The sequence below is a fragment of the Cyanistes caeruleus genome, chromosome 10, assembly GCF_971803275.1.
Source record: "Cyanistes caeruleus chromosome 10, bCyaCae1.hap1.1, whole genome shotgun sequence".
Classification (NCBI taxonomy): domain Eukaryota; kingdom Metazoa; phylum Chordata; class Aves; order Passeriformes; family Paridae; genus Cyanistes; species Cyanistes caeruleus.
In genome coordinates, this window is record NC_141710.1 from 22,616,138 (window position 1) to 22,688,226 (window position 72,089).

General features: G+C 41.2%; 1 protein-coding gene across 1 annotated transcript; it reads left to right on the plus strand.

Annotated features, from left to right (window-relative positions):
* The first annotated feature begins 5,393 nt into the window (after nucleotides 1-5,393).
* SI (sucrase-isomaltase) lies at nucleotides 5,394-48,737 on the plus strand. Its single transcript, XM_023933589.2, has 48 exons — nucleotides 5,394-5,485; nucleotides 6,830-6,950; nucleotides 7,409-7,482; nucleotides 11,990-12,110; nucleotides 12,188-12,297; nucleotides 12,957-13,108; nucleotides 14,377-14,548; nucleotides 15,717-15,816; nucleotides 16,446-16,558; nucleotides 17,526-17,651; nucleotides 18,109-18,240; nucleotides 18,402-18,521; nucleotides 19,131-19,244; nucleotides 19,461-19,545; nucleotides 20,137-20,254; nucleotides 20,626-20,797; nucleotides 21,360-21,476; nucleotides 21,943-22,097; nucleotides 22,377-22,461; nucleotides 23,216-23,272; nucleotides 23,634-23,758; nucleotides 24,109-24,197; nucleotides 25,376-25,425; nucleotides 26,691-26,861; nucleotides 27,334-27,483; nucleotides 28,794-28,997; nucleotides 29,809-29,963; nucleotides 30,994-31,162; nucleotides 32,011-32,107; nucleotides 32,505-32,617; nucleotides 32,704-32,829; nucleotides 34,066-34,194; nucleotides 34,299-34,406; nucleotides 34,504-34,566; nucleotides 34,817-34,948; nucleotides 35,563-35,647; nucleotides 36,564-36,702; nucleotides 39,903-40,036; nucleotides 40,567-40,601; nucleotides 40,693-40,809; nucleotides 42,004-42,152; nucleotides 42,718-42,802; nucleotides 42,893-42,949; nucleotides 43,571-43,695; nucleotides 43,905-43,993; nucleotides 45,256-45,305; nucleotides 46,584-46,754; nucleotides 47,975-48,737. The coding sequence occupies exons 2-48, from the start codon at nucleotides 6,830-6,832 to the stop codon at nucleotides 48,035-48,037; spliced, it is 5,424 nt and encodes a 1,807-aa protein (XP_023789357.2). The 5' UTR covers nucleotides 5,394-5,485; the 3' UTR covers nucleotides 48,038-48,737.
* Nucleotides 48,738-72,089: the final 23,352 nt, after the last annotated feature.

Sequence of the window (72,089 nt, forward strand, 5' to 3'; positions counted from 1 at the left end):
TTTTGTTTCCCTACAATAGCCCATCTATTATTTTTTTTAACTGGTAAGAAATGCAAAGCTGAATAATATCCAGCAGTATCATGTCTAAATAAGCAAAAAGCTGGCGAGGAATCAAGAGATTGTAAGGGTGGCTTTGCTTTGTTTCCTGCTCAGGAGCAGCGAGGAACACAGGAATTGGCTGTTGGACCATCTGCAGCAAGGACAGGGAAAGTCATGGGAGCAGCTGAAAAGCTCTGACAAAAAAACCTGCAAAGGGTCAAAGCCCTGATTTCATTAAGCAGCTCCTTTCAGAATTATCTTTTTCCTCTCTCCAAAAGCTGGGGCATAATCTGTCATTTCAGCTTTTGTTCAGTAAAAAAACATCAGTGGAATAGGGTGAGGATGGTGGATAATGAAGTTAGGACTTAATAAGGTGCATTTTGAGTGTCATTTACCAGCTGGAGGTTTTTATTCCTTTTAGGTTGTTGTCATTATTGCAGATCTGTAATTTCACTGTAAAATGCTTTCTTTTAATTATTATTATTTCTGTTATTATTGACCTAGATATTAACTTTACAAAACTAAATTTTCTGGTCTTTTTGGACACAAAAATATACATATTTACAGGCCAAGGAATCGAGTCCCCAATTTATTGGAGTTTTTTTCTTAACTAGCATTTCAAATCCATCCAAGGCTATTTTGGACCTGCCTGATGTATGACTCAAGGATCCTTGGAGCTGCCAGACTCCTGGGTGTCCTGGTGGTCTGTGCATATGTGTCTCCAAACTGGCACCAAGAGGTGCTTGTGTCAATATTTATTTTATGTTAGTGAGGGTTTGGCCAGCCTAAATACAGAGGGCTGATTTGGGCTCTTAAATCCGAGACTCTCTTTTGTCCATATTTGAATTATTGAAGAGTATCTGCTTTGCTTAAGCACATCACATTTGAATTTATCCATTTCTAGAAGGCACAAAAATTAATGACATGCCTGGGGAGGTTTAAGAATTTTCTCTGTTTTTAAGGAATCAAAGGAGAAGGAAGGACAGTTTTAAAATGGATTTATAAACCTGATAAATTCTTTCTTAACCAGTTCTTCAGCTTTTCACCAACTAGGTTCCATGAGAAGCAATATCCATTTTTTTATTCAAAACTTTATTCAAATTTAACTTGAATATTAACCTTGATATGTCCCTGTGCAGAAAACATCTCTGATGTTTCTAGGTCTGCCAGCAGGAGTGAAAATTCCTTTCTGCTGGTACATTCCAGGTAGGAAGGAACATGGAAATAAAAAAATCACATCAAGCTGAAGAAGTTGAGAAAAGAAAGATTTGAGAGTAAAACCTGACGGTTGTTCCCAGGAAAAGGACCCCAAACCCAGCACCCACAGCAGCCTTGGTCTGAAAAATCAACAAATTGTGAATTCAGATGTTTGAGGAGGAAGGATAATTGCTAATAAATTAAACTTCTTTCTGCTTGTTTTGGGATTTTTTTTCAGCTTCTCTGTGTTTCCATCCAACTGCAAATGAAGAATTCCTTTCTCTCCATTTTGCCCAAAGCAGAGCTGGAGGGATGCAGCTGAGAGTCACTTTCAACTTGGTGCATTATCTGGAGCCAGCAATTAGCTGGAAGCAAATATTAATCATCCTTTTCCCCTTCATTTACAGGCACTGAACTCCATCCTGGAGTGAACATTGTCAGCTACAAATGCCAGGTTCAGATCTCTTGCTTGTTGGATATTTCCATTCTGGAATATCCCTGATGTTCCCTTATTACAGCTTAAAAAAAATAAATCAAAAAGCAGATGATAGATTTTGATCGAGTAATAATGTCAGGCACATTTTGATATTTCCACATATTTATGCATGAATGGCCAAAGGAAAAATATTCTCTTTCTTCATTCAATCTTGTAATTTCTTTGTCAGTTGAGAAGGTAGATAATAAATATTGGCAATACATAAGACTTGGCTCTACTAAGAGCTACCCTTTGCTATCTTGAGCAGCAGCAGTTATTAATTTTCAGCCATAATCAAGTGATTTATATTCATGATTATGGTTCAAACCATCCTGACACTTGTTCCTTCTACATCAGACGCCTTCTCGCTTCGTGCTTTTTGTGTTCAGCAGTGATTAAAATAAGAATGAGAGGGTTTGGGGGTTTTTAGGAGTATTGTTATAACATTTCTCCTCTGATTTCAGGTCTTAACCACTGAGTCATCACCTGAGCACCGTGTTCTGCACTGACTTCCAGTAATTATTTTTGTGTTTTAGAGACTCCCAGCAAGTCATTTCCTCATCTGCACTGAGAAGTGCAAAATTTATTCCTTTTTCTATAGGCCATAGATCCATTGGAATTCTCATCTTTGTCGTCATTATCACCACCACTGATCTCTAATTATCACTGGTCTCTAATTTGACCTAATAAAAATTCATAAATAACACTGGCATTAAATTTTAATGTTCATCACCTCTGCCATACTTTTTTTTGGATTAAAAGTGGTACTGGAATGAGGATAATGATCCATTATTTAGATGTAAAGAAACATATTTATCTAAAAACTGGTTTCCATACAATGTCTATTTGCATTTCTTTGAGAAGAACTGCACATACTTCGAAAATGAACTTCAAATATGTTCTGCTTTTCCACTGCAATGAAATGACTCAGTTGATATTATTTCTCTGTCTGTTTGGTAAACAAAATCAAAATATTTTGGTTGTCAATTACTGTAAAATGAAAACTGCTTTTGTCTGAGACGGAGCTCACAGCATCTGATCTTGAATTGTGATGTGCTCTGGGAAAATGACACAACATGGGATGAATCCAAATTCATTCTCTCCAGAGTCTCTTTGGGGGAAAATCTGTTTTCAATGCATTGGTGAGGCTTCACAGCTCCTTGCCTTGCTCAGTTGAGTGTCTGGAGTCCTCTAAAAACAGCTCAGCCTTTTTCCTTGCTTGGATGTGGCCAGAGCTCCCACTTTGGAGAGCTGGGATTGCAGGGTGGGATTGCCATGCCAAGGAGGAATGTGGGGATTACAGGAGAGTGTTCCCACTGGACCTGTGCCAGACATCCTTCCAGAACAGCAATCATGTTCCTGGCTGGACTGGTAACATGCCAACAGATTCTTACAGAAATTAAGAGCTGTAACTCTCACTTATATTAAATATTTGACACCAAAACCCTGAAAAAAACCCAAATCTTATTAACGTGTAGACAAAGAATAAGCCATTCCTATTTCCTAGCCTGGTCCTGTAACTGAAACCCAAATTTTTAGCTCAGCTGGCTGAAGGAGTGCCAGGGAGCTCATTCTGCCCAGCTAATGAGCTTTGCAAGTTCTGTGTGATTTAATTAAAAATGGACCTGTTCAAAGCAAAGAGATAAATGTCTCTTCTTAAATTACTGCATTTTTAACCGTGCCTCATTTCCTAGATTGCTTTGCTGTGCCATTCTCTCCAGCCTAGCCTGTACCCCTGGGCTTGTACCAATTCTTCTTCCCACCTTTTTGTCAGAAAGGAATCAGCTCTGAATTCCTGGAAACCGGAGCAGGAGCCAGCAGAGACCACGCTGCTCCAGCTCTTCACTCCATGGAGTTCTCCTGGTTTTTATGGCCTCTCAGAGTCCCTGGCTGAGGAGCCTTCATCGCTCCTCCTCCTTGGAGTTTGATCTCACAGCTAGGTGGGTGCCCTGATCTCCTCTGTGGAGTGATGAGAGCACACCCAGCTGGGAAACCTGCTGGGAAAGCCTCCCTGGAGAGAGCTGTGCTCCCTGGCTCTGTGCTCCGGAGCGGCAGGGAAAGCGTTCCCTGGGTGATGGATAACAGAGGTTTGTGGCACCACCAAGGCAGGGAAGCACTTAAGCAAATGGTTTTATTGATGGCAGGGAGATTGTTAAATGGAGCCCATGGAATCTGCTGCGCTGGGCCCGCTGCTTTCCCGGAGCAGTCAAATGAAATAAATAAACTTTGGAAAACAAATATCCATCAAACAAACCCCTCAGGCTTCCCCAGCCATTATCATCCCGATAATCCACACTAAGACATTTTGTTTCTTTAACACACACTCATAAAGCAGCGGACTTAGCGATTTTTAGCAATGTTTCCAGAATTTTCTTGGACATGGGCATTGTTCCCATGGAAAGGAGGGGTGAGGTTTGTTGGGAAATGTTCACCTGAGAGTGGTGGGGAGGGAAGGTGAGGAAGGAAAGAAGGAAAGGAAAGGAAAGGAAAGGAAAGGAAAGGAAAGGAAAGGAAAGGAAAGGAAAGGAAAGGAAAGGAAAGGAAAGGAAAGGAAAGGAAAGGAAAGGAAAGGAAAGGAAAGGAAAGGAAAGGAAAGGAAAGGAAAGGAAAGGAAAGGAAAGGAAAGGAAAGGAAAGGAAAGGAAAGGAAAGGAAAGGAAAGGAAAGGAAAGGAAAGGAAAGGAAAGGAAAGGAAAGGAAAGGAAAGGAAAGGAAAGGAAAGGAAAGGAAAGGAAAGGAAAGGAAAGGAAAGGAAAGGAAAGGAAAGGAAAGGAAAGGAAAGGAAAGGAAAGGAAAGGAAAGGAAAGGAAAGGAAAGGAAAGGAAAGGAAAGGAAAGGAAAGGAAAGGAAAGGAAAGGAAAGGAAAGGAAAGGAAAAAGGGATTCATCAGGAAATATTCCAAGTTTCTCATTTCTGGGGCTCCCCAAGCAGAACTGAGGGATGGAGGAATTGGAGTAAATTCACCAGCAGTGCAAAAAATAGAAGTGGCATTTCTCAGTCATTTCATTATTATTGAAAAATTACCTTTAAATGCTTTAATAATATGAATTGAAAGCCTTCCTTTGGAAAACACAGATTTAATGTTAGAATCCCACCTATCATTTGCAAAAAAAAGACAAAAAACTGTTAAGTGTGAAAGATTCATGTTAAGGTTATGATTAATGCCTCTTTGCTATAAAATTTTAGCATTTCTATGTTATTCCTTCATCTTTCTAATCTGCTTTTGACATTTATTGGCAGTATCCCCTGAAATCTGTTTATATTGATTTACGATTAATATTTTATAGTTAATTCCAATAAAAAATTTAATGGTCATAAATTTGATTCTCCCCTGCAATGTGTTCAACAGCTCTTTTCCTCCTTTGGGAATGTTTAATTACTTCTGGTGGTGATTAAGCAGAAATAATACCTGAGGAACATGAGGGCTCCATGAAGGTTAAAGTAACAAAGATATGGGAAAAGAAGAGATTAAAAAACCCCAGTCATGCAGCTGGATGAGCTGACTGGCTTTTCATAACTGCTTTTCTCTCCTTTGCAGAAGCTGATGCTTCATCCTGAATATTATTAATTAACCAGCAATCCCTGGACTGCAATAATCCCAGTGTTTAGTCCAAAGAGTGTCTGTAATCTGCCTGTCATCCTGGCTGTACCTGCCATTGGCCCAGGGCTTTGCAAACACACCTGAGAACTGATAACAGCAGCTCATAAAGCCCCAGGCTTGATGTTGAACTTCACAGCCTGCAGCAGCAGATGAAGGAGCTGCAGAAAATTTAAGGTAAGGCTTTCATTTTATTGCTTCCAAGGTTCTTCTGGAGAGCTTTGCCTCGCTGCTGAATGCTTGTCGCACAGCACAACTTAGATTTATAAATTATAAGGATTTATTTCCAATGGTTTAGGGTTTGGAGGGAGACCAGGAGAAGAAAGAACTGAAATTGAGTGAAATGTGAGGCTTTGATGGCAAGAACTTGATTGAAATCCTACTTTTCAGAAAGACAATCCTTAGGTTTTTAAAGTTTTAGGATGATATCATCTGGGGCAAGACAGCAAGAGAAGATTTTGGGTTGTGATGGAGGAAGGGCGATGGATTAAAAATGGCAGCAGGAGCACACAACAATTTAAACTGTTATTTCACACACAAAATAGTTCATTCTGAAGTATTTTTCACTCCTTTGGGTCATCACTAAAACATGTAAAAGTGTTCTGATGTGCAATGCACGTGTGCTCCCACACCTCCTTAACTTCAAAGAACCAATTTCTCTGTATTTGAGGTGGTTCTATGAGGTTAAATGCTTTTAACCAAAAGCCAAATGCATTGGTAGCTGCCAGTGAGTATTGATCCAGCTGCTGATATTAGTTTTAATTAGTTTTATTTCATTTTAATTAGTTTTAATCAGTTTGATTGCTGATGCACAGCTCAGTGTTGATGAGTCTGGGTTGTCCTCTGAGCCAGCACAGTGTGCCTTTCTTACCAGAAGAATACAAAAGGAATTCGGGAAAAACCTTGTGCTTTCCACAGCTTTTTAAGGCACTGACCCCACTGAGTTATTTCCCATATTTCAGTTGTGATTCCAGCAGCAATCTCTGTGCCATAAGCTTGTACACAATCTGTTCTCCCACTGTACAAATAAGCAATTTACCTCTGTCCTGCCTTCCCCACGTGTCCTGGCCACAGCCTCAGAGTTTATTCCAGCTTTTCTCAGGTATATTTTTAAAAAATTGAGTCCCACCCTTCTAAAAAAGAATAAACTTGGAGAAAAGAAAGCTTAGAAAAGGGAAAAAAAGAGGAGATTTTCTTACTTTTCTGTTTCAGGAGTTTTAGTAACCTGTGGGAAAGCCCATGGTTAATCTCAGGAGTGAATTGTTCTGTGTTAAGTGATTTGCAGGGTGAAAAATACATTCCCTCAGTGTAACAATTTTATAATCTGCACTGGGTGAATTATCATGAAGTGGGGATTTGTTGCACATAGTCTTTAAGGAGAGTTTTATTTAAGCCTTGGGATTAGGTGATTCTTAAAATCAGAATAATTTGTAAATGTTGCTAATTTAAGAAATTGGAAATGTAATTGTTAGCTGTTCCTTGTGTTTTACTTTGGCTGATGGGGTTTCTCTGGGTTCCTAGATGGGCAGGAAGTTCAGTGGGCTGGAGCTCACCCTGATTGTCCTCTTCTCCGTGGTGACCGTCATCGCCTGTGTCCTCATTGGGCTGCTGGCCACGGGACAGCCCGGGGTGAAATCTCCAGGTAAGTGCTGGAGGAGCAGAAACCCCGAGTGCAATCTGCTCAGCTCTGCCTCAGGGCTCCTCTTCTTATTACCCAAGTGCTCTTGTCATCATGAAACGCCGACAAAAACTCTCTAACTCGTTAAAGTTAGAAAGTGATGTGTTTCTTGTGACACTGGGCAGCACCCTCCCAAAAATGTGTGTGGAATCCACAAAGCTTTTGCCCTCTTTTATCTACAAAAATCTTCAATATTCAGGTAATCTTTTCCTATGCCTATACCTGTGCCTCATATTCAAATGAGCTCAAAGTCCTCCTGCACAGTTCTTGTATGCCACTTTCCAAAGGTAAAAATAAATCACAGAAACAACTGTTGGTGGTGATTTGAATCAGCAGAAGCAGGTGCTGAGTTCAGAGGGAATGAAGCTGTCCCCACAGTTTAGAAATGCTGGTTCTAACCCATTTCTTTATTTCCCTGACAGAATTTTACCCACAATGTCAGAGGATTCCAATAGCTGAGAGAATTGACTGCATCCCGGATCAACTGGCAACAAAGGTCTGGTAACATTCTGGAAAATATTAGAAAATAGATTTCATCCCATAAAACCTCCTGCTTATTTATAAAAATGTAATTTGTCTCTACTAGATCAGGTATTTCCTTTAGCAGTTTAAATCTGTGATTGCCCCAGCGTTTTCGGGGGAGCTCAACCCCTGCACAACCATTTCAGTCTGCTGACAGAAAGTCTGATTTCTCTGGTTGGGGGAGAGGTGGCAAAAATATTGGTCAGGCAGTTAAAAGAGCCACTCTTGGTTTTTAACAACATTTTCTGAATGGTTTCATTTGGTGTGATGGTCAAAAGCTGACATTTTTAATAATAATTCATATATATAATTCAATATATTAAAAAGTCTATATATATAATACTATATAATATTATATATGTAGAATATGTAATATATATAATGTATGTCACATTATATATAATTCAATAATAATAATAATTCAGAAACAGTGGGCTTTGCTTGGATGTGCAATTTGACAAGGTACAAGACGTGCTCAGTGTTTCCTTGTACACCCAGTTTGGATCCCAGTGCCTTCCTCTCCTGATTGGGGTGTCTGAGAGAGCAAAGTATGGAAAAGATTTTTGGCTTGAGAATCTCTGAGTTAAAATTCCTCATCTCAGGCTGGATGAGGCTTGGGGCAGCCTGGGATGGTGGAAGGTTCCCTGCCCAAGGAAGGAATTGGAATGAGAGGAGCTTTGAGGTCCCTTCCAACCCAAACCCTTCCATCATTTTATGATGCCCTTTGTTTTTTCAGTGTTTTCACACTGAGAATCTTTTTGTAATAGTTAGTCTTGAAAGATAATTATTATTAGATTATAATTATAGATTATAATTATCTTACTTATATTATTATACTAATATTTAATTATATTATGAAATTAATATATATCACGAGAATATATTATATAATAATATATTTTATATTATATATTACAATATATATTATATTGTATATATTATATAATATATAATATTATACAATATACATTATATTATTATAAAATGATACATAATAATATATTAAATTAATTATTTATAATTATTAATTAATTATAGATTAGATTAGATTAGAATAATAAAATTATTATTTTTCATCTTTATTACGGATTTTCTTGTTTTCTGGTGGATGCCTGGTGTCTCTCCCTGATCTGGGTAGGGCAGTTTAGGAGAAAACAACAACCCAGTGTGATGTGGGTTATTTCTGTCATTCACAGAGGTATAAAAGTTGTTAACCTTGAACAAAATTCCAGCCTAATTCCAGAACTGGCTGTTGTTAAAGCCTTTCGTGCCGTGGGTTTTGTTATGATTTGTAGCTCAATAAAGTCCTGCAGGGGGTGGGTTAGGAAAGGTTCAAATCACAGCCTGTTCCTCGAGTCTTCAGGTGCCTTCCCTGCCCCAGGAACAGGCAGAGCTCTGCAGGAGAGGCCACACAGATCATTTAAATCTGTAATTCCTGCCTTTGGAGCACAGATCATTTAAATCTGTAATTCCTGCCTTTGGAGCACAGATCATTTAAATCTGTAATTCCTGCCTTTGGAGCAGCCACCCCAGTGCAGGGCTGCTCTCCCCGAGCAGGGAGGGGAGCACTGCTGCTCTGGGGGCAAGGCTGCTGCTAGCAGAGAATTAAAAACAATCAAATCACTGCTCCCAGCAGAAAAGTAGATGCAGATTGCAATACTGAGGGCACCCAGTCTGGAATTAAAGGAAATTATTTCTGAATATTAGTGAAGAGCAGGCAGCAGATTTGACAGGGTTGGAGATAAATATCACTTTTACTCCATGAGGAAAGCCAGAATCCCATCCCAGTGATTCCATTCACTCCTGGGCACGTTTTCCCCTGGTTGTGCCAGGCTACACTAATGCAGCAACCTGTAAAACTGCATTTCCTGCATCACTCTTCTGCAGAGGTTTGTGTTAATGGTTTTCAGAATAAACAGAAGCTGGGAAAAGTGATTTGGCTAAGCTGACCAAGAAGGTTTGGTGTCTGCCTTGATTAATCACCAAAGAAAATGAGTAGAATTGCAGAAAGTAGAAGTAAATAGAAGAAAGAAAATGGAAGTAAGAAAAAGGAGGAAATAAGGAAGGAAGAAGAGAAGGGCAGGCAGAAATAAAGGGAAGAGGAAGGAAGAAAAGACAAATGAGGGAAGAAAGGAAGAGAAAAGAAAGAGAAATGAGGAAAAAGACAAAGGAAGGAAGAAAGAAAATAGATATTTTGTATGTGATCATGTGGTTGGTGAAGATAGAGGTGCAGGAAGAAGTAAGATATTTAGGAACTATCCACTGCTGTAAAAAATTGCCAGGAGGTCTGATCAGACAAGCAGAACACACTAGTAAAACAAGAATTCCACTGAGCAGAGCTCATGTATGCCAGGCTGACACCTCCAAAAGCTCAGGAAAGGGGGAATTGTTGGTTTGGGCTCAGTTTCTGAGCTTTTCTTCCCAAAATACCCTGCTGGTAGAGGCCTGGAGCACAGAACAGCACATTTTAGCTCAGCACGTGGCCACGCTGCTCTTTGAGTCCTTGGTGCTCGGCTCATGCTGTACCCCAGTGTGAGCAGCTTCCTCGTGTCCAGGCTTATTCCTAATTAAGCTTTGGCTTTTCTGGGTGCTGGTATCTATCGTGCTGCTTTTACAGCTCACAGGCTGGGATCACATCTTTGTTTATAGCAGATGATTGCTTTTACAACAGGCTCCCCAGTGTCCCTGGTGAACTCTGCTCTTCCCCTGTGCCAGGCATAACCAGCCCTCAATTCCTGTGTTTACTTCCTGGTGCAGAAAGCTCAATATGCCACAAAAATACAAATCTGCCAGGATAAGATCCAGCTGGAAAAATATCACTGGACTGTGAAGGAACTGCTGAAAATAGTCAGGAAGTATTCAGGAGAAAGAAAAAGATGCTTAGGAAGCTGGGAAAGTGGATGCTGAACTGCCAGGTTTCAGGAAAACCTCTTCAGTTTATTCAGATTTTTATGGGATGGTCACTGGTCTAGGAATGGGATAAGAAGATGGAAGTAGCAAATCTGTTTTCAGATTTAGGATATTCCCCTATATGTGAGGGGACTAAAGCTGAGATCTCTGCAGTCCTGGAGGGCCTGGTGCTTCCTCTCCTTTACTCTGCAATAGTTTATAAATGGGGAATGAGGAGTTCTCCTGGTGGGATCTGGTGGGGTGGGAAGTGAGCCTGGGTTCTTCACAGCCTTGCATCCATCTGTGAATCAAAGGGGGGAAAATGAGTCCCTGCATCTCTCCTCCCACCTTTCTTTTTGGCTTGGAGCCTGATGGAAGCGACAGCAAATGTTTTCTGATGGGATGAGTCCACAACAGAGAGAAAAACATTTCTCTGTGTGATCAATCTTGGGTTTATTTTGGGTGGTTTCTGTGCTCTGCAAAACCACTATCAAATAAATGCTTGACTGAGATTTCCCAGGCCAGTGGCTTTGTGAGCTCCCTCAGTGCTTCCCTCAGCTCCTGCCTGATTGCTGGGCTGGAGCTGCCTTTGCTTTCCTCTGTCCAGAGCCTCTGGAATAATTTGACCTGCACTGACCACTTTGGGCTCTCCAACCCCAAAGTGAGCACAGCAGAAGGTTTTGGGTCATGTCCACCTATTTCAGGCTGCAGAATATTTAAAATATTTATTACAAACACCAAAAGCACCTGAGCACAATCAGATGAAGGCAGAAAGAGCTGCTGAGAGAGGAAAGTGAAGTTTTGAAGGTGTCCCTGCTGGATTTGGATACCTGAGATCACCAATGGCCCTTCACCCTCAGTGAAAGTTGTTTTACCACTGTCCTTTGCCCTAAGTTATGAATGGGGGTTTAAGGAGAGAAAATGGGTGGAAACTTAGTGATTAATTGCCCCAATCTTATCTCCAAACATAAACCTCATGCACACAGCATGTGAGGAAGTTAATTTCTAACAGCACAGCAAAGGAATTTCACCTTTTTAGTGAATGTGTGTGTAAAGGTTGGTGCCGTTACATTTGAGGCTTGAAACAATAGGTTTGTTTGTTAAAAAATATATATATATATTTATCTAAATTTGATGTAATACAGAAGCAGTCTGAATATTTCTGATAGTGGAAAATGACATTAAAAAGTAGATATTATACAAAATGTGCAACTATGCAAATATAGATATTTCTTTGATGTTAATCATTTTCACGCCCTCTCCAGTGTGTGACTTTTGGTCGGACTCTGCTGTACCTGCCACAGCTCAAACGTTTCAATAATTCTTCTAAAATGTTTATTTTACCTGTGGATCTTTTGGTCTTAAGAATGAATGCACACCCAATAAGCAAGTTTACTCTGAATCCAGAAAAAATCCCCTTTAGTGCTTTCTGTGGTGCTGAGTTCACTCAGAGTTCTTCAAAGGAGGACTTGGCCTGGGCGCAGAAGTTACTGAGTTTTCTGGTGTTAGGGGTGAAATGTGTGCTTTAACTGGTTTAGTAGGGATTTATTTGTGCAACCCCAGCTGATTTGTGTCCCTCTGCCCTTGCTCAGAGCACCTGCTCCCTCCGTGGCTGCTGCTGGAGCCCCCAGAGCGACACCAGCGTGCCCTGGTGCTTCTTCTCGCCCAACCACGGCTACCAAGTGCAGGGCTCCCAGAGAGCCACCCCGGCAGGTAAGCTCTGGCCTGGCCCCCCCAGCTGCCAGCCCTGAGCTCCCATTCCCCACAACACCCCGTGTTTGTCTCCCAAGGGTTTGAGGCCACCTTGAAGAGGCTGCCATCCCCTTCCCTCTTCGGGAATGACATCCAGACCGTGCTGCTCACGGGAGAGTATCAGACAAAGAACCGCTTCCGATTCAAGGTCAGCCTTTGTCCTCCTCTGCTCCAAGGCCTGTTTTCCCTGCAAGATGTCCTGTGCAGGGAGTGTAGGATTGATGTCTCTGGAGCACTCTCATGATTCCCACTGAAGTCCTTTCGTTGTCCTCCCTGCTGTTGCAATGCCTCAGGTTAACAGGCACTTGGCAGGGCGGGAATTCTGCACAAAAAATCACCAAGAGCCTTGAAAAGCTCAGCTTTTTTTTATTATCTAGCATTTGTCCTCATCACAGGAAGATCTGGTGGATAAATGTATTTATTTACTTTTTGTTTATGGCCTGGTCACATGTCTCAGTTATTTTGATAGACAACATTAGCTTTTGCAGTGGTTTGTGTTTTCTGTGGAGAGCTCGAGCCTGTGCCATGGATGTGGGCTATCAGTGACTTGTGGGATTGAGAACTTTCTGTGGGAGTTTGTCCTGTGGTGGTGGGTTCATGGAGAGCCAGGGAAACACAGAGTCAAATATTCTGAAAAAAATGGCTGGAAATGAGTAATTAAACTTGCAAGTGAACAGCAATAAAAGCAGAAGAGGAGACTGGGATAAGGGGGGAAATACCCTGGGTATTATGGATAATGCTGGAAATTGTCTGTGTTAGGGACTAATCTGTACAGGCCCAACATTTGTGCTGTGTAAATGTGTGCAGATCACAGACCCCAAGACACAAAGGTTCGAGGTCCCTCATGAGCACGTGCAGCCGTTCAAGGGCTCCATGGCCTCCGACCTCAGCTACAAGGTGGAGCTGAAGCAGAAACCCTTCGGCCTCGTGGTGACCAGAGCCAGCAATGGCAAAGTGCTGTAAGTCCTGGTGTGGCTCAGGTGGCACTGGGGCTCCCTGAAAGCTGGTGATGCCACAGCAGATGCCACCTGTCAGGGTTTCCTCTCAGGCACAAACTCTACTTGTTCCCTTTTCTTGTCTGGTGGATGTCCCTCCAGCACTCCTGGGATGACTTTGGGAACAAACTGAGATGAACAAACTCTGTCTGAGAGGTTTTGGGTGTGGCTCTCTGATCACGTTCCCTCAGTGCTGAGGAAATCTCATTTCCTCATATATTCTCATATGGGGAATTTTTATTACCTGAAGGACTCTCTGCCAGTGCTTCCAACCATGTGGGAAAACTCCTGACTGTTCCTTTTATCTTCTTTACTGTGCTCATGCTGAGGGCCTGAACCACCAAAATCAGGCTGCCCTTTAGACCTGTGATATCCAAGGGCAGCTGGTCATGTATGGCTGTGTGTAAAATATTTAATGGCCTTGAATATTGAATTCTCTCATCCCATTTATGCTTTAAAAACAAATGAGTACAACCAAACCCACCAACCCAGAGGTGTCCAGGTGGCCTCAAAGAGGGGAAGTGCCAGGGTGAAGGTGTTCATTAAATCAGCCAGGAATGATTACCTGTCACAGGGCTGGGCCACTTGGATTAGCAAGGCTTCCAGCTTAATTAATTAAGGGTTGCTTTTTGCTCTTATTGGTATTGTTTTCTTGCTTGGAATCCTCTGTAATGATTGATTTGCAATTACAGAGGGCACAGTCCTGGCAGCCAGCAGTGCCTGACTGATTAAACAGGTCCAGGGAAGGGCACGAGACACCTGTGGGATCACATGGAAACAATTCTCTGGAATACTGCATACATTTCCTTAGGCCTTTGTTTCATTTCATAGAAGTGTTTACATTTGGGTCTCAGAGGAAGCTGTTGCTACTACAGGATAAGGCAGCCCCTCAGAGATAAATCCTTGATAAATTTATTTGTAGAAGATCATTGGTTTTCCCTGACTCTTAAACAGTCCAACAAAACAGAGGCCTCTATAACAGGACAATGTGTTAGACAGTTCATCACCAAAATCCTGATTATTCTGATTGAGTCTGTGACCTTCCACCATCATTTGTTCCACTTGAGGCCCCAAAAGAGAGTTCTGCTCCCAACAGCAGTTGGAAGAAAACCTGAAAGCTCTGGGTGGAGACCTGGCTCTGCCATCCATCTGAAAGGAGGAGAAACACCTCTTGCAACAACTCTCGGTAAAACTCCTCCTTCCTGCTCATTTTTCTTGCACTTTCTCACCAGGTTTGACACGACCATCGGGCCCCTGCAGTATGCTGACCAGTTCCTGCAGCTCTCCATCAAACTGCCCAGCGCCAACATCTACGGCGTGGGGGAGCACGTGCACAAGCAGTACAGGCACGACGTCAACTGGAAAACCTGGCCTATCTTCAGCAGGGACGTCGGCCCCTCTGCAGTGAGTTTGGGCTTGTTTCCCCTCATTCTTTGCAGTTTTGTGACCCAAAACTCTCGGGCAGTGAGCACTCCATTGAGTTTTCCTTAAAAGATTTTCCAGGAGTGTTGTTGTTACTAAAAGCTCCGTGGTGCTGATGGATGTTCCCTGATTTTTTTGTGTTGGTGTGCAGTGGAAAACCAGTGGATAAACCTTAATAGATGGGTCTTCATCTTCTACTGATAATCAGAATAAATAACATACTGATAAATAACATACTAATAAATAACAATGTGCTTTGCTGCGTGCAGGGTTCGTTTCAGATGGCCCAGGCTGCTGCAGCAACATCCTTGGAGCTCAAATTATGGGAAAATTCTCCTTAACAGCTGACTCTTTCAAAAATAAAATATGTCTGTCAGCTGCTATTTGTTTCTATAGTTTTCTGTCTGTCCCTTTATGAAACAATTTCTGTGCCACCCATTTTTTGATAATTGTAAGATTATTTTCACCGTTACCTCAGCTTCATAAAGCAGCTCTCCCAGCTTTGAGAGAGAACTCTTGTTCTGCTGCACCAGGTGATACACAGACTGAAACCTGAGGAGGAGATGGCTGCATGTGGTTAATTAATAATCTGGAATTTGTACCCATTGCCTTGAGATTCCTTCTCACTCTTTCCTCTGGTTTGAAGATAGTTCTTCACTGAATGGCTCCATTGAGTGTAGGCTCATTAAGATAAAATAACACTGAACAGCACCAAGTTAGGCTGGTTTCTAATTGCTCAGGTCCTGTTTCTTGTGCATTTGAACTGAATTTGCTTTTTCAGGAGAAAAAGCACAACTGTTGCAACAATCGTTAGCATTTCTGAGGGGTTGTGATGCTAATAATAACAACAGAAATAAAAAAAGAATTAGAAAGGAAATGAAAAAACAGCGTGGCACTCTCCTATTTCCACAGATTAAACATCAAAATTATTGCCTTGTAGGATGAATAGAAATATGGATTAGATGTAAAACCTAATCTATGGTGAAAGGGGATGGAAGAACCTCTCAAGTTCTTGATGAGCACATTTATTCCCCAGATTTTGCTCCATTTTGAGACATTTCAAGTTCTACCTGTGATATGTTTTGAAATATTCCAGAACAGATCCTGCTATTAGATGTTAATCAAGATGCTGTTCCCTTTATTATTTTAGGCAATGGATAATTTATATGGAACCCAAACTTTCTTCCTGTGCTTGGAAGACAGCACTGGAGCCTCCTTTGGTGTTTTCCTGATGAACAGCAATGCCATGGGTAAGAAACCTTTCTCTGTGGCTCTGAGCAGTTGAATTTCTTTTGAAATGATCGTTTGGGTTGCAATCAAAACTGAGCTGATGTAAGTGTCCCTTCTTAAAAACACCCCAAATATCTGAGGGCAGCCACAAGTGTGGTGTATAATAATATTTCAAATACAAGCAATGTGTAGCTTGATTAACTGGAGAAGTGTGATGGAAATCTGAGGGTCAGGAACTTATCCAAAGGCTGTACAGGTCTGCACTGGAATAAGAGACTAAATATGTAGTGAAAAACACTTGGAAGTAAATGTCCTTTAGTCCCTTCAGAGATAAGTATATTTATATTTATGTTTACTGAGCTCTGCACATCTTTGGGCTGGAAAGTTGTACTAAAAACTCAGAGAAAAAAAGCTGAACCATTGGATTTCTTCTGATCCTCTTTTCTGTAGGATGTAAAGGAATGGAAATAGAGACACAAAGAGTTACCTGATTTGCCCTTTTTTGGAAGTTCAGTTAATGATTTCGGATTCTTTAAGCATTTTGTGGTTTTTACTTCCATAAATTCCATAATCATCAATTAGAAAATGGCAAAGTAATTTTAGGCTTTCCTGTGCTTCAGAACTGTTTCTGTGCACTCTTGTCTGGCAGAGTTTGTGGTGCAGCCTGCTCCAGCAGTGACCTACAGAACCATTGGAGGCATCCTGGACTTCTACATCTTCCTGGGGGACACTCCAGAGCAAGTAGTCCAGGAGTACCTGCAGGTACCTTCACCTACAGGGATTATGCATCCAGCAGAATTTTTCAAAGTGCTTGGGATTTATTTTATAATATTCTTTTTCTCTGCTCCAAAATCCATTGCTCCATTAAGCTGTAATTTACCCCGTGGTCATTAGAGCTGGAGGTGGTCTCTTAGAATAATTGAGGTTTTATTGCTCCTGTCATGAGGACTAATTCCTGTTCACATGGCAATATTATGGGATGGAGAGTGTGTTTGCAGGATGTCTGGATTTTGTGATCACAAAATATCACTGAGTGTCTTTTGCACTTCTTGAGACCTGCCTCAGTTCCAGTGACACCTTAAGGAGTGGGCATTGTCCCAGAATACCAGCATTTATTAAAACAAATAAATAACAGGGAAACAATATTGTATTTAGGAGTGGGCTGCTCGTTTAGTGTGTGCTATTGGAGTAGACTTGAGAAATGTGGTGATGCCTTCTTCCGAGGCTACCCAGAAACAGAGGCCAGACAGAATGAAGGGAATACAAATCAGTTCTATTTCTATTTATTGAGGGCCCTCCAGGCACATTTAGGGCAGGTGAAGCCCCCCAGGGGCTGCACCCAAAATGTCCCACGGCTCCCGGGTTTCACACTTTGACAAGTTTGGTCCATTTGCACATTGGGGGTCAATCCTGCAATTCCAGCTGCAGCTGATGAAGGCATTTAGCCCAAGTTTGCTGCCCCAGCTCCCTTTTGTTGCCATTGCTGGGGCCTGGGGCACTGAGGTGTCCTTGATTGCCAGGCCTGGGGAGGAATTGTTGTGTCTGCCCAGAATGGGAAAGCAGCAGCTGACGCTGGGTGTGGAGTTTGGAGTTCTGGAAAGAACTGCAGGCTTACAAATGCATGGAAAAGAGAAAAATAAAATCCTAAGGGATCAGTGGATGCAGGGAAAGGGGATGAGGTGACACAGGGTGTCCAACAGCACGTGGGGTTTCTGTTTTCCCCTCGCAGCTCGTGGGACTGCCAGCCCTGCCCGCCTACTGGAACCTGGGGTTCCAGCTCAGCCGCTACGGTTACGCCTCCCTGGACGAGGTGAAGGAAATTGTGGAGAGGAACAGGGCTGTCAACCTGCCCTACGTGAGTATGGAGCTTGGGGACACCACCCACACCCTACAGCTGCCTCAATTCCCATCAGTTTGGGTTAGGAAACGTGTGGTGTCAAAGTTTTTGTGCATTTTGATGTTAGACCCGTTATGAGAACATCAGAACGAGGGGGGGTGGGTTTACTGCAGTTAGATTAATTCAAACACTTTATTCTAATAATTTTTCTTGTATTCTTTCCAATTCTATCTATTTTTCCTCTCTTGAATTTTTTTATTTTTTTATTGTCCTATGGACAATATATTATTGTTAATTGTCAGTCAAAGACAAAGTACAATGAACTTCTAAAATTAAATTTTAGGAGATATGAACCTAATGTCTTCAATAGAATCAGAATACCCTAATATGTAGCTAATATTTGGGAAGAAAATGGACTAATAAAAATCTTAACCAATCATTTCTCATGGAAAAGCTGAACTCTCTTCTCTTTCAGGATGCCCAAGTCATTGATATTGAGTATATGGAAAAAAGGAAAGATTTTACTTATGACAAAGTGAAATTTAAAGAGCTCCCTGAATTTGCAGCTTATTTGCATGACTATGGACAAAAATACATCATCATATTGGTAAGCATTTAATTACTCCTTTTTTCAATTGGGAACGCTTTCATTACAGTTATTTATTATTATTCTTTATTTATTCTATGTAATTACTGCAGTTATGGCCTGGAATAATGGATGGAATATCCTGATTTCTTCTTTTCTTTGTCATTTTCTGTTTCCTTTAGGATCCTGCTATCAGCACACAAAATCTGTCTGATGGAAGTCCCTATGAAAGCTACGGGAGGGGAACAGCGAGAAAAGTCTGGGTTAACGAGTCAGATGGAGTAACACCATTACTTGGGGAGGTAATTGTGGTTTTACACATTTGAATTTGATCTCTTGCTATTGTTATGATTTAATTTAGCTCAGGGATTTATCTGCCAGTGTAAGGTCTCTTCTAAAATATGATAAAATGTAATTCTCAACTTTTCTTTACTTTTTTCAATTGTTTACATTTAAAAGGTATTCTTCAGTAATTCTACATCAAAATGAATATTTTTAAAATTTTAATTTCTTAAAGAAAGATAGAACTAAAATAGCAATTAAAATTAGACTTGTTCACATTAACCCTAATTTTTTTTACATTAGCACTAAGTTTTTTACATTGAAGGGTAGTTTGAAGGCTCAAGGGACATTTCACCAGCCAGCTCCTGTTTATTTCCAGCAGCAGCTTAAGAGCCAGACCCCACATTATCCTTTTAATTTATAATCCTAACTTCTATTGAGAATTTTCTCAGCTGTGTACTGTTCCTTGTAGGACTCACAAGAAAAGCAAATGAAGAATTTAAAGTTAAGAAATTCTTACTCTTTGCTGTTCTTCAAGCTCCCATCCAACCTGAGCGGGTCTGTGATCCTATGAACCCTTTTAAATCCCATTCAAAGTTTCATTAATTATCTTCCTTGGAATTTTCCAGGTGTGGCCAGGGGAAACTGTGTTCCCAGACTTCACCAGCCCCGAGGGCACGAGCTGGTGGGTGGACGAGTGCAAATTGTTCTATGACATGGTGCCCTACGATGGACTATGGATTGTGAGTAATTCAGGAGTTTGATTTTAGATCTAGGTGGTAGCAGATGTTTATTACAATGAATTGTTATTGGATTGAAAGGTATTTTTGCAATCAGAAAGAAGATGTTAAAGAATAGCAGCTAATGATTCCTTAAAGGATGGCAGAATAGAGTGGAAGACTTTTTTAGGGAAATGTGCTTAAGGCAACTTTATTACAACCTGTGTCTTTCCTTTCCAGGATATGAATGAAGTGTCCAGCTTTGTTCAAGGCTCAAAAAGAGGTTGTGCACAGAATGACTTAAACTACCCTCCTTACACTCCCAGTAAGTCCAGCTGCTTTAATCAGAATAATAAAATATCAAATAAAATGTTAATTGCATTCAAGGATGATTTTAGTGTAGTTCTCATGGGTGGGGCTTGGACATTCCTATTGACAGAAAATAATATTTATGGGCTTGTATTTGTGTATGCTTCAGGTGTGGTTTATAGAAATTCCTCTTTTATCTTGTCAAATAATTATTGGATATCGCTATTGCCTTAATTATGTCTGATAATGTAATGATCCTCTTGCAGTGTCAGTAGTTTTCCAGATATTTGCAGAACTCAGATGGAGTTCATAGTTTGTATTCATAGCAGATTTAAGTAACCTTTTGCCAGCATGTTGTCAGATGGTGATTGAGGAATTTAGAGCACAATTCCCAGTTCCTCGGATGGGTGCAAAGCTCAGGAGTGGAAATGATGAACCAAACCCACAGCCAAGAGCAGCATCTTGGTTTTGGAGTAATTAAACTGCCTGAGGGAAAGAATAAAGAGGAAAAAAAAGGGGCTTGGATACCATAAATGTGCATTAAAGATTGGAAATATTAACAGTAAAAATGTACCTTACCAGTGCTATTTGTATTCCTTTCTTCAAGGGATCCTTGACAAACTCATGTATTCCAAGACAATTTGCCTGGATGCGGTGCAGAAGTGGGGGAAGCAATATGATGTCCACAATCTTTATGGATATTCCATGATCATGTCCAGCAGGAAGTAAGGAATGCATCCTAAAAATCCTGCAGAAAGGTTTCAGAACAGTCCATGACCTGTATTTTCCAAAGTACCACGAGACCTGACTGCTAAAGGAACGAGGTTCTTGGAAAATGCTGGGTTAAGGTCGGGCCAATTTAGCCAAGGCAAAATCCACAGCCTGGAGTTGGTAGGAAAAGCCACAGATTGGCTGTCATAGCTGTGTAAAGAGATTATTTCAAATTAATATCTTGAACTTTGCTAAAACACACCTGCAAAAGGGGTGTCTCCAACCCTGGGATGAATCACCAGGGCAAATCAGTATAAATCTGCTTTGTTCAGGATTATCCAAGCTGTGTTTCCCTCTGTGTAATTCCAGTCTCATTCCTTTCCAGAGCCATCGAGAAGGTGTTTCCAGGAAAGAGAAGCTTCCTCATCTCGAGGTCAACTTTTGCAGGATCAGGAAAGCACGGGGGACACTGGCTGGGGGATAATGCAGCCACGTGGGACCAGATGAGATGGGCAATCCCTGGAATGCTGGAGTTCAACCTCTTTGGAATACCTTATGTAGGACATCAGTTTGTGCCATCCTTTCAAAACTGAGAACAGATTATCTAACCACTCTAAATAACCACTTACATTGGCACCTCAAAATTAACCCTTCTTAGGAATTTCCTTTGAACATTTCAATTATCAGGTTTTGATTTAGGCCATTTATTTTGATTTTGGTGGTTGCGGCAACATAAAAGTGGGTAACAAACTTATTATCTTATCCCAGTCTACCTCTTAGTTTAGAAACTTTTAAACACTACTGAGGGATGTGAAACAATTCCTGGTTTTCTTATAATTTCAAATTAGAGACATCCACTTAGAAGGGAAATAGCCAGAATCCTTTTTATGATTTAAATTTGAATGGCTTTGAAGCTGTTTTCCCATTCTGTGCATATGATCACCAAGCAGGAAGGTAAAATTTGGAGGAAGCAGAATGATGGGCAGTGTTAGTGAGGGGTCAGTTTAATTTTTTGGGCAGCATAGCTGGATTTGGGAGAGGGAAGTGTTGTGACTTTCAAGGTGCAAAACACTGGACATCCAACACATTCTGATTTTTTAATTTATTTTTTTTTTAAAGATTGGAGCAGATATTTGTGGTTTCAGTGACAACACCACAGAGGAACTTTGCAGACGATGGATGCAGGTGGGAGCATTTTACCCATTTTCCAGGAACCACAACTGTGAAGGTTTCATGGTAAGTTGTGCTTTCTGTTCAAAGCTGCTTTGTGTTACACAACCACATTTCCTCTAATATCACTTCTCATCCTCACTATCACTGACCAGTTTGAAAACAGAGCCCTAAGCTTTATGAAACTATGGATGGGAGAGGCTGAGTTTCATAAGGGTTAATTGAGAATACAATTATCTGGCAACAATTTTATGAATTTTTTTGCTCCTACCACCGAGAACACCGAGGTCTGTGTGATCCACAGCCCCTTGGCATGAACCTGAATGCCAGGATGAATCCTGGAATAACCCTGATGGACAAGGAGGGATGGGCAGTGCAAACAGAGGGAGAGGACACCAGGTCACAGCACCAGAACAGAGAACCCAGTGCAGAGCTGCCCCACGCAACCCCAGCCCCTCTCAAACAGCTTTCCTCACGTTTGCAAAGTGTCTTTGAAAACCTGGAAATAATAACAGTGGGTGTTTGCTTCCAGCATCAAGACCCAGCTGTGTTTGGGCCCAACTCCTTGCTGGTGAACAGCTCCAAGCATTACCTGAACATTCGCTACACGCTGCTGCCCTACCTGTACACGCTGCTCTACAAAGCTCACACCCAGGGACACACCGTCGTGAGGCCACTGCTGCACGAGTGAGTTGGGGAGTTTCACAAGCACCTCGAAAATCTGACACACTTCATGGGCTTGGGGGACTTCCTGAACCTCTGCCCTGTGAAGAAAATGCACATTGGGATATCTGTAGGTGACTTGCCAATCTGTGAAACCCCATTTTGGGGTAATCAAGAGGGGATTTTTATATGGCATCCTTTAGTCATGACTGTGGACAATCAGTACACTGAAACCTTGGGGTTGCTGCTGATATAAATCACCAAAAAAAACCAATTTCTTCTTTATCCTTCACATTTATTCAGGTTCTACTCTGATGAAACAACCTGGGACATCGACAGGCAGTTCCTGTGGGGCCCTGGGCTGATGATTTCCCCTGTTCTTGAGCCGGTGGGTTTGGCTGCTTTGGGATCTCTCCAGTAACCATGGGCCATGCTGAGTCCCCCATTCCTGCTCCTTCATTTATTGCTGCCAGTGAGAGAGCCTGCTGCTCTCTCACGTATTTTTACCCCTGCTGAAACAGAAAATCTTGCAGTGGAATCCTACTCCTGTTTTCCAGTCTTCTATGGAGCCAAGGATATCTGGTCTGATATTCTGCTTTACCTCATCTTCACATCATTTCCTGAATTTCCTTTGGAGTCAGCTTCTCTTGCTGCATTTCAGCTGCTCTGTGGTACAGCAAGAAAACAAAAAGCTGGTGGCTTATTCTGTGGCAGAACCTTGTAAATAATGATTTCTCCTGCCAGCAACGCATTTGCCATGGAGAAACATAAAACATTTCTTAAATACAGAAAGGGGAAGTGAGAATCTGAAAAGTGCCAGCCCCAAAATACCTGGAAATAAAGAAGATGGAGAGGTACTCGTGGATAGGATCTGGTTCACTGGGTTTGAAGCATTGTGGCTTTGGGTGGCTTTCAATGAGCTGCCACTTTGCAGAGCAGCAATTGAGTTACACCCCAGCAGCTTTGCAGAAATCCTGCTTGGATTGCCCTTTTCCCCCTGCCTGGGCACCATCCTAAACACCAGGAAACAGCCAAGCGTAGAAATATCAGTGATTTCCTCGCCGTGAACTTCAGCTTTATTGGAAAATTGAGTTTATCTGGTTAAGTTGAAATATGAGAGTTGCTTCTTTGTCCCCTTTTAGGGTGCGGAGTCCACTCGTGTGTTCTTTCCTGAGGGAGAGTGGTACGAGTATGACACGGTAAGGAAATGCAGGGGATATTATGGGATTTTACACCATTTTCTAAAGGGGATTGTGATGAAATAGGATTCTCAGCCCTGCTTTGGGGACAGAGACACAAGGAAAGGCTTTGGGGTTATTTGGGGGACAAGGGATGGAGGGTGGTTGGATGAGCACAAGACCTGGTGCCTCAAAAAAGGGCTCAGATTGACATTAAATCATAATGATATGCAATTATTTTGTTTTATGTGCCCATCAACCCATAGATATTTACATAACTTAAGCTTTGTATCTAAGGAACAATTTGATGAAACCCAGGACTTAAGAAAACACCCAGCAGTAATACAAAATTCCTTTTCTCTTTTCACTCTCTGTCCATAAGGGTGAACCAGTCCTTTTACAGAAAGCATGGCATGAGATACAAACCCCAGCAGATAAAATGGGGCTGCACCTGAGAGGAGGATACATTTTCCCTACTCAGAATCCAGCCACCACCACAGTGGCAAGGTAGGATCCCAAATGGAACAATTTTAACATTATTTTTTTCCCCCGTAACGGGGCTGAGAACTTCCAGGTTACAAATAGCAGCCCATTGTATTTATGATTTTCACCTTGAAATGTGGGAATAGCTGTGAGCCAAACCTCACTTCCACTCCTTTAGTGATGAATTCTTTGCATAGAAATCTCTAAACTCACGGGGTATTTTAATCCATTTGCATGAAAATGAAAGGAAACCAAGGATTAAACTTAATTAACGCAATTCTCCAAGAATTGTGACTCTGTTGGGTGTTTCACTCTTACATGAACATGGGGGATGTTTAGATGTTTGTTATACAGATAAATCTCCCCTTCCACAGCCGCAGGAATCCAATGGGACTCATAATTGCCCTGGATGCCAACAGTGAAGCTTCCGGGGATTTGTTCTGGGATGATGGAGAATCTACAGGTGAGCAGTCATCAGGAGTGAAATAAATATGGCTAACAAAGATTTAACAAACTCAGATTTTAAAAGTTCCTGCTGAAAAGAAGACATTGCAACACCCTGCTGCTGCTTGCTTGTAAATTAAATGGTTTTCATCACTTTTAAGTAGAAAACTGTGACTATTATTTAATGTAAGACTGAAGTCGCAACTTAATTCGACACAAGCAAAAGAAAAAGACACAAGGCTCTACTTTAAGGTCAAACCTCTGGTTTTCAGGAGAAATCTTTAGATTGTCATGAGGTGACAGGGTTTTCCCATGGGATTTAGGCAAACCACTGCCCATCCAGGGAGGTATCTGAGCATCAATACTGGAAAAGTTTATGCATTCCGCTTGTCCAACACCTTTTTCTTGTGGGCTGTACCAGTCATATCTCCCAGGAAACCTCCTGAGCTTCTGCTTCCTGGAATTTAGTGAAAGTTGGGGCTGCTTTTAAGAAATAGAGCAGTGATTCAGCTGATTATTGCTGCCATAAATCCGGCAGGCCTTGGGTGGCTGCTGTGCATGGGGGTGGCAGCTCCAGTGCTCCCCTGGCCTAAAATAACAAAGCCATTACTGCCCTCAGTGCTGCTGCCAAACAGAGCAATAAAACATTGCATCATTTTATGGCCTGCCCAAAACTTACAGGGTGCAGTTTCATAGGGGAACCATTGTCAGGATTTGTCTTTTTGTATGTGTGGGGAAAAAAAAAAACCAAAACAAAAAAGCCAAATTGACCACAATTTCTATTTTTCCTGATCATGTGTTATTTCTTCTCTTATGGTTCCATGGCATTTATAATTTTTATTGTTGTCACCACCATTATTTTTGCACGAAAAATCCTTATTTAGTTTCTGTTAAAGGATTAGCTTTGATCAAAACTTTTATGTCTAAGACAAACTAAGAAGAAATAGCAGTAGAATTAAAAATCACTACATTTTAGAAGAGCTGATTTCAATGAATTTTTGTGAAAAAAAATTATATCTCCTGGGAGACTGGCCAAAGGAAAAAGGGACATTTCAGTTCCTCAAAGAAACATTAATAAATATTTGAGTTGCTTAGTGCAGCTTTGACTGCAGTCCTGATAATTAACAGTTTAATGGTCTCTACTTTAATTTTATTCTTTTCTGCACTCCAAGTGTAACTTGTTTCTTTACCTTTTAGGTACAATTCAGAATAAAGCCTACATTTACTATGAATTTAGAGTTTCCAACGTAAGTATTTGATTTTAAATAATCTTATTTTCCTGATTTTTATCCGGTATCTTTCAAGAGTGTTCTTTTCTCTCTTTATTCTCTTGTAAGCTTTGATGGAAAACAAATCATTTGCCAAAGCCAAGAGGAATCATGTTCCAAATATTCTCATTTAACTGGGATGAAATCTGTTGGGTTTTTTCCTCCTAGTTAATACAGATATCTAAATAACTCCTTTTTCCTTCCACATAATAAACTCAGCAGCAATATTTACTGAACAAGAAAACTCTAAAGCCTAAGAGGCACTTAAAACAGAGTGAAAAAGGAGAAGCATGGAGTGTTTGTGATTCTCAAAATAAAGGCACTGTAAAAAATGTATATTTTTATGCAGTGAAAATCCATCTGAATGGCTCCAAATAGTGAGGGAGACCCACACCTTGCCTGAGCCCTCAGAAACTACATCAGGGTTAAGTTGTATTGTGGTTTTTTTTAGGTGGAAGTGCCTTTGCAGGGTTGATTGACATCAGGGTGGAGCTGTGATAATGTTTCTATCCAATATTGGCAGTAACTATCACATAAACAAGGGTTGCAAATGGCATGACAGCACATTATTTGTACAACAATGATAATAATAACATTAATATTGGGTAAAGGTGTTCATTCCTTTCCCGTGATGAAAGAGCATAAACCAAGTGAGAGAAGGCAGAGGAACACGAGTGAAGCGCATGAATCAGTAATTATTTAAATCATAATTAATCAGAGAGGCATTTGTAGATATTGTTGCTGTTGGAGTTTGAAACCCCAGCAGTGAAATCACGACTGTGATGACATCTGAATTAACAATTAACCTCAGTGTTCCCGTGGAGGGCAGGAGGGAAATCCTGCACACACGTGAGACAGCCACGGCACAATTCCTCCTAATCTAAAAATAATTAATGGCATGGAATAGGAAGTGGTATTTCTATATCAAGAAAAGTGAGAACCTTTGGTTGTTGGAACCCAGATGGGTGGAGTTTATCTGCCCTGTCACAGACCCACCCCAGTTTTTCTTTATTTCTCAAGCAAGGCAAAAATAAAGCTGAAACATGACTCTGAAAATTATTTTATACGTGGTAGAAAAGCTTTGTTGTGGTAACACCAAGCAGAGCAATAATTAATTTGTGTGGGAAAAGATATTGGTTTATTTAGGCTACAATGTGAAAATCTTCATGGAAAAAAGTTGGTAAATCAGGAGGATTTTTGGCATATTTTTAAAATAAGAATATGACCACTGTACTATTTTCCAGAATGCTCTACAAATGACTGCAACACACAGCAACTACAGTGATCCAAACAACCTGAAATTCGAGGAAATCAAGATATTGGGATTGCCCCACGAAATAACAACAGTTTCTGTGTCTCAGAACAACGTTGTACAAAATTATCCCATTAATACCACCTATGATTCTGCCAGAAAGGTAAAGCAATAACAGGAAAATGGAAAGTAAACATATTTAAAATTGTATCAACTTTATTTTATGTGTTGCAAAGGACAGTACCCAGTGCCAATGTTGTTTCAATGAAATACAATGTGAATTTTATTATAGAATAAAAGTACAATTACACTCAACTCTGCTGCATGTAAGTGCATCTAAGTTATGCTCGTGGTGTAGCAGACAGCTTATTTCATGTACTTATTCCTGCTGGCTTCCAAGGAAGCTGTGGGATTAACTCCATATTTTTAGACTCTTAATTCTTCAGATTTTATCTGTAAAAATATCAGTTGTGTGTGTTTGTAAAAGTGAAACGGTATCAAAACTCACCAGATGGGATTTTGTAAATTTTCAGGTTTTAAGTGTATTATTCTTAAGGACCAGCACCTCTTCTGACTGAAGGAAAGCTGGATGGGATGTGACATTTAATAACTGTTTATTGTTTCATATTTATAAGGTTGCTTTTATAAGAGGACTTCAGCTTGAACTGGGAAAATCATACACAGTCACATGGGCTCTAAACGTGGCTCTCAATGAAAGATTTGATTGTTATCCCAGCCCTGACCCAACAAAAGAAAAATGTGAACAACGTGGCTGCACCTGGGAAGTAAGTCATTATTTCTCTAAACTAATTAGGCAAAAATAAAAATAAAAATCCAGAATAAAAGGTTTTCCTTTGTGGTTGTTACAGAATAAAAGTGGTCTGGGAGATTAGTCAGGCTTAAATAAAATGGTACTGATGGATTTTATTTACCTCAGTAGCTGACAACCATTTAAATTGTACCAGTTTATATCAGGAGTTGAGGGAAAATGAGGTATTTTTTGAAAGATGAACAGAAATAATATTAGAGTTAGGAAAAAGTGGAGGAACACCTTCAGCTGCCCCTTCTGCCTCAGTGGCACCGTGGCCTGCAGGGCTCAGCCCCTTGTGTCACCTTCAAGGGCACTCAGGGACATTTTAAGTCAAATTAACTCCTCTGGATCTCAGTTTGAGAGGAAATCCTTGAATTCCATAAAAAAAACTTGATTAATTTGTGAACTTGTTTATATCTACATCAAGGAGCTATTTCCAAACCTTTATCTCTGACATGAAGCTCACTGACACATGGTTTCATTAATTAATATTATAAATTATTTTATTGTTTATTGTATTAATTTAGCAATGCAATTATTTATTAATTAATTATTAATAAACATGTGGGAACAACATGGCCTGGCAGGGTTGAACTTCAGAGGGTGCTTCCAACTCAATTATTCCTTGTTCTTCTAAATCTAAAATGCCCATTTTTGGGCCTTTCCTATAGGAATAAAATCCAAAATTCTGTGCTGGCTGCTCCTGCACCAGCACCTGCTGAAGCAGAACTGCTCTGCTTTTGTTGCAGTGCTAAAAGAATTTTTTGTAATTTGGGATATTTGGAAATGTCAGGAGATCTCAGATGAGTAGGATGTAATTTTCACTGGATGTATTAAGGATAATTTGTGTGAATAAAGGCAGTGGGAAGATCTGCTCTGATGTTGCCTGGGTATGAAATGGGTTTTGGGCACATCTCCTTGAAGGCAGCCAGAGAGCAATGGGATTAAAAGGGACGAAGCTTTAGGAATTTCCACAAGCCAAGATTAAACCACATTGAGGGATTGATCTGAAGATCACAGAGATGGGGAAATTCATCTTCATTGCACGAGGATTCCGTTTCCTGACTGAACTATTTGTACAGCCTTCACTGGATGGCTTTATTACACCTGAGCCAGTGCAGAGATTATTCTGTAATATTTCTTTATTCAGGATTCCATTAATTTTCCCCAAAAAAATCTACATTTGCCACGGATCTGTTAAAAAAAAAAAGGATTCCATGCTAATACCTAATAAAAAAGATCCAGCTGACTCTCTGAACTGAAACTCCTTTTTGTTTGCACCAGGTGACAGGAAATCCAGGTGTTCCTTCCTGCTATTACAGCTCCAACAACCCTTACTACGTATCCAGCCTCAATTATTCCTCCACTGGAATCACAGCCACCCTCACCATAGACGACAAGGTCAGAGCCAACGAGGATTTCACTACCCCAATCAACACCCTGGGCCTGGAGGTGAAATATCACCACAACCACATGCTGCAGTTTAAGGTAATGCCATCCCAGAATTCCTCGAATTTTTTATTTATGGGAACTCAAAGGACAAAATTTATATTTCCCAGACAGAAGCAGCCTTGTGTGAATATGTTTCTCCTTCTAACCAATTATTATTGCTCTTAGCCTGCATCTTTTTTTCATCCTAGAATCCTAGCTCTCAATTTTACAAAGAAATTACAAGAATCAAAGGTATAATGTCAGTGTGTGTGTGTAATGTCAGCCAGGAACTTTGAAACTGGAAGTATTTTGTTAATGTACAGGTAAATTTATTTGTAAGTCTCTCATGACTAGAGTTTATTTTTACATCCAACATTGCAGTTCTATTGCAAAATTTTACAAGCACTGTTGATTAACTGTAATTTATTGCCATGTTTTTAATAATATGATAATTTTATATAGATATATTTTATAAATAATATAATTTTGAGCTAAGTGGTCAGACATCAAAAAATAACTTCTATCCACTTTCAAAATACAGAAAACCTGAAAAAGAACCCTAAAAGCTGAGTAAAAGACGAACTAGAAAATTAATTATCACACTTGCAAAGTATATACACCTATATTTTAAATATAAGTATATACTTTAAATTCATGTAGTTAATTAGATGAGCCATTCCTGACCCACAATAAATCTTTAAGGTTCATTGGTTGGGATTCTTCTCCCCCCAAAAAAATAATATTGTGAAAGAACCGGTTCAAGAATACGCATTGAAAGAAAATACCACAGCAAGCGTTTTACAATTTGTATCAGATCCAGCTTTCAGAACAACTGTCTTGCTTAAATCAACTCATTTCTGCTTGACAGATCTATGATCCTCAAAGCCCTCGATACGAGGTCCCCGTGCCCCTGAACCTGCCCAGCTCCCCCACCAGCTCCAGCCAGGACCGGCTCTACGATGTCGTGGTCCAGATCAAACCCTTTGGGATCCAAGTGCGCCGCAAGAGCACGGGCACAGTCATGTAAGCCACTGCCCCTTCCTGCTCTTTCATTTCACACCTTCCTGCCAGCTTACTTCTCTCTGTGCTTATTTTGAATAAGCACAGTCTCTCTGTGTGATTATTTTAAATGTTCTTTGTGTTGGGAGTGAAGAGCGCTGGCAGCTCTCAAACTCCTTCTGCGCTTCCCAAGTTTCTGGGAGGAAAAATGATTTTATACAGTTCCTAAAATACTCCCTAGGTGACCACAGCACTGCTTATTAAGGATTGACCAGTAGGGTCAGTTTTGGGGAAAAATACAGAAGTTGTGTCCCAACTAACTTGAAATTTTTGTTTTGGTAACGTGACAGACTCCTCTGTCACGAGCTCCATTTTTCCTTGATTAAGTCAGAGTTAGAAAGCAGAGAACAGTTGAGTGTCTTGTTTTTTATTCAATAAAAAACAATTTTATTCATTTTTCCAAAATACTTAAAGCTCAATTGTGAGTTGAGTTCTCTTTTGCCAACCAGAATAATAACTCAACCTGCAAATGAAACTCCTGGAACAATGGAATTCTCTGGCAGAGCCCACCAGGCTGCAGTTTGATTTCTAATTGGAAAGATACTGATTTATAATAAATATGACCTGTGAATGCAATTTCAGTGTAATCTGCACAGAAAGTTCAGTGAACTATAAAAAGCACTTTATTTACTGTATTCCATGTGGCTCCAGTCTGGGAGGAAAATAGGATTGTAGTGTGCTGAAGTGCATTTTCTCACTGAATTGCTAAAATACGACGGAACTTGCAGTGCATGATGCCTGTGTGCGATTCCTCTCTGAGAGACTCGGAGGACTTTGTGTCCCTAAACTCCTCAGCAATTCTTAGACACCCCATTTCACGTCCTTTAAGTTTCCTTGACAACCACAAGAGTTGTAGTCCACTTTTACTGAAGCGTGAGATTTCCAGAGGAAAAGAGCGGCCCAAAAGAAAGCCCAGAAACATAGCCCTGAGGATGCTCTATTCTTATTGTATTCTTATTTTATTCTTATTTTCCCTCTCCTCTTCCCACCTCAGCTGGAATTCAGGCCTGCCCACCTTCACCTTCAGTGACATGTTCATCCAGATTTCCACCCGCCTGGCGTCCCAGTACATCTACGGGTTCGGAGAGGCCGAGCACCCCACGTTCCGACACAACATGAGCTGGAACACCTGGGGGATGTTCACCAGGGACCAGCCTCCAACTGTGAGTAGGCAAAGAAGAAGAAAATATGATTTTTTTTTTTTTGAACCAATGAATGCAGAAATGTTCAGCAACGACTTTAAAATCTGGTGGATGTCTGCTGGTAGCTGGGCATTGGCTCTGACCATATTGACTACAATTCACAGTTTAGATGGTGTCTCCATGGCAAGGGAATTCTGTAAAGCCATTATTTGTGACCTGCAAGAACAATGTGAGGAGCTCAGGCCCTCAGATATGGGAAGGTGACAGATAACTTAGGAGTAACAGCACGTTCCTCCTTTTTTTATTCTTCTCAGCTCATTGTTTTGAAAATTAGACATGAGTCAGAACAATTCCTGTTGCTTGGGGATTAATTTAGTACTTACACGGGTGAAGCAGAAATCTTATCTCTGTTTATTTGTCTTATTTCCTACAAGATAGCAAATTTCCAATTATCAGGGAATGGCCAACAAAATAGCAGCAGCTAATTATAGCTCTAACTTCCAGTTCAGGCTGTAAAACATTTTGGGAAAATTAAATGTAATGTCACCAGCGCCTCCTGAGCACGTAGACATGGTTCTGTTTGCAAAGAAGGGAAAGTTTTGTCCTGAGGAAGCACCTTCTAGTGAAATTTAAGTGCAGCAATACCTTTGCTTTCCTTCCTGCCTGAGCAGGAAGCTCAACAAATTGTGATGTTCCAAGTGCCCTTCTGCAGGTCTGTTTTGTGGTTAGGTAAGATTTAGGTGTATAAATTTAAAGTTTATTTGCTATGTCTGGTAATTGTCTCCTCTTTCATTAATTTTCTCACTAAATGTTAATAGGCAAATGTTTGCAATGTTTCCCCAGTAAAATGTATTTTGTTTTATTTGCAGTACATGCTGAATTCTTATGGTTTTCACCCATTTTATATGGCTCTTGAAGAAGATAGCAATGCCCACGGAGTTCTCTTGCTTAACAGCAATGCAATGGGTAAGAAAAGCTTTCATTTATTCCATGAACAATGAAATAGGCTGGGTTGGAAGGGGCATTAAAGCTCCTCCTGTTCCACCTCCCTGCAGGGACACCTTCCCCTGTCCCAGGCTGCTCCAAACCCCAATGTCCAGCCTGGCCTTGGGCACTGCAGGGATCCAGGGGCAGCCCCAGCTGCTCTGGGCAACCTCAGGGCCTCACCCCGCTCACAGGCAACAATTTCTTCCCAATATCCCATCTCTGCCTCCTCCCTGTCATTCTGAAGCCGTTCCCCCTTGCCCAGGGAGCTTTGTGAACTCTCTCCACCCTCCTCCGTGTGTTCTGTTTTTACAGTCAGTGTTTTGCACTGGTGGCAAATCCAGGCATCCTTTTCTCACTTCCTTCCCTCCACTTCCAGATGTGACTTTCCAGCCCACCCCTGCCCTGACCTACCGCACCATCGGAGGGATCCTCGACTTCTACATGGTTTTGGGCCCGACTCCCGAGCTCGTGGTCCAGGAGTACACTGAAGTAGGAGCCTGACTAAGGCCGGGCTTTGGCGGGTTGGTTTGGTTTCTCTTCCCCTCCTCACCACGAGCATCCTTTACCCTCTCCAGCTGATTGGGCGCCCGGTCATGCCAGCCTACTGGTCCTTGGGATTCCAGCTGTGCCGCTACGGATACGCCAACGACGCGGAGGTCGCCCAGCTCGTGGAGGAAATGAAGGCGGCTCGGATTCCCTACGTACGTTGGGCGAAAACAACATCTGAGCTTTCAACTTGACTAAATCCTTTTAAATACCAAAGCAGTAACAAACAAGAAAGAACCCCCAGTGTGGTAGAGAAGAGCAGGTTTTGTGCCACGGACTCTGGGCTGTGTTGAAAGCTGCTTAATTTTTTTTATTGTTCACACCAAAGAATGACAGGGAGGAGCAGTGGTTAAGAAAAAACAGCAGGGGGAAAAAAAATGAAGCAGCATAATTTCATTGCCATAATGCTCTGTGTCAAGTCTGCTGTGATTTGGCACAGGTTGTTGTTGGGAATAACACCTAGATCTAACAAAATTATATATTAAATATATTTTAAAAATATATAATATAAAATATATATATTATATATTCAATAAATTAAATAAATTGTTGGGATAGTAGGAATAGCACCTAGATCTAACAAAATTATATATTAAATATATTTTAAAAATATATAATATAAAATATACATATTATATATTCAATAAATTAAATAAATTGTTGGGATAGTAGGAATAGCACCTAGATCTAACAAAATTATATATTAAGTATATTAAAAATATAAAATATATATTATATTAAATAAATTAAATAAATTGTTGGGATAGTAGGAATAGCACCTAGATCTAACAAAATTATATATTAATATATTAAATATATTTAAAAATATATAATATAAAAAATATAAATTATATATTAAATAATTTAAATTGTTGGGAATAGTGGTAATAGCACCTAGATCTAACAAAATTATAGATTAAATAAATTGAATGTAGCTTCATTTCAAATATAATATGACTATAATTTAAATATAATATAATTATAATTTAATCAATAATATCAATAATATGTATTGATATAATGATATCAATAATGATATGTAATAATATCAATGTTTCAATAGAGAACAACTATTTCTCTTGTTTCCTTATAGTTATGGAAATATAGGTGCAGTTTCTGTGTACGTATGTACAGTAAAATCCATTTTTTCCTCTATTTTTATCAATTTCTCCCCTCAGTTTAAATGCAGCAGTGAAAGGTTTATTTTGGTTCAGACCTGCTCATAGGTTGTGTATTGTTCATTTAACAACTTCAGCCTGAAATTACCACTGCTTCCAATTTTACACATCAAAATTCCACATTTAACTTATTTTGGCTAATTTTCAATATTTGCCAAAAAAAGGGAGAAAATACTTTAAAATTAATTGGTTGTTTTTTGTTTTGAACTGCAGGATGTCCAATATACAGATATTGACTACATGGAAAGAAACCTGGACTTCACCATTTCCTCAAAATTTGCTGGATTACCTGCTCTGGTCAACAAAATCAAATCAGAAGGAATGAGATTTATCATTATCCTGGTCAGTTTGGAATATTGCTTTTAAATCCCAATATAGCATCACAAAACTGAGAATATATCCAACATCAATTTTGGGCACAAGGGTAAGAGTGTTTCTAATCGCAGGATCCAGCCATTTCTGGGAATGAAACCGATTATCCTGCCTTCAGCAGAGGTGAGGCCAATGACGTCTTCGTACAATGGCCTGATACCAAAGAAATTTTATACTCCAAGGTACTGTCCAGGGAAGAGTATTTAAACCTGTGTGTTGTTGATGCTCAGTTTGTATTTAGTGTGGTTTGATTATTTTAAATATTCTTTGTCTTATTAGGTCTGGTCGTTTCTTCCCAATGTCCAAATCAATGAGTCACTGTCTCATGAAGAACTAGTAGAGGTAAATACTGACATGGTTTGGTTCTGGACTCAAATATAGACACTAATCAATTAAAATAATAAACTCATTGATAAATCTCAGGGCATGAATAAGTTGCAGAAACTGCAACTAAGCCTTCCTAAAAGCCAAAAAATTTAGTGAACAAGCCGTTATTTTTTGTCTTCATTTATTAATTTTTTTAATTCCAGAATTTTAACTATGGAATACCTTCAGCCCCCTTATCTGTCTCCTTTTCCTTCTGTTTTTACAGTCCTATGTAGCACACTGTGCTTTCCCAGACTTCTTCCGCAATTCCACGATGGAGTGGTGGAAGAGGGAAATCCTGGAGGTCCATGACAATCCCGATCCCTTAAAAAGCCTCAAGTTTGATGGGCTGTGGACCGTAAGTGTGGAAATGCATCTGATTTCTGGATTGTCCTTCTCTGCCTGACACTGCTGGAGGGGACCCCCATTCCTAATTCTCAGATCTGCACTGATCTGGCAGAAGTATCCTGTGTTAAATTCCCATTAAGGAAATGTTGGACTTGATGATCTTAGAGGTTGTTCCCTTGAAACAAAAAGTGGTTGAATGACAGAATAGCCTGGGTTGGAAGAGATCTTAAAAATCTTATTTTCCTGCCCCCTGCCATGGGCAGGGGCACCTTCCTCTATCCCAGGGTTCTCCAATCCCTGTCCAACCTGACCTTGGGAACTTCCACAGCTTCTCTGGTCACCCCGTGCCAGCTCTCCCCACCCTCACAGAGAACAATTCCTTCCCAATATCCCACCTAATCTCTCCCTCCTTCAGCTCAAGGCCATCCCCCTTTTACTGTCACTGCATGCCCCCATGGGAAATCCTTTCCTTGCCTTTTTGTCAGCCCCTTTAAGGAACATGGGATGTCCAGCTGAGACTGCATCTTCAGGGGCTCCTCAGGAACCCTGCAGCTCTGCTCGTGTGCAATTCACAATTTATGGTGTTCTGTAGCAAACTAAGGGGTTTTGCTTTGTCTTTTTAAGGACATGAATGAACCAGCAGCTTTTATGAATGGTGCCATAGGTGGCTGTAAGAACGACCTCCTAAACAATCCTCCCTACATGCCTCGTAAGTCTGATCCCTCCTTAAAACAGTCTCAGGTTTTTCTGGTTCCTACATGAGTTCTTATCTCGTGTATGGGGCATAAAAGCCGAAATAAAGATGGGTTTGTAAACTCATGGCTCCTCACTGAAAATGGCCCTTTATTCCTGAGATTATGGGCCACTGCAAGCCCAGATATTTCAGCAGGAGCTGTGCAGCACTTTGTAAAAATAAAGTTCTTTCCAGCTCCTCCCTGCATATGGATTTTGATCCCTATTTTGTGTCTAAGTGCTTTGCTTGAGGCACGGCAGAGAACTGAGCTCTCTGTTTTGCAGTTTTCTCAGATGAATAATGCAATTAATTAAATATTTAGAAAATACCCATGTGTCTCCTCTCATTACCATTTATGTGAGCAGTCAAATGCTTGAAATGCTTCGCTTTCTTAGCTCCGCTTTCCTGAAGTACTGGTGTAAAGTAGTACTAATTAGAAATTATTTATTAATGGTTTATTAGCATACTCTCACTGCTTACTGTTGTATTCAGGTTTCACGAGTGGTTTCTCAGGAGTTTCCAGGAAATTAATATTCAGGCACAGATCATATCCCCACCACACCCATTTTTCTGTTTATGTGGTTAGAGTGACAGTGTTTAAAAACTGTCTATAAAAAGATTTGAGATATTTTCTGATATACTGTTTATTCTTTGAGCCTCTGTAGTAAGAGCACCTGTAACTGACCCACTAAAACATTCACAACCCAGATACCTGCAGAGGAATATTGGAAATATTCCATATTGGAAATGCCATTTTGATAATTATAAATAAATAACCAACAGTATAAAGAGACTGCATGCCTACAAGATTATGAAAATTAAGAAAAAATAACTCAAGTGATTAACACATGCTTGTTATTAATAATAAATACATTTCTTCCCTTTCCACAAGATTTGGGATATAGGTCAACAGGATTAATCCACAAAACTCCATGCATGGAAGGTCAGCACTACCTCGCAGACGGGACCCCAGTCAGACACTACGATGTCCACAACCTTTATGGATGGTCCCAAGCCAGACCCAGCCTGGAGTAAGTGCTTTGCATATTCCATGCTGCCTCCAAAACACATTCCAAATGGATATTCCATGCCTACATTCCCAAAAAACTTCCACTGGTTAATTTAAGATGCCTGAGCCATCCTTCTCTTCACTCTGACCAGCGTGGTTTTTCAATCCAGCTCCAAGAGGGGCTGGATGCTCCAAGGGCTGGGCAGCTGCTGGAGTTGTTCCAGTCAGGGATTTCCCCCTTGGTGCAGGAATGGTGGTGGGAGCAGAGCTGCAGGAGAAGGGGAGAGGGGTCTGTGCAGGGCTGAGCTGAAGCTGTGCTTCCATGGTTCCACTGCAATAAATCCCTTCTGCACAGAATTCCTGTGATTAAACATCACATAATTATTGTTTCTGGGCGTTGCTGGGCTTGCCTGGTTTGCTCTGGTTTTCCTCACACTTTACATCCAGCGAGGGAAAATGAAGACAGTTTTTCAGTCGTGTGAATTTCAGGAGGGCTCGATTATGTTCTCTATTTAAAATGAAGTGAAAAGGGGGGGTGGTGACTTTTAAAATGCAGAGTGTGAGCACAAAGCTTTACTTTGAAGCATCTGTTTTCCCAGTTCCAAGGCCAATATCATTATCTGTCCCTCTGAATTGTCCCCAGCCTGCTTTAGATAACTCCTGATCCAGTGGTGGCAGGGCTGGGCTGTTCCATTTTCATTTCAGCCAGGGAGCAAGGCACAGATTTTCTGTGCACATCTCAATGACCTTAAAGCCCTGGGTAACTTTCATATTCCCATAAAGAGGGAAAATATCAGGGCTGTTTGGATTTGGGAGAGGATGCTCCACTGGCAGCGAGCCAGCGCAGCCCTGCCAGCCAAGGCAAGGCTGAAACTGCTGACAGGACAGGAGGGAATGTCTGATCCTTGTGCTGCCAGCCCAGCCTGGTGGGATTTGGGCATCACAAAATGTGGTGGATTTGGCCCTGGCTGAGCTCCAGGTGCCCATCAAAGCCCCTCCAACTCCTCCCTGCTCAGCTGGGAAGAGGAGAGAAAGTAGAAAGAAAGATTCATGGACTGAGGTAAGGACAGGGAGAGACCACTCACCAAGTCCTGCCACGGGCAAAACAACTCAGCTGTGGAAATCCAATCAGAGAGGACTATGACAATTAAAACCTGACCTTAATTCTCCCAAGCCTTCCCTTTTTTTCTAATCCATTCCCTATTTTCTACCTGCTGTCCAGCAGAGGTGGGGAGGGCATGGAGCAGGGGTTGCAGCCAGTCCATCACGCACTGTCTCTGCCGCTCTTTCCTCCCCCTTCTCTTCCCCTCCTCCTCTCTCCAGGGCTCCACAGCTTCCTGCAGGAATCCAGCACAGGCATCCCAAGGGCTCACAACTTCCTCTGGGCATCCTCCAGGGGCTGCAGGTGGATCTGTGCTCCCCCTTGGCGCTCCCTCTGCTGCAGGGACACCCCAGCTCCAGAGCCTGGAGCATCTCCTGACCCTTCTGCACTGGCCTGGGGGTCTGCAGGGCTGCTGCTCCCACACATCCCCACCCCTCTCTCCCTCTCTCTTTCCACTTGCTGTTGGGAGCTACATTTTCCCTTTCTTATTCCTGTTATCCCAAAGTCACCCAGTGCTGCTGATGGACTCAGCCAGGGGCAGGTCCCTTGGCTCCATCAGAAACGAGGAAGCCTCAGAATTTTCTCACTGGAGCCACCCCTGCCAAAACCCAGCTGTGCAAGCCCAGTGGAGTAGACAAGAATTTGATGGGAAAGGGAATATCGCCATCATTTCTGTGTTTTAAGTATGAACTGAAATATTCTCCTCTCTTTTGCAAGGCACTGCAACAGAAATCACTACAATAAATCTCTCAGCTCACACAGATATTCTCGCTCTAGAAATTTATAGCAAATGTTATCTACAAAATATATATATATACATATATTTCAGTCCCAAATTTATTTTTTTGGCGGTAACTGAAGGGGTACTTGTGCAACTGAAGAAATGCAATAATTTATTTCGATACTAAACCATCCAAACAGAAAGATTATTTGCACACAAAACTCATGAAAGACTGTAACTGAAAAGTGAACATCGGTATTTTATGTAACCTGGAGTCATTTCAGTTCTCCATCCATCAGACACAGAAACTTCGAGATATTTCCTTGATGCTGTCCTTTTGTAATGAGGTTTTTGCATAGCCAGAGCCCTCATTAGTGAACACAGGAACTGTTTGGAGGTAAATTCAGCCTTTGTGACCTGAATAATTGTTTTTCATGGGTAGAGCTATGGAGCTGCAGGCCTGAGCCTCCAGCCACAGAACACTCAGGTCCTGCTAATCCCTCAGCAGTTCTACACGTGATATTCGCTGTCTTCACTCTGGAAATTTTAGCTGCCACTTCCAAAACACTATTGACACAGGGAAAGCAAGCAGAGAATTAAAGTGTTGGAAAATATGCTACAAAGGAATAAAATATCCTAGAAAATTTACTGTTTGTCCCGGAGGAAATAATTGTGGCACATTAGTCTGGTTTAATTGCTGAGGTAATTTAAGTGACTTGTGTGTCTTTGCTGTAATTATGGTGTCACTAAAGCTGCAAATCCTATAGAAAAATAAGTAAATAGTGCCTTATTGAAGCAGCAGTTTAGGCAATTATGGTGGAGAGCAGTGGGATTTAATCAGGGTGATTTTCTGACTAATATTCATATTGATATCCTGTCACCTTGGTCTTTCAGAAGGGACTACAAATCCCTGAATCTTCTTTTTTCGTTTGTTTATTTCAACACCTTAAAGTCAACTAAACTTATCTTGAGAGATCCAATATTCCTGCTACCTCTTTTTTCACTCTTGTGAGCCTTTGGGTTGGATTTTTGCTGAATCCAACTGTTGCTTCAAGTTTTCAGATGCTGTAAGAAGGAATGACGCACGCATTGTAGTGCCCTTAGAAAGTGAGCTTGGAAAGTTTTGCTACATTTCTGGTTTCCCACAGAAGAGCTAGCCTGAGCTGGAAAACTCCTTTTTTAATCCCTCCTTGTTTGGCAGTTCTCTTTGCAGCTTCAGGCTGGCCAGCTTTGCCACAATTGAATTGCCACCAAAAGCACACGTAGATTGGATGTATATGTTGATATACCTTTGCTATGATAACATAAACCCATACATTTCTTTTCAGAGGCTCCTAGGCCATGAATTCTCGTGCAGCATTTCTCCTGTGACTGGTTTCTGTGTCTGTTTGTGATGCAGGGCTCTGCGGGACGCCACCAAGGAGCGCGGGATCGTCATCACCCGCTCCACCTACCCCAGCAGCGGGAGATGGGTGGGGCACTGGCTGGGGGACAACACGGCAGCCTGGGACCAGATGCACAAATCCATTATTGGTACGTGCTAGGAGAAGGGTTTGCATTCCTGGGATCACCGAATCAGGGAATGGTTTGGGTTGGGAGGGACCTTAAAGCACATGCAGCTCCACCCCTGCCATGGCTGGGACACCACTGACCAGGTTCCTCCAAGCATTATCCAACCTGGCTTTGTTTCTCCTCCACCTCCTGGCTTTTTGTATTCCTGTGATTTTTAGCTGAAAAAACTGGTTCAAAAATCAGAATCTGTGCTGAATTCCTTTTTCTACTCTTCCTTCTTACTTCTTTCTGTACCAGGTGCTGGGAACTCCTTTAATTCCCTTGGGACCAGACCCCTCCATGCCCTGCGTCCTGCCACTCAATTTTTTCCTCTGCTCCTGTCCACCCACATCCCATCTCCTTCTGTAGCAGGAAAACACGACACATTAGAGAAATTGTGGGGCTTGTATTTGTTTTTTTCTCTTCTGATTCAGTAGTGTTATAAACAATGTCTATGGAACCATAATGTAAAAAAATCCCAGCCAGTAACTCCAATTTATTTCTCTTTTCAGGCATGATGGAGTTCAGTCTCTTTGGAATATCTTATGTAAGCTAATGAGTTATTAACTTATATTTAATTACTGTGATGCTGTACACGATAATACAGTTTTCCATTTGGGTTATTCTGAACATTTCAGACAGGAGCTGATATCTGTGGCTTCTTCAAAGACGCCGAGTACGAGATGTGTGCCCGCTGGATGGAGCTGGGTGCATTTTACCCATATTCAAGGAATCACAACGAGAAAGGAACACGGGTGAGTTGCAATTTTTTTAACAATTCTTGGCAGCTGTGCCTTTCCAACACACAGGGAAAACCAGCCAGAACAATGCACAATTGCCCTGGCTCAAAAAAAGAAAAAGTACATTCCAAGTAAAATGGAGAAGAAAAGAACACTTTTGGCTCTTTATGCAATGGAAATTGTCATTATTTTTATGCTGGCTCGGCTGTGGGGCCTCCACCTCACCTGGGAGGTTTTATGCCCACAGAGGGGCTGCTCTGGGATTTGGACACTTGAAGGAAGTTCCAACTTTGCTTTCACTGAATCAAACCCTACCCATTTTCTCCTCTGTGCCATTTGGATTTCAATGAGCTATAGCAAGGCTAAAATGGAGATTTTATGGCAAACACACTTGAAGAAACAGAACTGACCTCGGTGCTCTCAGCCCTAATTGCCCATAATTATACAACAAATGAGAAAATGGGGCAGTGTAATAAGATGCTGGAGTGAGACTCAGGAATTTCTGTGCTTTGCACGTTTGCCACCATCAGATATTGTATTTCTGCTAAAAGGAGAGGGGAATAATTGCCTAAATGCAGGCTAAGGACTGGAGTGGAGAAAGCTGTAGAACAAGATAACTGGGAAAATGAAAAAAAAGGGAAACAGCACTTGTGTTCCAGGGAAAGCTTCAGGTCTAGCAGAGTGGAGCTATTTAGATGGCAAATATCTAATGGATTAAAGTCTCCTTTTCAAAGCTGGCTGCTTTATCTCGCAGCACACACCTTCCACAGGCCTGTGAAAGCCTTCAAAATGCAGATTTGGGGTTATCGTGGTGCTCCCAGCATCACCCAATTTGCCAAGGTATTGTTCCACACATTTAATAAAGATTTGAGGCTCTCCTGACACCAGTCCTTGGTGCCTCGGCGTCCTGCTGCGAGTGTGGGAGCAGAGGGCTGATGGATGATGGACCCTGGGACGTGTCACACCTTGGGGACACTTTGCATTCAACATTTTTACTGTTTCCCCTGGGGTTTTACCAGCGTTCCTCTTCCTAGTTCCCCTCCTGGGGCTGACAGTGACAAGGTTTTCACTTGCTCTGTAGTTGAAGAATAAATAGAGATGCTCTGCTTCAGTGGAGAAAGTTCCTTGGTTCGTTTTCCTACTTTGATTTGGGTTTTTTAGCTTTCTCAGGCAATCCAACACAGCTTCTCCAACAACACTCTCTTTCAGAGGCAAGATCCTGCTTCCTGGGATGCCAAATTTCATGAGATTTCCAGGAATGTGCTGAACATCAGGTACACCCTGCTGCCTTACCTCTACACCTTGCTGCACGACGCCCACGCCCACGGCAGCACCGTGATCCGCCCCGTTCTCCACGAGTAAGTGCAATTCCCCTGCTCCCCTCAGCAAGAATTCCCATTAAAACTCCTCTGCTTGTGACCCCCTAACAACAGAGTCCTCTCTTTGTTACAGCATTTCCCCCTTCAATAAAAAAAACCAAACAAAAACAAATTAAAAAAAAACAAACAAAAAAACCAAACAAGTCTTGGCTGGGGAAAAACTGAGTTTTTTGCGTGTGTTGATTTGTTTTTTTCGAAGAAACTCAGAAAAGAGTGGCTCAAATTAAAAAGTCTGTCCGAGATTCTATTATTGTAAATAATAAGCATAAGAAAGACCTTCAGAGTTTTGTTGTCCCAATGTGAAAAGCAAATGTCCCAACTGAAAAGCAAAAGCAAAGAAATGGACAAAAAACCCCAAAGCTAAGCACTAATTTGCGTTTCTCTAACGAGTGTCAGGATCTTTGTGCAACATTCATTGATCTGAGTCATTAATAGCAACAACAAGGAAACAGGTACTAGAAGAAGCAGGTGAAATTACTGACAGAAGGGTCTTCAAGGAGGAACTTTTTGGGAAAGTTCAGCTCTGGCTGTCTCATCCCGACAGGTTTGTGGAGGACAGGAAAACGTGGGACATCGACGAGCAGTTCCTCTGGGGTCCTGCCCTGCTCATCAGCCCTGTGATGAAACAAGTGAGCTTTCAAGCTTTTACTCCTAAAATCAGTTTGATTTAGCTCCACTTTTTGATTTGAGGTGCCTAAAATTTGTGTGTTTAATCGCAGGGTGATCGGAGTGTGAACGCGTATTTCCCCAATGCCCGCTGGTACGATTACCACACGGTAAGTCATCCCAAAAAAATTGTATTTTAACACTTTTATTTTCTGTCTTTTCCCAGTGCTGAGTGTGGCAGAGAGGAAGAAACACTCTCCTGCCTAATTTGCATTTAATATAAGTTCTTAGAAACATAAAATCTACTCAGCTGATTAAAGAAATAATAAAAATCCTCGATTCCTTTATAATAATGTATAATAACATGACCAGAGTTATGATAAATGAAAAGGTGAAGTAATACCTTTAATTTAGAGTTCTTTTCACTTTTTGTAACCCTCAAATGATACACAGAAGGTTTTTGTAATGGAATGCTCTAATAAAGAAAGAAAAAAAATGGGTTTTAGCTGCCTAATTTTTCCCAGAAAATAATAAAAGATTTGGAAAATAGGAAGAGCAGGTTCAAAACTGCCTTCATTAATCACAGGTTTGTGTTTCATCCGCTTGGCCCCTCTGGTTCAGCTGCCATCACCCATGGGCAGGCCAGGCTTTTACAGAGCCAAAATTTCAGGGTTTCTCTTATTAACAGTTACTCCTGCAGTAACACCTAATTAACCTGTCTGGAGGAATATTATCATTTCATTCTGGAGGAAAAGCGGGTAAAAATTCCTTTTTTTTTTTTTTGTACATAGGACATAGATACTGGCTTTAGGGGACAGCTCCAAAATTTAACAGCTCCTCTGGAGCACATCAACCTGCACATCCGAGGTGGATACATCCTGCCTTGGCAAAGACCTGCCAATACAACTGCTTACAGGTAGGAAGAAGTGAAAATTTTAGATTTCATTTGGTTTTTTGTGGTTTTTTTAGGGTTTTTTTCCTAATAGTCTTTAGCAGTATGGGATGGGAAGATGGCTATGGGAGGCCACTTGGGTGGTACACAACTTTTCTGTAAAGAAATTAACATTTGGGGAATATGGAACGTGATTAGCTGAGGAAATTGAGAGAAAATTGTGTTTTCCACAGCCGCAAAAACCCGATGGGACTCACGGTGGCTCTGGATGACGCTCTGTTTGCAGAAGGACACCTTTATTGGGATGATGGGGTTCGCATTGGTACGTCCAGGGCTTTTTCCCTTCTTAAAAACCCTTTTTTCTTTCCTGTGAGGATGGTTGGATACTGCCAAGTGAGGCTCCATCCCTGGGGATATTCAAAACCCAAATTCAAGCAGATAAAACCAAACCCAAGGATGTGAATTGGGAAGAGATGGAACAAACTCTGGGGTGTCCGAGGAGGAGCAGAGGGAAGGGATGGACTCGTGCCAAAGCCACCCCATTTCTGGGTGGCAGATGTGAACTCTCCTTCAGAGGCAGAACTGAAATGGAACCTGCAGAGCAGCACTGCAGCAACACAACTCTTCCTGATTGAAGCCACACCACGCCGTGATTTATAGAATTAATATGTTGTACCAATGAAATCGTGCCCTGGGCCTGAGGCAAGGCAGATAACAAAGATTCCTCCTCAAACCTGTGGGAGCCATAACCATGGATCATGTGAGAGCTCTCACCCATCTCCTCAGCATGGCTAAATTTAAACTGTCTGCAGACAAGAGACGCGGAGCTGTCGCTTCTCCTCCCCACCCTGGCAACAACCACGAGCTCTGGCCCCAGATTCCCATCAGGAAGGCAGGAAATGTGCCTTGCATGGAGACCCTCGTGGAGGGGGCGGTTTGCAGAGGCTGGAGGTGGATCTGGAGGTGCTCCACACCCACCGGCAGCTCCGCAGTCCAGAACTGATGGCCACGCTTGGGGAAATCTGATGATAAAAGGAATTTGCAGGGATGGCGAGCAGCATCTCGCAGGGTGACACTGGCAGGAGTGGGATGGCAGGAGCTCCAAAACCAGAGATCAGCACGGCTCTGAGGGCAGCCACAGCTGAATTTACAGGGCTGGGAAATGCCAGCAGTGATTTCAGAGAGGCAGCAGCCACCAGCAGCGTCAGGTGTCACCTGGAATCACACAGGGAATGCAGGGGCAAGTGGGAAATGGCTCTTCAGTGAGAAACAGAAACATTTTTGTCCTCATCTAAACTCCCCTGATCTTCCTAGTGCTGCTTCTTTGCCTGCTTTTATATCTTAACCCTAAAATATTCTCCTTTCACCTCCATTTCAACTTTATACACACTGAAAGTATTTTATGTCTGATTGCATTCATCTTCTGGAAATGCAAAACTTCTCGTTATTTACATATAAGTACATCCCTTATATCTGTAAGGTGTCTATGGGCACAATCCTTGAGCAGATATTTTGATAATGTGTTAAATAAGGCAGACAGCAAAGACATTTTATTCAATTTCTTTCATTCTTTCTTTTTAACAGATGCATATGAAGATGGTGTTTACCTGCTGACATCATTTACTGCTAACCAGGTAATCTCATTAGCTCATATTTATTTAATAATCACTTCAGGTATTTTTTTTTTTTATTTTTTTTTTTGTATTTTTAACTATGGGTATTTTAATTTGGGTCTTCTTAATGTCTACATATCCCAACCTTACATTAAATCGTGCTCACAGATGATTAGGGTACATGAAATGTGATTAAACTCTGTTAAGAATGAATTGAGGAGTGAATCTGAAGAGTATTGTTAAGTACAATTGTCAGATTTCACTTCTTACCATAACCACTGGAATATGTGGAAATAAATTAGGCTCTAATTATAGGGACTTTTGGCTTAAAAGAAAAGCTCTTTCTGTTGTAGGAGAAAACACACTTTCTTATTTCATTATTTTCCAGTGTGCCACAATGTCTCCTAATTTTATCCACACTGTTCTTTCTTCTCATTTAATTCTGTCTTTGTCAAATAAAAGGGTGTTAATTGCTGTGGAAGGGAGTTTGTTTTGCTAACACTCAATATTTGCAGTTGTAAGGAGATTATAAAATAAAAGCACCTTTCCCTGCTCTTACAAAAACTCAGTAAGGAAAAGCTTAATTACAGAGGTCTCGAATCAACCAAAAATGAGAAACACACTCACCCTCTGAGCACTAAATACACGGAATTATGTCACAGCACATTTGTGGGGGACCTGGGAGCATCCTAAGGGAATCCAAAATCGACTTAAAATGAAGGAGAGGGGGCCTGTGAGTGCTGAGGGAGGGGATGGGGAGGCAGGAGCTGCTCTGGGAGGGCAAAAAGCAGGAGGAGAAGAGCCTGGAGCAGCTCCCACAGCAGCTGGAAGGTGAGACTGGGGCAGGGAAGGAAGGGTTTGTCCTGCAGCTCTCACTGCCCAGCCAGGGGTGGAGAATTTCTTGTTGCTTCACCCCTCATATCAGTCAGCTGAGTGGCAGTGAAAGCACAGCAGAGCCCAGGGTTTGGCCAGGTTAACACTGATATTTTATATTAGAATATTTTAAGCTTTCAGTATTTGAAAAATAAAGAACAACACACAGGTATTGGGGAAACAAATCAGAAAAAGAATCTGAGGACAGCAAATGAAAGCTCAAGTGGACTTCACAGAATTACAGAACAGTTTGGGTTGGGAGGGACAGTAAAAGTCACCTCAATTTGGGCAGGGACACTTTCCACTGTCCCAGACTGCTCCAAGATCTGTCCAGCCTTGGACACTGCCAGGGGCAGCCACGGCTGCTCTGGGCTCGCACCAGCCTAATCCCAATCTCTGGGATTTGTCTTCTCCTCTTCCTTTCAGACCATTTTGGAGATCACAGTTCCACACCAGAATTACACCGACCCAAACAACCTGATGTTCACTGAAATCAAGGTGCTGGGGGTGCCCAGCGAGGCCACTCGGGTGACGGTGACACAGAACGGGGCCACCCTCCCAACAAACCCCACCGTGGCCTACAACACGGACAAGAAGGTGAGATGCTGCTTGAAGGGTTAAAAACATGATTTCCCACCTGCATTTCTGCCCTTAAAACTGCAGAGATTCAGCTGTGATACCATATTTAAAATAATGATATATTAACATATTTAAAATATTTATATATTTATATATATATTAAAATATTTATATATTTACCATATTTGAAATGGCTGTGTATTTACCATATCTAAAATAGCTATAAAATTAGCATATTTATTTTTTTATATTAGAATATTTTAATTATTTGTATATTTATATTTAAAACATCTGTGTAATTAGAACCTTTAAAATTTTTATATGAGGATATTTAAATTATTTGTATATTTATATTTAAAATAGCTGTGTAATTAGAACCTTTAAAATTTTTATATGAGGATATTTAAATTATTTGTATATTTACCATATTTAAAATATCTGCATCATTAGAACGCTTAAAAGTTTTATATTAAAATATTTAAATTATTTTTATATTCACCTTATTTAAATATTTATGTATTTACCATATTTAAAATATTTTTACTTGGAACTTTTGAAATATTTGGATATTTACCATATTTAAAATATTATACAATTAGCACTTTTAATTTTTTATATGAGGATATTTGAATTATTTGTATACTTACCATATTTAAAATATTTGCCATATTTAAATATTTATCTATCTACCATATTTAAAACACCCATGTATTTACCATATTTAAAAATATACCATATTTCAGAAAGATGTACAATCTGCCATCGGGTAATGATTCTTTAATAGCATTTAATGCCATTTCTGGCAGTGGATTTTGTTCCCTAAAAGTTTCCCTGCAACCTGGGAGCTGTGACAGGAGGAAAAGCATCTCTGAGATTCTGCTGTAGATCTTCTGATGGGGGGAAAAAACTCAAATGCACTGTTGAATTGCAGTGTATTCCAAATTTTGCTGCCTTTTAAAAATCCCTTTATTTTTAAAATAAAAGGAACCTCGGCTCTAAAAGAGCCAGTGGATGAAGGAAAGGATCAGAGAGCCATGGTCAGACTCCCAAATCTGTGCTGATTAAATGATTAAACTGTGTTTGTAGTGATAGAAAAACACAAATGTAAAAGAAAAAAAACAAAAAAGGAATAAATTCTTGCAGTTTAAAATAAACCAGTTTCTCCCTGGATCACAGAAAACACCGTGGATCTTTAGGTCTCGGCTGCTAAATGTGCATTTTGTGTGTTTTATTCCCAGCTCCTGACCATCACCAATCTCCAGCTGAGACTGGGCCAGAGCTACACCCTGCAATGGAGCTGAAATGGGAAATGACATCGGCCACACCGCTGCGTTCTCCCGCGTTTTTAAACCTATTTTTCAATTTTCAAAGGGCTTTTTTTGCCGTCTTGGAATACTTTCCCTCACAAACACAGCAGCAGAGTCAGTTCAGAGCCAGGAATTCTGTGTACAAAGCAGTCACGAGCCTGCCGTGGCACTTTAGGATAAGTTGAATTTTCAAAGCTGAGCTGAAGGGAAAAACTGTTTTTTTCAGAGCAAAATTCCTCTCTGACTTCATATCTGATAAAATTTTGTAAAAAAGATGCAGATGATGTTACTGAAGTAGATTTGAAGCCTATTTTGAAGTAATTTTCTCTATATTTAACTTCCATCTTAATTTTAATTACACCCATGCAAGCCATTATTCTGGAGAAGAATTTAAGGCAGGATAAAGCAGAAGCAAATATTTCCAGATGACCAATTTAGCATGAAATAATATTTCAAGCTGTTTATCTATAAAATATCCAGATACTTGAAAAAAGAATTTGAAGTTTGGGAGGGGGTTGTATGACTTCAGCCAGATTTGTGTTTCCTATGTTTTAACTTGAAAAGTTGTAAAATTAAACCTGAAATTTTAAGGTTAATTAATGAATGTTGGTCTCTGTTTATTTCACTGAAGGAAATGTTGTTGTTGTGTGTTTACTGTAATAATAATTCATATTAAAGCCTCTTTTTATCCTAAGAGTGCAGCATTTGAACTAAAGAGTCTGGGAAAACATATTTACAGTTAAAGTTGATGGGAACAAAGTGCTGCAGGAGGTGGGGGCAATCTCCAGTGTTTTACATTTATTTAAAGAATTGTTCTTTGATTTAAAATGTTGGGGTACAAAACTCAATAGCCAGCATCTCATGGGTGGGTTCCTGCAATTAGAAATTTCCTGAAATTTCACTGTGAAATGATAATGAAGTTGGAAAATATAATGATCATTTAGGGGTAATTTTATGTTTTATATTCTGACAATTAAAAGCTGCCTGTTTCTCTGGAGCTGGCAGTGCCCAGCTGCTGAAGATGCAGAGAGGGGTGAGGGGGTACAGAACCTTCAACCCACTCCCTCTCTGTCCCACCATTTGCACCCTCCCCTCTGACACTGGAAACATTAGGAACAGCCAAAGGCTTCCAAAAAAACAATTTTTCGGTATTTATTTGGGGAAACAAATTGTTATCAGATTTTTCTTCAGCTTTGAGACCCTTCCAAGAAACCCCATTTCTCCTTATTTATTTGGGGAACCTGATTCTTGTTGTTTTCAGCGTTGAGAGTCCCAGCACATCATCCTGAATCCCACGTTTCAGCCCCTGGGGAAGGTTTTACTGAGTTCCCAGGATAATAATTCCTAAGGAACTCACCCAGGCTGAGAAATCCCAGCTTCAAAACTCACTTTGGCCACCCCTGGGGCTGCTCCCTTGGGGTCTGTCCCACCCCACATTCTCTCAGACACCCTGGATCCAGCCCCACTGAAGGAAATCCCATGAAAATCCCTCGTTCTGAACAGTGGGAAAGTTTCCAATTACTAATTTCCAATTGTTTATTATTAATTAAACACCCTGCTCGTGATGAAATGGGATTTTTTAGCTCACTCTCCTCGTGGTTCGACTTTCCAGCACTTGTGAAAAACAACACCCAGAGGTTTGAAACAATCCTGCTGTGTGCATCCCACCAGAAAATCCCCACTGAAGGCAAAAAGTCTTCCCTGAGAGCCATAAAGTTCTGCATTCCAAACCTTTTTTTCTGAGCTCAGTTTTCTTGGAACTCTTGGAATCTTGTTGGAACTCTTGGAATCTTGTTGGATCTCTTGTGGTTTGACAGCAGCTGAAGAGAAACGCCCAACCATGGCAGCTCAGAGGGAAAGGAAATGATGGAAAATCTTCTCTCATTCCATCAGTGCCATTCCAAAGGGTTCCCAAATGATCCCAAAGGCTCCTCCTGCACCCAGATTTTGGGAATGATGGAGTGGGGTGGAGCAGGAGCAGAGAGTGCTGCACTAAAGAGACACAGCTGGCCCTGGAATTACGATTCCACTCATGGAAAAGATAAAACACTGTCACACTTGGCTGTGCTTGCTCTAATCAAACTGCCACACATGCACAGATAATTGGATTTTTCCTTGGAGCTGGAAGGAGCAGCTGGATGGTAACATCTGGCAGCACAGCTGGAGCGTGGTGGGCTGGGGAGAGAGAGGGTTTTGGCACCTTTGGGGACTTCCCTTTCCCTTTTCCTTTCCTCTTTCCTTTCCCCTTCCTACAGAAAATTAATTTTTGTGATTTTTGTCCTCTCAGCTGAGGAACTTCTGGGGTTTTTTTTTCAGCCAAACCAGGAAATCTTTGATAAACGATGCAGAGCTGGAAGTTCCTCTTTACATTTCCTGGAAATGCCAATCTCCTGTGAGTTCCAAGGATTCAGAAAAGCTTGGTGGTGTTTTTGATTACCAATACAAATACACTGAAATCTGAATTTTTGAATGATGATTATTTGCAAGTAAAATGTTACAAATTAATCCAATGCAATAATGCACTTCAAATGAGCCCATGTGCAAAGTTTAAGTGTTTAAATACACATTTGGTGTATGTATGTACATAAATAATTCATAACTGCATGGTTAAGTGTGCACACTTAAACATACTCTATGTATATTACTTATATTATTAATATTTTAAATTCTATTATGTAAAATAAGGGGTTTTTTTCCTTTATTATATGATTGCTGTCACATTCAGGGTCATTTCAGTTGAATGTTTAATGCACATGGGGCATTATGCACATTATAATAATTATGGAATAAGAGATTCAGAAATGCTCCCTGACCAGTGGGTCCCTTTTAGGAATTTCAGGAGACCTTTCATGTGGATGTAGAGCCCCATTTCCTCCCCCTGATATAAACCCCACACTCAGGGTCAGCCCAGAAAGCAGCTGATACTGAAATATTCCAGCTCTTTTTAAAAATGGATAAAATTTGCATTGACTACTCAGTGCAGGGAAGGCAAAAAAAAAAAATAAAAATAAATACATTAAAGCAGAAAATCCAAAAATATCATGGGATTCAGAAACAACCAGAAAAATCTTCTGTATTGAAGAGAAAATACTCAAAACTCCAGATCACCTCATCAGGACACAGCCTCAGGAGCTGGAATTAAACCAGGTGTGCCCAGGAATTCCTGTAACAGCTTCCAATGCCATGAATCCATGGATAAAAATGTTCTTGTAGCATTTTTTTTTAGCATTTTTAGGTTTTTGTACAATCATGGAATGGTTTGGGTTGGGGGGGAACTTTAAAGCTCATTTTGTTCCACCTTCCATTATCCCAGGGTGCTCCAAGCCCCGTCCAATCTGGCCTTGGGATCGTGGTTTTGATAATTGGGTAAAAATCTAGGACTGAGGAGCTATGGATTTGGGATGAAACCAAAAGAGCTGCTGCCTAAAAATGCCTGAACTTGGCAGGTTTGTGTTATTTTCTCCTGAATTTGGATGGTCTGGAGAGCGACAAACTGGGATGTGTTTGAATAAACTCAGCAAAGGGAAACCTGCAAAGAACTGGGCTCTGCTTCAAGCCCAGCCCCTTGTTATTGCCTTCACTAATAGATTTAATTCCATTGGTTATTAACAGATTCATGAGAAATTAAAATCAATTCTTATCAGTGTTTATGCTGTCAGATGAATATTTAATAAATGTTCTCTGTGACACTTTTTCTCCTCAGAACAGCACAACCCTGGACATCCCTTGAAGACAACAGCCACGAATCTCCTCTCTCCTTTGATCCCCACCGTCCTTCCCACGTTTCCCTCGTGTTTGGTAATGAAGGAAAACAGAATTTCCTGCATCCACCACCTCTCCAATTACCCTGTGCTACCCAATATTCCCACCCATGTTCCAGGGCAGGGATGATGGGGAGGGAATTCTGCTCTTTTCCATCCAGGCAGCTCCTGCTTTCTCCTCAATATTCCAGCTCCTTCCATGGATCCCTGTCCTGCTCACTCCTGTCCCCCTCAGCTCTCCCTGTCCCATTTTCCTGTCACCTTTGGCTCTGTCCAGTGCTCTCAGCTGTCACCAGCCTGGAGAAAACGCTTTTCCAGGCTCTGCTGTTCCATCTCTGCTTTAAACCAGGAAATATTTCCTTGGCAATCCTCAATGGATCGCGTTGGTTCTCCCCTTTAGAACCGGAAATGTTTCGGAGTGGAAATGGAAATATCCCATCCTTTGGAGAGCCTAAGCCCTTCCCACACGTCTTTCCAAGCAATAAAAACAAAGTTTGCCTGACTTTGAGAACTTCCCCTCACACAAAAGCCTTTTCCAAGAGTTTTAATTGAAGCCAAGCACCTATTTGGGTTACGATGTCCTATATTTAACTTGAATGGAATAATTTCTTTTCTTGTATTTAACCTTTGATCAGCTGCCTACCTTTGAACTCTGGATATCGATCCTCTCCTTGTTATCCTTGTCCCACTTCTCCTGGAACTCTTGCATAACCTCAGGAATCAAAATAAAATTCTTTCCTTTTGCTGAAATAACTTTTTCTTTTTTGTTTTCTTCCACAGGGATTGCTTGACTTTGTTCTTTTGTTTTTTAATGTAAATGCCACAGAGATCTGGACCACAATAATGGAGATGTTTGTACAGTTTTAAATTCAACACTGGGGGAATGTGTGGTTGCACAAACAATAAAAATTAAAGAAAAGCTCAAAACTCAGCATCAATTTATAAAGTAACATTAAAAATCCCATCATGGTCTGAATTTTCCTTGGTTTTTTTTTTTTTTTAGTATGACTTAGAATGTTCTAAATTATGTAATTACCTCATTTCAAGTGCTTGCATTAAATGATTTGTTGCTTGAGAGTGATGCAGGTAAAAATCTTCCTTATTGATATTTGTTTCTAAATGATTTCCAAAGTGAATTTCTGTACTCAGAGTGCACAGATAAACAAAATCCCATCGATCCCCTTGTCCCCAAATCATTTCAACTACCCAGATCTAAGTGATTTATAAATCCCACGCCACTTCCAGGCTTGAGGCACATCCAAAGGTGGTTTTCCCCTTTTCTTTTTTTCCTTTTTCTTTGGAAATATCCTTTCATCCCACATCCCACCCCACTTCTTTCCCTGTCATATCCCAGATGGAAAGGAAATATTTTCTTACCTAGGGACACAAAGAAATAAAACTGGTTTTTACTAAGACCAGCAAACAGCAAATCCTACACTCAGCCACAGCAGCTCCTCTGCATTTCCTCAGCATTCCTTGGACCTGGATTTTCCCAGAATTTCACTGAAATCTCTGGAATTACACAAATAAACCCACCAGAGGAGAATTTCCTTTTCATTTTTTTCATTTCCAGCAGGAGATCGTGCTGTTTCTCAGAGTTTGCTGTTTCTTTGTACCCCAAAAACTTTGTTCAGCCCAAATTCCCATTCCTGGACATCACCCCAGCCCTTCTTGTGCTGACTTCCCACAAACTGGAATTTTGGCTATTTCTTCACCCTTTCCTTAAGCTTTTCTGCCATTCAAGAAGTGCAGTGTCCCATGCAGCAGAGCCTGAATCCCTTCCAAATTCAGATATTCCATGATTTAAATCCTCAGTACCAAGGAAATAGAAACCACTCATTAATATCTTATGAGAATAATTTTGGGTCAGGCTTTTTGCCTCTCATAATGCATTTTAATGCACTTCTTATTGACTTTTCCATTAGGGCTCCACAGATTTTCCTTTTATTCAGTATTTCCTTGCAAGGGAATAAGAAAAGCTGGAATTCTCCATATCCTGTGACATAACTCCTGTGAGGCTTTTGTATTTATTCCTTCTAGATGCCAGACAGGAATTCACCTCCCATCATGCCATAAAGCAGATTAATCAGAATACAAATGCATATATGGGTTAAAATGATTTTTTTTTTCCCCTTAAATAAAAGGGGAGCAAAACTAAAAGAAGCTTTCAAAATAATGGCAAGGCAGTGAAAGTGTCCCAATTTCAGTTATGTATTTCCAACATTCCATGTTCCATACTGGGGAATGAATCAGAACTTTTTGTTTTGCTGTTCTGCTGGAGGAAGAGCAGCTGAGAAAGGAAATATTTTCAGCTGCAGGAAATGTGGCTTTCACACTCATCTGGAGCATCACCCTATAGAGGATGTGTTTGTTATGATAAATATTTACATGTGCAGACATAAATTTCCATATCCTGCAGAACTGATTGTGTCAAAGGAAAATATTTGGGCACTTGGCAAAAAATCCTTTTCATTTCTGTCTCCTCTTTCTTTTCTCTCATTTATTTTATTTGTAAATGAAAAAAAAAAATAATGCACATTATATAAAATTATATAAAATGTAATATATTTTAATATTAATTCCTGCATCTTTGAAGGATGTAATCTTCACACTATGGAGACTCTGTAAAAAGTCCACGTGTTCAGTGATTGTTTTTATTGAGACTTGGTTTTGTTTGTATTTAATTTATTTCTATTTATGCTTCATCTACATCCCTGTATTCACACATCTTCCCTGTGCAGGATAGATATAGGCAGTCTGCTTCCTTAATTTTTTGGAGATAGCTTTAAATAATAATGGAAATCCTTAAATAAAGCAGTATATAAGTCTGCATCTAAAAATAAAATAAAATAAAATAAAATAAAATAAAATAAAATAAAATAAAATAAAATAAAATAAAAAATGAAAATAAAATAATTAAATAAAAATTAAAATGAAATTAAATATAAAATAAAATAATTAATAAAAGTAAAATAATTTAATAAAATGAAATTAAATATAAAATAATTAAATAAAAGTAAAATAATTTAATAAAATGAAATTAAATATAAAATAAAATAATTTAATAAAAGTAAAGAATTAAATAAAAATGAAATTAAATAAAAAAATAAATAAATAAAAATAAAATAAATATAAGTAGCACATGTGCAGTAGCAAGGTCAAAAATGCTACATTCTAAATATCTGGGTAATTCCATTCAAGAATGAAGACAAAATAAATGCTCATTTTTCAGCAATGTGATTATTTTTTTAATTTTTAAACACTTTTAAAATCTTTTTTGATATTAAAAAAAACCCCTAAAAACCCTCTGTTGTTTTCAGTATCCTGGAAAAGTAAAAGTAGCAGCCGTGGACTTATTCCAAAATGAGTATGAGAACACCTTAAAAATATTCTTATTCCAAAATGAATGAGAGAACATCCCCAGGTGCTCACCACAGGTAGCTCTGAGTATCTGCTGCAGCTGCAAATGTGATGGTGCTGCAGCAAATCCAGAGAATTTTCCAAGCAAGCAGCAGTGAGGAATGTTTCACATGGAAAGGAAAGTCCCTCAGTCCCTCTCCTGCAAGGATCACACTCCTGTCCTTATTTACTTTATAAATATTATATTTACTTTTAAATATTTAATTGGAGCAGGGCCCATGGAACATGACCCAGGGTGATCCAGGGGTTTCACTTAAAGGTTTATTGCTGTCCCCTGGAAGAGCAGGGACAGGAAAACGTGGAATTCTAGACTTGGTAATGTTGGAAAAGGCTTTTAAAATCATCAGGTCCAACCATGACACGGCACCACCACCACATCCTCCTGAACCCCGTCCTTGGGCACCACATCCACGGATTTCCTGAACAATTCCAGCATGGGGACACAACAGTTCCAGCATGGGGACACAACAGTTCCAGCATGGGGACACAACAGTTCCAGCATGGGGGCTCAACAGTTCCAGCATGGGGACACAACAGTTCCAGCATGGGGGCTCAACAGTTCCAGCACAAGGACTCCACCACTGCCCTGAGCAGCCCCTTCCAAAGCTTTGCAACGTTCCCATGAAGGAATTTTCCCAAATATCCAATCTAAACCTCCCCTGGCCCAGCCTGAGGCTGTTCCCTCTCCTCCTGTCGCTGTTCCCTGCGATAAGATCCCAAACCCATCTGTCCCCTCCTGGCAGGGAGCTGTGCAGAGCCAGAAATTCCCCCTGATCCCCCTTTTCTCCAGGCTGAGCCCCTTTCCCAGCCCCATTCCCTTCCCTGGATATGCTCCAGCATGAGGAGAGAGATAAGGAGGGACAGCCCAGGTGGAGCCCCCCAAAATCCCAAACTCTGCATCCCTGGATCCCTCAGCAGGGTGGGAGGGGTGAGGCAGGGAGTGCATCCCCAAGGCCACGAGCAGGGCAGCAGCACCAAGAGCTGCAAACGAGGGGGAAAAAAAGTTTGCTTGTAGTATGTGAAAAATAGAAAAACTGGGAAAACTTAAAACTTCTCCTGTCTTTCTTTATTTTTTTCATCTTTTTTAAAATGCTAAGTCACAGATTTTAACAACAAGGGGTGGGGAGGGGGGGGAAAGAACATTGTTGTTGAAACCAAAGAATTTCAACTTCCCAGCCTTCTTTATCGTTGTCAACTTCAGAAATTTCCACAGCCTAACAACATCACTTCAAAAGCACTTGGTCTAAACGAACACCAGATAATGAAAGAACATCTTTTAAGAATATTTCCAGGGACATAAAAACCCCCAGCAAGCTTCCACAAGCGACACTTTGACAAACAACGCTCCCAAAGAATAAAAAAACAACCAAAAAAAAAAAAAAAAAAAGGAAAAATCTGGGCAGGGAACTAAAGCTGCTGGAGAGTGACACTTTCCCTCCTGCTAATTGACAACTTGGGGAAACAAAGCCACAAAAAGAGACACGTTCTGCTGTTCCTCCGGTGCCTGGAGCCTGTCAGGAGCTGGGATCAGCTTGGGTTTGATCTCCAGTAGGGTTGAGGGGGAGCAGAAGGGATCTGCCTGCGAGGGCTGGCAGCACAAAGAGCTGAGAGAGGTAACCCAGGTGTGTCTGAGAGCCCGTGAGGAGCAGCCAGGGAGGCTGAAAAGGCAGAATTTTCAGTGTTTTTAGTGCGCTGTGGTTTAACGGCGTGGCGGGGTCGCATCCGTGACAAGTGGGGAATGACCCCAGGGTGGGAAGTTGGGAGATGTTGGAGGCATCACTCGGGAGAGTGAATCACACCCAGGAGTTCTGCTTGGAGAAAAATGCAGGAATTTTGACTAAAAAAGTGTTCAAGGCCAGGCTGGACGGAGGTGTGAGCAGCCTGGGCTGAGGGAAGTGTCCCTGTCCATGGCAGGGGTGAGCGAGAGGAGTTTCAAGGTCCCTTTCCAGCCCAAAACATTCCATGATTCTGTGATTCTGCTGACTCAGTGGCTTCCAATAAATCCTGAATTGTTTTTGGTAATAAATCCTAAATTTTCTCCTAAAAATGGGGATTTTCCTTTTTCTCACGATTCTGAGATCAATTATTACTTGACATGCTTGCTCTAGAGCTCTCTCTATATTATATATATGAATCTATATATTATATAGATTTATATATATAAATATAGATAAATCCCACTAGTACAGACTATTTTTGTCTTGTGAAAAAGATCTGAAAAATACTGAGAGTTTTATTAACCCTTTTTAAATTCATTCTCTATGCATTCATGAGCCAGCCTTAAGTTTTATGCTGGAAATTTCAGCTGAAATGATTACAAATCCCATGAAAAGAAATTTAGGTTTTAGCAGTCTCTTAGAAGATATTTTTTATTAAAATCAGAGATCCTACAGCATCCAGATTAGATGCCCTGCTGTTTTTCTTTTTTTTTTCCTTTTATTTAGCAATAATCTTGTGTCTATCTGTACCAAGAGGGCTCTTAAAATTCTACCTTTACATGCAAGAACACTGCTCCAGTGGCTTTTCCCCCCACCATTTTTATTTCTCTCTCACATAAAAACCAATCCTCCATGAACTTACCACCAGTGAGGCCATTAATAGAAAACAAAATGCAGTGATGGAGATTTTAGTGCCGAGTTTCATGCTACAACCAACCCTCGTGGCTTGGTTAGAGGGGCAATAAAATCTGCCTTGTTCAGAAGCTGACACTTCCTTTTTATCTCTGAATCTCCAAAGGCTGGCCCGAGCAGTTTGGATGATTTTGCCATGAGAATGATGAGAAATTTTAAGGAAAAAGGCCAGATTTTTATATTTTGCATCAAAAAATAATGTATAGAGCATTCGGGTTTGTTATTTGGAATAGTGATCATGCAATTTAGCAAATTATTAAAAATAATGACAATTGCACACCAAATTCTGGGCATTTCCTCTCCAGGTTCTGCCATGCTGTATTTTATTCCACTTTGCAGAGAATTATGTTTGGTCTCCTGAAGAAAGATTAGCATCAAATATTAATAGTTCTTCCCTATGCAGAGTCAGAAGATGGGAAGTGTTTGACTGTTTTCCATCATTCTAATAAACTGTTCTGAAGAGAAAGAATTATGGAGTGTCTGAGGTGGTGAAAACATTGCAAAAAATGAGTCCCAGTTCTGAAAATCACAACAGAGAGCAAATCCAGACAACTGGTGGAAGAACATTGGGGTTCTCCAGGTAAAAATGCACCTTGTAAATATTTTTATTTCCCTAAATACCAGAGCACTTCAGGCATTTTTTTAACCTTTCACCCATTTTGGGAGTTCTGTGGGAGGCAAGTAACAGGAATGAAAGCTGCCTTGAGGTCTGAGCACATTGTTTTGAAACACCACCCACAGAGGTTCACGTAGATCTCAAATAAATGAGGTGAATGAAACCCTGTCTTTCAAAAAGGAGATGGGCAGAGCCCACCATTCACCAGGAACTCATTTGCCTTCGCTGCAAATTCAAAATTTTGCTCTTTTGGCAGGAATTATTGGCTTTGAACACATCAGATACAGACTGTGTATAATGTGGGTAGGGAGGAAATCAGCCTCCAGATCAGCCTGGAATTCTGGGGACAACTCTGTGTCACCTCTAGACCTCATCACCTCTTTCCTTTTTTTGGATGCACCTGAAGGCAACCAGAACAAAGTTCAAACAGCTCAAACTCCTCAGAAACGTGCGTTTCCTTCCTGAAAGGCTTTTAAACAAGAGCTGACTGCAGGAAAGCAAAGACAACAGCTCCCTTAAAAACGGAGCCATTCCTTCCGTAACATTTTAGATCAAATTAATGATTTAGTGAGTACAAGAACTGCTGCTATCAGGCTTCCACAGCACTCCCAAAAAAGGAGTAGGTGTCTGGAAAAAAGCCTGTGGAGAATCACTGCTCACACAGACGTGGCGGAGCAGAGTTCCAGCTCTCGCCAGCGACGGGAGCAATAAAGTCTGACGAAGATAATGCAACAAACATAATGGTTTGCTTTGCATCTTGAATAGATAATGAAGCAACCAGAAGCAATAGATCCAGCAGTTACCGTGCTCAGGGCTCCATAAATTACAGCTCAGAGCAGCAGGATTTACTGTGCTAATAAAGTTAACAGATGACCGAATTCCGGAGCTTTTACTCACTGGTGATGTTCTCCCCATCAGTTTGGGGGGGGGGGTCACTCCCAAGAGTGAGGCAGCAGAAAAGTTTGGAATAGAGGAGCCAAATATGAGTTGAAATTATGTTCTGTGGGTAGGAGGAGGTCATCTTTAGGAATTGTGAATCAGGTGTTCCCAGAGCAGGTCCCTCGGGAGCTTCCTTCTCCCTGCACAGCTCCAGCCCGCAGGAGATGGCTCCAGACCCTTCTCCCTGTCCTGACCCACAGCACCCCCAAGGACTCAATGATTCCACTCTGTTTCTGTTGGAACAACCCACTCTGGGGTTCCCCTCACCTTCTAGCTGCTCACACAGCTGAACAAAGCTCCCCAGCTCCTCCAGCTGCAAGAAAGCAGCCGGAATTAGAGCACTGAGAGCACTGGAGCAAAACCCATTCCTCCTGATTTGGGGAAGTGTCTCAGGAGCAGAAGGGAAGCAGAAGGGTTGCCCCGAAGTTGCAGATTCATTATTCCAAGTGTCCCAGGCCAGGCTGGATGGGGCTTGAAGCACCCTGGGCTCATGGAAGGTGCCCCTGCCCATGGGACCAGAGCATCCTTGAGATCCCTTCCAACCCAAACCATTCTGGGATTCAGTTTGGACAGGGATGAGCTCCCACAACAACGAGGGGGAGATAAACAACCAGCCAACAGCAGCTGAGGCTCAGGCTGGAATTAAACAGCCTTGTACCTAAATGTTCCCGTTCCATTCCCACCAAGAAAATCCTCTTGACATAATTTAATTACACCTAAGAGGACATTACACCTCAGCAGAGGCAGGGAATTCTGAGAACGCTGTGTCAGAGCTGATGACATTATCTGAGCCACTTCTGATGGGATTAATGTTGTTTAAGGGAGCTGAGGAGAATTTAGCTGCACGAGATAGAACAGCAACAGAACAACAGGTCCAGAGGGTGAACACGGCTCTTCCAGGCAGCGGTGGATAATTATGAAATGTAATTATCCTTGGAGTTTCTCAGGGAAAAGAGCAAGGCTTGATAAAATTTGAGCACATTCTTGCTGTTGGGAGGGAAAGAAAGGGAATAAAAAAAAGGACATTTCAAGGAAATTAAAAACCTAAGGCAGCAGGTTTGAAATACTGAATGCTGGGATTTGACAGGTCATTTAAATATGTGAAAATGTTATTTAATTCATGTAACCTAAAACTGTACAAATAAAAGTAAATAAGAGGGAAGAGGATTATCTTACAGATGTGTGGGTGTGCATGTAGGATGGGAATTTTAAAATCTAGAACTAATCAGTGGCTAAACCCAACACAGAGCCCCCCTCTCCCTGCTGGTGGCTTCTCCCCATCCCTCAGATCCATCCCATTCCAGCAGCTCTGGCATGGAGTGGATCCAACCCCGCTGCAATTTCCTGAACTTTTCAAAATATCCTGAACAAAATTATGTTAAAAAACCCACATAGAAAAGGAGTAAGACAAAGCATCCCATTTATTCTCTTCCCCTTTACTTCTTCACTAAATTCTGAGTAGCTCACGCTGACATTGCCCCAATGGGATTTAAAATTTCTTTTATATTATCAATTGTGAAAAAGAATAAAATAATAGAAGACACTGGCTATGATTGCCAAAATCACCAAACAAAGTGGATAAAGCAGCAAAATGCTTCTCCACTCCCTACTACTCACATTGAAATAACTTTTTTGCAAACAGCAAAGATTAAATAATATGAACAATGTAATCCCTCTCTGTCCTCTCCACTTCTACACAAAGAAAAAAATGGGATGGGCTTTGCTGAGGACCCTGGAAGCACAAAGAAAGTTGTTAAGGAAAATATTTTAAGGGATATTTTTTTTTAATAACTCTCTTTTGAAATATTTCTAACTATTATTTTAAAATAATTACCATTTGGAGACACTTCAATTGCAGAAAAGGTGACTCCTCAAAACTGTGGTCTCAAATTCCAAAATTCTGCTCCTTGGCGTTGTCCCAGCACTGTGACTCCACCTTATCCATCTCCAATTTAGGACAGGTGTTGTGGGGCCAGAAATGTGTGATGCTGCAGAAACAGATGTGCTACAAAATGTGCACATCTGGAGCATCCCTCGCCTTTTGTCCCTTCAGATCAGCATTCTCACGAGTGGCTCTGCACGGCTGGGGACGTTCTGATGAATCTCTTTCCGACAGAATTCTGCACAAATGGAAAAGAATACATGGAATTTTGATTCCAGCAGATCAGAATCCCACAGCACAATCAAGGACAGATTAAAAAACATTCTCTGTGAGGTTCATCAGGAGTGCCTGGGGGACACATCCATTTTTGTCACTTGGTGTCCCCCTCCACAATAAAACCCTGCCAGTTGTCAAGGTGTCAAGGTGTGTTGGCTTCACAACGAGCAAGGGGAGGCAAAACCTTCTGGAGGAGCACAGGAATAGAAATGCTGCAAGAGAAAAGAAAACTTTGGCTTATCAGGCGTTTTTCAACATTTACTCAGATCAAGCCTCTAAAAATAAAGATGTCTGCCTTTCCCACTAAATTAGCCTCAGCCAGGGATTCTTGTCAGATACATACATTGCATAAAGCCAAAAAGAGCCTTAAAAATAGAAGAAAAATAAATAAACCAAAAAACAGAAAGCCAGCAAATCTCTTGCTTTGAAAGGAGAGATTTGCTTTCATATACATAAATACAAATGAGTCTTTTATCCTGGCATGTGTAGCCTTAATTAGAGCTGGATGTACAGGAATTTCCAGACACTACAGAGGAGGCGTCAGTACAGATCACAAAGTACATCTGGATGGGTGCACAAAACCCCTGGGTGCAGCAATTCCTGCTGCACAACAAATGTTTGCTCCTTACTCATGCTTGCTGTTCTTAAAAACCAATTAAAAAATCAAAAAATCAATCAATCCTGCACTGAGTATTTAATGGAGAGACTGTTTAGAATAAGTATCTTCTCTAGATGGTGGTTTTTGTTTTTTTTTTCTCCTATAAATTCTTTTATTCTACTGTAAATAATTTTGAAGCCTGTTTGCACTTAGTGCAGCACCAAAGTGGAATATTTTTTTACCATCTGGGTAAATTTATGCCCCCTGGTACATTCCCATCCTCATTATCCATGGAACTGGTTGGATTTGTCCAGGGAAAATTCAGGCACAAATTGAACATCCTGGACTGAACATCATGGGAATGCCAGATGGGAAAGGGAGAGAAAGGAAGGACAGACAGACAGAGGAATTGCTACAGCAATTGATTTCAGAGCTGCAACCTTTCAGGAGGGAAATCCCCAGCAAAGGGAAAATTTGGGCACAAACCAACCTAGAAAACCATTAGAGATTTTTGGAAATACAGCAGGTTTAAATAAATATATACTTTTATATATATATATATATATATATATATATATCTCTATATATCTATCTATATATCTCTATATCTATCTATCTATCTATCTATCTATCTATATATTTATATCTAATCTATATCTATATCAATATATAGATATATATTTTATACATAAATAATTAATATAGTTTATTAAAATATAATTAATATATAGTAGATATAAAATATATAATTTAATTTTTATAAATAATTTTAATACAGATTTTAATTTTTTTGGTGTAAAAACACAATCACCTCCCACACTGACGATGGGAATGAAGAATATTTTTTTTAACGTTCAAAAATTTTCAGAGATCTCACCCAAAAAAACTTCAAATTTAAAGCCAAAATGAATTTAAACCCAGTAGGAAACCCAATTCAGGAGCAGTGAGCACCAAGATTCAGTGTTTCAGATATATTTAGGTAATGCAAATGCACATTTAAGATCTGCTCCATTAACAGCAATATTTGTAATCTCATCAACCTCTGTGCCATTCCCTCTGGGCAGAATGGGATTTTTAACCCTGCTGACCACGGACAAAATGCAGGTGTAAAAACAGATTTGTGGAAAAATGTAGATTCAGGTCACCAGAACTATTTATATCTAATTCACAAGATTGTCTCATCTGAGGGAAAAAAGAGTTTTGAGAGGACATCAAAGGGCTTTTTTTTGTTGTTTCAACATTTCAAAGCGAAATTGTTGCTATTTTTTACTTCCCATGTTTCATTTCAAAGTACTCCTTTCTTAAAGAGTAAAACACGAAGACATTTGGAAGATTTTTGTTTTGTTACAGCAGCTAATGAAAATAGTTTAGACTGACAGAAAACAAGCCAGGAGCTGTCTCAGGCATTTTGGGCTCACCTGGCAAAGCAAACAGCATTTAGTGATTTATTTCAGAACTTCCCAAGTCAACTGAAATTATAAAAATGTGAGAAAATAAAACACATCACTTGACAGTAATGTAAAATAAGTAAAATACACTCAAATGGTCATACATTATTAGAATGTGAGTGATGCCTGTCCTCAAATTATATTTTAATAAAGTTTTCTTTTAATTTTCTTTGTTTTTACGGAGTTAATATCAAGTAACAGGAATCCAAACAAACTCCTGCTGGTCTGTGCTGACATTTCAGGTTCTGCTATTAGGCATGAGTATTAAAATTATATGTATTTATATATATATATATATTTATTTAAATATTTATATTGTGCCTTTTATTTTCTATACTCATGCTAAACGTTTTAATTCATATTTGCTATTCATATTTATTTGTGTCTAACTACAGACATTTCACACCAACATCTTCACAGAACACCATGAAGTGTGGAGAGGAAATCTCAGGTTTTGAAGTCACTTCTCTTCCTTGGCCACACACTCGGCAGAGTTTGGGAGACTTGAAATGTTTTTTTTTTTCTTTTTTTTCCCTTTTCCTTTCAAGATCTTTTTTTCCCTTTAAGATTCCATGACCTATTTGCTCAGGAATTTGCTGTTTGTGGGGAAGGAGCTGCCTGCCTGTCTGCCTGGAACAAAGGCAGCTTGATCACAGCTGCTGTTCTCAGCCAGAAAACTCACAGTGAACATCATTCCCCAACACCTTCCTTGGAGGCACAAAGCCCAGCAATCCCTGCTCTTAACCACACAAAGCCAGGAATATTTGGGAATTCTGTCCCTGGGGCCCAGCAGGGGAAGGACCTGGAGCAATCCCAGAGGAGGCACCAGGATATCAGAGGGATGGAGTAAATTCCAGGGTGGTAGGATTGCTTTGAAAGCCTAAAATGAAATAAAAATCAACTTTACAGACTGTACTCCAGAAGAAAAAGGAAAGAACAAAGTCTGTGAGTCAGTCTGATATGGGAATTAGACCTTAAATAAGGAACTGGGATTTTACAGCAGGACAAAGACTCAAACTAAACTTCAGCTATGGAGAGTTCCTTAAAGCTCACAGGGAGAAGCAGCACTCCAAACCTAACAGAAAGGAAATAAAACTCCATTTCTCAATTGTATTTGCACTGAGAAGGAAAAACATGCCAGCAGGAGACTTCTCCTCCAGGATGAGCTTCCAGGGAGCCACCAACATCCCCAGGCAACAGCACAAATCCTGCAAGAGCTCACAATCCCCACTCCACACCAGAATCTTTGCATTTTGATGCTGCTCTGATTCAATAGCTCAACTCACTGGGACAGATTTTGTTGAGGATCTCACAAAGATCGTTTTGTAAATTGCTGTGGGACCATTTTGTGCAGATGAGAGAGCTGAAAGCCAAGAAATGAAGGATTAAAGAGGCTGGATTGTACAGAGTGCAGTGTGCGTGCAGAAACACGTGTGTACACAGAAATATCACACTTCAGCTCTCTCCCAAATGCTGTGAGAACCAAAATAATTACAGTTCACAACTTTAATTAAAAGACTCCAGGTTTGCTACTTCTCAACCCTTTTCTTTTTTAAATGTTGGGGGAAAAGTGGAGCACTGGATGTAGGGAGCTCTTCCGACTTAGGCAGTTATGGAAATCTCAAGAATTAATTTGAATTTGTGCTTTTTATGTTTTCTGTAGCTTTCTTCAAGGCTGGTAAATAAAACCTGGACCATGGATTGCACAGAAACCATTTCCTGAAGGCTCTGCTCAGCTGGCCTGGCGGTAAATCTCACTCCTGCAGAAATACAAGGAATTTTTACTTCTTCAATACCCACCAGCAAAGCCAGCAGAATTTTTTTTTTTTACTTCAAAAACTCAGACCCTCAACTTTTAAACTTCTCTCAGAGATGCAGGGTGATACCACAACTCATCCAGAAGGCCATTTGGATTAAGGAAATGAATTTCCTTGGGTTGTCCTCAAATCCAGGCTGTCCACATTAGGCTTAAGGGGGTATCTGCTCAGGGGAAAGCACAGGATTGTATTTACCACACAGGTTATTCTTCTTGGAAAGCAAAAGCAGAGAGAAACAGACAGAAATTGTCTGAAGGAAATGTCTTTACAGCCACAGTCACCCACAATGTATTCCTACAATTTGAAAAATAACCAGGAATTCTCATCAGGATCCAGCTGATGCCAGGGAGTGTCACCAGTGTCCCGTGGAATTATGCCACGTGCAAAGAAATGTAGGGAAAGAGCATTTGGGAGACACCACCAGTCATGTTCAATACACCAAAAACTCCATTTCAAAGGCCTGGAGGTCCCTGAGGAGGATTTTAAAGAACTGGAATTTCCAGGATTCCACCCTTGTCCCCCTTCCCCACATTCCTGGGCTGAGGTAAGCCCCACACCTTCAGGATTCCTGCCACATCATTCCTTTATTATCCAGTGGGAAATGGGCTCCAGCTGTGCCAGGAGAGGGTCAGGGGGGATACCAGGGAAGATTTCTTCCCTTGGAGAGTGACCAAGCACTGGGGAAGGCAGGGCAGGGGTGGATCCACCAGCCTGGGGTGCCCAAAAACAAGTCCAGGTGTCCCTTTGGAATGTTGGTTTTGTGGGCAGGGTGGGGTTCAGTTAGAAGTTGGATTGGATAATCTTGGAGGTGTTCTCCAACCTTGGCAACTCCATGATTCCTCCCCCATTTAAAGCAAGAGCAGTGAAATAACCCCAGCGACACATTTCGGGCTGTGACACCACCGTCCCTACATTCCATCCCCATGGAATGCCAGCACAGCCCTGGAGTGCTGGGCAAAGCCAGCCAATAAAATAACAGGGGAAAAAAAAAATATCCTGGGTTTTATTTACTTTGAAACAAACCAAGCCCTGGAACATCACAAATATTATCAGAGAAATGTGGGGACTGGGGCTTGGGACCAAACCAGGGAACGAAGATTTTTGACAGCACAGATGTATTTGCAAATTCAAACAACTCTGTTGTGGTTTTTTCCCTTTTGAAATTTGTTGTTTCCCTCTTGGTTCCAGTCAGAGTCGTCTCCTCTTAAAGAAAAAGGGAAAATATGCATGAACATCACATTTGAAAAATGTAATAAAAACCCATTTGCCGTTTTTCCCCCCCAAAAGCAGCAAACCATTTGCACAGCAGTGCCCAGGCCGTGCTTCTCCTCCCCACAGGCTCTGACGCCACAGAAAAACAAAAAACAGAATAAAAATCAGCCCCCACTTCCACACCATCCCCTGATTTCAGCTGAGAACAATTTCCCTGAGATGGATTTCTCCAGCTGGGAATGCTCAGCACCAGTTCTGGACATTTCACCCACCAAACCTCTGAGGACAGGAGGAAACAGCACAGTTTGTTCTCACAGGAGACTGGCTGCTCCTGAAACGCCAAGGAGCTCGTGGCAAACGGGCAGGAAGTCAGCAATAAATAAGAAAAAATGGGGCAGCAGAAATAAATCTCCCATCTCCTCACTTTTCTCATTCATTTCAAATGGGAAAAGGCTTTTGCTGGGCTCACAGGAATCCAGACACAGCAAATTTGCAAGTTGCAGGGAAAAAATGGGTTATTTGCTGTTTGAAATATCAAACTGGAAAGCAAAATGTAAAGACAGAGGCTCCCATAAACAGCCAGCAATTTGAGGAAATTATATCAGCCAGGGGACAAGAGATGTTTGTTGCAGCCATTTAAACAATAAATTGCTTTAAATTTGTAAGTGAACCAATGAAACACTAAATTTCAGCCTGTTTTTTTCAGGAAGCTGCTGCACCCCAGCAGGGATTAAATAACACACATTGTGCTTGATTTTACAAACAAGTTAATCTCAGGGCTGTGAGTGTCTGAAACTCCACCTGCCCAGAGATTCACCTCTGCAGGTGCTATTTCATGCTCTCCCCTTGCCTGCAGCAGAGTTTTCCCTCTGCAGTTTAATCTGAGTTAATCTGAGTTAATCTCCCCACGATTTGACCTCCTCAGGTGCCCAGGACAGTGACATGGAAGTGACAAATCCCCACCTGGAGCCAGGTGTCTCCTGCTGCTCCTCAAACCACCAGGGAGGTTCAGAGCACGTGCAGGTGACAAAGCTGCCCCAGCCAGGTCTCAGTGGGAATTTCCTGAGCAAAAGCAGATCTCACTCTCAGAAAAACCTCATTTCTCTCAATTCCTTGCCAGTTGTTCAGGCCACACCGTGGTCCAGATTTTTCCCAGAAGAATTTCGTCCTTGCTGGGACCACACAAAGAGGAGTTTCCATCGCCACTGCAACAACCAGAGAGAAAAAGATGAATTAAACAAACTAAACTTGGATTGGAAGCATGTTCTGAGGTATTTCCAGATTTCCACCTTTAGCAGGTGGCTCAGATGGCAACACATCCCTGACCTGAGTCAATGCCTTATCCAAAAGGGTCTTTTAATTCTGTTTTTTCCTATCTTTTCCAGCCAGAGAGGAACTCCAAGAAACTTTCACAACCAATTGTGTGAAAGGTCCCTCAGAGCTTTTTAATTTCAGTAACAAAAGTCTATGAGTTTGTTGAGTAATTCCTTATTTGTTCTCCTCTATATTTCACTTCCTAATCAGCATTTTCATCCCCAGCCTGACAAGCTGATTGATTATTTTTGTTATCTGTCTCAGAACTTCATCACTGAATTTCGAAGAGAAGTTATAGGGCAAATAAATGCAAACGATGAAGTGGTTTAAATTAGAAATGTTCAGATTTAAGACCAAATTACAAAACTTCATCTGTTTCTGTAACTCTAAACCATTATATAGGAGCTGAAGTGCCAGGACTCGTATTTTGCAGAGCACAACAAGGCCCAAATGACATGAAATGACATTCATTATTTGAATTTCCAAAGCATTTCACAGCCACATTAAATGCCTGAGCAACTCTCTCCTTCCTTTTATCCGCAGGAAGAGTTAAATTGAGATTTTTTTGGCCTCAGAGGGCAAGCAGGTGACTGGAAATGTGGTTCTGTGTTGCTGAGGGTGAGTCCCCACCTCTCTGGAGAGGGAAGGTGACACTGCAGGAGTTAGGAACTGCTTCTGCCCTGATCCCCTGAGCACATTCAGGAATTCACCCCATGAACTTGAACCATTATCCAGTTAATTTTTCTGGTCAAGTGTGTGCCTGGTACCAGCTCCAGTAAATCTTTGTCACAGGAAAAGTCCCATCACCACTGCAGCTTTCCAAAGTGCAGAAGCAGAGCCTTGTCACTAACAGAGTTTTCCAAGCCCCCAGCACGGGAACACCCAAGGTTTTCCTGTCTCTGCATACAAAAAAGTTGCTTTTCTGGAGTTTCTCAGCAGTAAAATGTTGGGACCAGCAGTGGTGCCCATCCACAGGTGATCTCTGCATCAGGGGAAGGCACAGAGCAATGCCCAGGTTGTTCACTGACAGAAACCTGGACAGCAGCACCTCAAGGGATCCCTCAGAGAAATCTGGGAAAAGATGGAGCAGGAATGATGGAGAACAGTGCTTCTCCAAATGTGAATAAATTCAGTCTTCAAATGCTGCAGGCAGAGCAGGACAGGATCCAATCAGCCTAAAAAAACCAACTTCATCTACCTCTCCACCAAGGCTTAAAACTGGTGAGAGGAGCAAAAGCAGCTCTGTGATGGGACCCTGGCAGATGTGAGGCTGGAAGAGGCTGGAGCTGGAATGAGCCAAAAACCCCAGTGAAGCAGAGTTTGGTGGTGATTCAGGAATGAGTCTGTGAAGCCATCCACAGATGGCTTCAAACATTGAATTTTACCAGGGCAACACCCCAAAATTTCCTACAAAACAACCAGGAAATCTTGGTCTCTCACTCAGCCTTAGGGCTCTCCCCACTCCAAAGCCAGAGGTGCTGCTGTTCTGATAAAAATAATTTCTATTATTCTCATGTGTTAGCACCAAAACGTTACCAGAATCATTATTTTGTAAAGAAACAGCTAAAATGCCTTTGGGCCAGCGAAAGAGGAAATCAGGTTGTTCAAACAAGGCAGAATCTCTTTTATATGAGTGTTTTCCTCCCAAACAAAAAGCACTGAACAGAGGATGCATCACACAAATGCAAGACAAACTAAACTTCACAACAGATTTTTTTTCCCCTGCATGAATAAAATCTCTGTCCACACAGAATGTTTGCAGCATTTCACATTAACTCAGAGCACTCAGATCTAACACACGTGCTAAGCTCAAAAATAGGTTCCTGCACACTTTAATCTCCTTTCTGGAGTTGTGTCTTTGTTAGCAGGCTGAGGTTTCCAAAGCTGGGTGGCCAAAGAGGAATGGATTTTATCCAGGATTTCTCCTCAGGAATGCATGCTGCAAACGCCTTAATTGAAATGTCAGGGAGGGAGAGGATTTCACCTGAACAATATTCAAAGGTTAGGACAATATGTCATGGGAGATATTTCCTCAATGCCACCACAATGCCTGTGGAACCACCCAAAGCAGCTTTCATCAACTAAAAACTCTGTTAGAAGGTGTTCATCAAATGCATTAAATTTCCCTGTGAGTTACTCAGCAGAGTGAGGGAATCTGCTGCTGGAGTTGATGGAAACAGCTACTTTGAAATCCCAGACAACACTCAGGCTCCATGCAAAGCCTCTGCTACAGAGAATTTCTGGCTGGAGCATTAATTTTCATGCCTGAGAGGTAGTCTTGCATATTTTCTCCTCATTTAGTACACCTGAGAACAATGAACACCAAAAAAAAAAAGACAGGGATGCTCTGTAGGTTCAGCCGAGGTGATGAATGCCTCAACTTGATGGCAACAATAGGACACGTCTGACCTGCACCCCTGAAAGGAATGATGAGCAGACATGCAAATCCTCCTTAATTACCTCTCTTTGTGAAAAAAATGGGCAAAAAACGGGTGGCAACTTGAGGGAGAAGTAATCAGTCAGTCAAACCACAGAGCAGCGGAAAGGTCAGATTCTTACAGCCCAAACATGGCGAATTACAAGAAATTTAAAGCATTAAAATTCCGAGCGGCTGCTTCTTGAGAGAGGCTTTAATGAGAATGCGGCGAGAGACAGCAATCTGTCCTCTCGACAAAAACTGTAATGAGAATGTTCTCCTCTAAGTCTCTTCAGCCAGGGGAGAGATGTTTCTGTGCCAGGAGCATGAAGGACTCGGCTCCTGTTTGCACATTACACGGCTCAGGAATCAGTGATCCACTGATTCGTCCTTTCCCCATTCCAAAAGGGATGCTGAGAGCTCTGGCCTGGCTTACAACCGCCCCGAGCCACAGCTCCTGACTCCCACTGGCTCTGCAGAGCATCCCAGCTCTCCAGTGGGTGAGGAGCAACCAGGAAAGACGCAGGAATAATTACAAATAAGAGCTCAACAAGCCTGGTTCACGATGACCCTTTAACCCCCCCGTTAAATCTCTAGCGAGACCAGGAGATGCACACGGTGTTATTTTTCCTCTGGAACATTCCAAAACCCCTTGGAAGGCGATCCCAGAGCTCAGCCCCATCCCTTCCCCAGCAGCACAGATGGGCTGTGCAGGGAGCAGGGCTCTGCTGGCTCCATCCTGCCACCACTGCCCACCCCAAAACCTCTCCCTGCTCCCTTCCCCGAGCTCCAGCAAGGACTTCCAGAGCCCCAGCTGGCACTTCAGGACTTAACGACCCTTGTTAGGAACGTGCCTGGTGATTTTCATTCCCTGTGAAAGCAGTATTTTTAACCCTCCCAATGTTCCTCAAACGCGCTCAGGAGCGTGAAAGCGCCTGACTCCGCTCCTGGCTCCTCTACTGCGCCTCCCATCAAGGATTTCAGAGCAAGTCTGGCTTTTTATGACCACAAGAAAATAGATTTTTTTGGGGGGTGTTTTGGTTTGGAGTTTTCTTGTGGTTTTGTTTGGGTTTTTGTTGGGTTTTTTTTTGCATTTTTTAAATTCTATCACAAACCATTACCAGTTTTTGGCAAGAGGCAAATAAATAACCCTCCTCGCTCCAAGGTGATTACACCTTTAACGACCCCATCATCACCACCACAAGCAGATATAACAAGTCCTCCTTTCCATCTTTAAGAAATAATCAGTGTATCATGGTGTTTTACCATTGCATTCCCTCTTTTTTCCCCCCTCTCTCACCACCTCCAGCCCCACAGGAAGCAATCATTTCTATGCAAATGCTGGCTAATAGAAATATAACTTCTCCATAGCCTGCCTTTCCTTGGGGAAACCAATCTGCTGGCTCTGTTTGGAGAGGCACAGAAAGCACCGAGCTGCAGAATTTATCTGATATTAACCCTTTCTGCATCATTTACACATCCATGGCACTCTTTATTCCAGAGGAGCAGGAACCACCTCGATTCCAATGGCCAGGAATAACAGGAGGAGACTGGTGCAAACCCAGTTTAGCTCAGAAACCACTCAGAAAACCTCCTGAAAGGCTCCATTCGATGGGAAATTGCTCTGAATTCCCTGTTCTCCATGGGCAGAAGCACTCTGTGACCATTTTGGGGTAACACACGAGGAACTGGCCTGCTCCCAGGCATGCACGAGGTC

Excerpts from the sequence above, each read along its gene's own strand:
- SI (XM_023933589.2), top strand. The coding sequence starts at position 6,830 with ATGGGCAGGAAGTTCAGTGGGCTGGAGCTCACCCTGATTGTCCTCTTC. Across the intron at positions 14,549-15,716 it reads GGGACGTCGGCCCCTCTGCA|GCAATGGATAATTTATATGG; the intron begins GTGAGTTTGGGC and ends TTATTATTTTAG. Across the intron at positions 42,950-43,570 it reads GCTGGTACGATTACCACACG|GACATAGATACTGGCTTTAG; the intron begins GTAAGTCATCCC and ends TTTTGTACATAG.